General features: G+C 31.3%; 4 protein-coding genes across 11 annotated transcripts; 2 read left to right on the top strand and 2 right to left on the bottom strand.

The window, feature by feature from the left end:
- The first annotated feature begins 19,980 nt into the window (after positions 1 to 19,980).
- LOC119681754 (transmembrane GTPase Marf-like) lies at positions 19,981 to 24,273 on the top strand. Of its 3 annotated transcripts, none has more exons than XM_038095029.1 (11): positions 19,981 to 20,177; positions 20,771 to 21,169; positions 21,233 to 21,522; positions 21,624 to 21,962; positions 22,048 to 22,059; positions 22,153 to 22,269; positions 22,319 to 22,880; positions 22,938 to 23,179; positions 23,336 to 23,497; positions 23,557 to 23,753; positions 23,816 to 24,273. In XM_038095029.1, exons 2-11 carry the CDS (start codon positions 20,941 to 20,943, stop codon positions 24,015 to 24,017), a joined length of 2,352 nt encoding a protein of 783 aa, XP_037950957.1. In that variant the 5' UTR covers positions 19,981 to 20,177; positions 20,771 to 20,940; the 3' UTR covers positions 24,018 to 24,273. The 3 variants fall into 3 exon arrangements, with proteins under 3 accessions (XP_037950957.1, XP_037950974.1, XP_037950966.1); XM_038095038.1 differs by lacking the exon at positions 19,981 to 20,177 and adding an exon at positions 20,594 to 20,612; XM_038095046.1 differs by lacking the exon at positions 22,048 to 22,059 and having other exon boundaries at positions 19,983 to 20,177; positions 23,816 to 24,271.
- A 5,371-nt stretch (positions 24,274 to 29,644) lies between these two features.
- Positions 29,645 to 45,822, bottom strand: LOC119681738 (plexin domain-containing protein 2-like). Of its 2 annotated transcripts, XM_038095012.1 has the most exons (10): positions 45,602 to 45,822; positions 32,233 to 32,750; positions 32,038 to 32,160; positions 31,484 to 31,676; positions 31,213 to 31,422; positions 31,000 to 31,151; positions 30,867 to 30,939; positions 30,452 to 30,804; positions 30,346 to 30,363; positions 29,645 to 30,191 (listed from the first exon to the last, which is right to left on the bottom strand). In XM_038095012.1, the coding sequence occupies exons 1-10, from the start codon at positions 45,684 to 45,686 to the stop codon at positions 30,123 to 30,125; spliced, it is 1,794 nt and encodes a 597-aa protein (XP_037950940.1). In that variant the 5' UTR covers positions 45,687 to 45,822; the 3' UTR covers positions 29,645 to 30,122. The 2 variants fall into 2 exon arrangements, with proteins under 2 accessions (XP_037950940.1, XP_037950948.1); XM_038095020.1 differs by lacking the exon at positions 30,346 to 30,363 and having other exon boundaries at positions 29,742 to 30,191.
- Positions 45,823 to 47,738: 1,916 nt separating this feature from the next.
- Positions 47,739 to 61,335, top strand: LOC119681631 (serine/threonine-protein kinase Tao). Of its 5 annotated transcripts, none has more exons than XM_038094902.1 (13): positions 47,739 to 47,985; positions 48,973 to 49,265; positions 49,331 to 49,835; positions 49,909 to 50,268; positions 50,338 to 50,841; positions 58,837 to 59,373; positions 59,452 to 59,574; positions 59,836 to 59,952; positions 60,041 to 60,214; positions 60,279 to 60,500; positions 60,660 to 60,778; positions 60,839 to 60,971; positions 61,038 to 61,335. In XM_038094902.1, the coding sequence occupies exons 2-12, from the start codon at positions 49,036 to 49,038 to the stop codon at positions 60,960 to 60,962; spliced, it is 3,015 nt and encodes a 1,004-aa protein (XP_037950830.1). In that variant the 5' UTR covers positions 47,739 to 47,985; positions 48,973 to 49,035; the 3' UTR covers positions 60,963 to 60,971; positions 61,038 to 61,335. The 5 variants fall into 5 exon arrangements, with proteins under 5 accessions (XP_037950830.1, XP_037950813.1, XP_037950838.1 ...); XM_038094885.1 differs by having other exon boundaries at positions 47,739 to 47,992; XM_038094910.1 differs by having other exon boundaries at positions 47,739 to 48,034; positions 49,909 to 50,265.
- A 5,200-nt stretch (positions 61,336 to 66,535) lies between these two features.
- On the bottom strand, positions 66,536 to 69,316 carry LOC119681543 (vacuolar protein sorting-associated protein 33A). Its single transcript, XM_038094777.1, has 3 exons — positions 67,933 to 69,316; positions 67,743 to 67,874; positions 66,536 to 66,960 (listed from the first exon to the last, which is right to left on the bottom strand). Exons 1-3 carry the CDS (start codon positions 69,199 to 69,201, stop codon positions 66,556 to 66,558), a joined length of 1,806 nt encoding a protein of 601 aa, XP_037950705.1. The 5' UTR covers positions 69,202 to 69,316; the 3' UTR covers positions 66,536 to 66,555.
- Positions 69,317 to 72,089: the final 2,773 nt, after the last annotated feature.

The following is a 72,089-nucleotide window of genomic DNA, read 5'->3' as shown; positions in this document are numbered from 1 at the left end:
AGAGCAATCAGCATAATGGCTTCGTATACGCAAAAATAGATGGCATACATTTTTACAGCTGCTATGTTTCACCTAATGACACCATAGAGGACTTTAATACAATGCTTGATCACCTCGTAGAGAATGCAAAACAGAAAACACCATTAGTAACAGCAGGGACTTTAATGCATGGTCAACTTCCTGGGGCAGTAGATGTACAAACAGAAGAGGTTTTGCACTCCTGGAGGCTTTTGCTTCACTGGATATTTTTCTGCTTGATGATGGCATTAACCATACTTTTGATAATGGCCGTTTCATATTAACCATTGATCTTACATTTGTAAAAACAGTTTATGGAAAGTACACAGCTAGTGATCATAAATTGATTATATTCGAATTCACACAGCATCGTATAAGTGGAAAACATGAATCTACAAGAAAAGTACAAGCAATTAAATGGAATTCTAGTAAATTAGATAAAACAATGGTTGACTTTCTTGCTGATGAAATAACTCTAACTGATAGTTCCACGAATAGTAAGGCTACAAGCCTAATGCAATCACTTAAAAACATCTGTGATGCATCAATGCCTCGAAGAAATGAAAGACAGCATCATAGATCTGCACCTTGGTGGAATGAAGAAATTGGAAACCTGCGGAAAGAATGTCACAAATTACGCAGAGTTCAACAGCGTGCAAGAGGGCATAACAATTTTGAGCAACTTAACTGGAATTATAAGGAAAAGCGGAAAGAGCTCCGAAATTCTATTTTACGAAGCAAGAAGCTACTGTACAACACCTTGCTAGATGAACTGTCAACTAATCCCTGGAGAAAAGCATACCAAACTGTCAAAGTGATGATGAAGGGCACATCAGTAGGAGCTGGTCCTACTAATTTTCGGTTCTTATAAGAGATCGTACAGAATTTGTTTCCACAAGACTCCGGAATAACACACGTACTAACTGATGACGACATCCAAATTAATTTAATTACTCCAAGCGAAGTTCTTGAAGCTGCTAAAAGCATTAAGGACACGAAAGCACCTGGAGTTGATGGTATTCCAAATGGCGCGCTTAAACAAATCGTACACAGATGGCCAGAACTATTTGCGGAAGTGTTCTCATTGTGTTTAGTAGAAGGTGTGTTTCCAAAACTGTGGAAAGTACAACGATTAGTACTTATCCCTAAAAATGGGAAACACTTACACGAGCCGTCATCTTACCGACCGTTGTGCATGCTGGATACTACTGGGAAGCTATTTGAAAAACTTATTGCTGTCAGATTGGAACAGTACATAGAAGGACCAAATGGCCTGTCAATATGGCAACATGGTTTCAGGAAAGGCCAGAGTACAATAAATGCTATAGCAAAAGTGTATAATATAGCCCAAAATGCGCTGGATGGGAATATATGGAGAGGTGGCAGCAAAGAATACTGTGCTGTGATCATGCTGGACATCAAAAATGCTTTCAACTCAGCGGACTGGAACGCAACAATAGAAGCACTATCAAAACTGGAAATACCGGTATATCTACTTAGAATGATCATAAGCTACTTCAACGACCGTATTCTAATGTATGACACAAACGATAATGTGAAGACATATATAGTGACAGCAGGAGTTCCACAAGGCTCGGTTTTAGGCCCCATTCTCTGGAACGTAATGTATTTTTTTTTTTTATTATTTGAAACACAATATGTACAATAATATAAATACATGTTTCATTTGACTACGACTAGTTCATACAAAGAACTATCAAGCAGTTTTATTACATTTCAGAATACTTATAAGAATTGTGAAGTTGTCAAAGACTTAGTGTTAATAGTAGTAATCTAAATTATTATTAGACTACTAATTCGGGAGTAGATCTGAAGGCTTTGTTCGTTTAAATCTTCTCAGCAGGCTAGATGTATTAGACAGATGGTTGACTGTCTCGTTTGGATGCTATTGTAATCGTTTTTGGTGCTTTACCGCGAACTTCTGGATTACTACAGCCACAGATTCGATCTTCAAGTCCCGATGGAGGTCAGAATTCCTAATAAACCACGGAGCGTTGACTAAGTTTCTTAAGACTTTGTTTTGAAAGTTTTGAATGATTTGAATAGTGGATTTTGGGGCACATCCCCATAACTGGATTCCATACGTCCACACTGGAGCTAAGACTTGCTTGTATATCATTAATTTATTGTTTAGAGAGACGGGTGATTTTTTCCCAAGAAGCCAATATAAATTTTTGTATTTGGATTCTAGTTCAACTCGTTTTTTCTTTATATGTTGTTTCCATTTCAACTTAGCATCTAAGTTCATGTCAAGGTATTTAGCTGTGTTTGAGTATGGTATTCGAGCACTGCAAATAGTTATCGGCAAATAGTCAATTTTTTTGTTTGTGAAGTTTACATGGACGGATTTCGTTTGGTTGAGCTCAATTTTCCATTTTTTAGTCCAACTAATAATTTGATCAATGGAATGCTGCGTTGCTTCTGTTGATTCGTTTATTGTGTTTCCAGTGGTAAGGATCGCTGTATCACCTGCAAACGTGGCAATAACACTTTCAGGTGGGACTTGCAGGTCGGCTGTGTAAATTAGGTACAGAATTGGGCCAAGTATACTTCCCTGCGGTACTCCGGCTTCAATTCGTTCAAGTGTTGTGTACGCACCTTTATATTTCACTCTGAAGAATCGGCAAGATAAGTAGGACCACATAATTTCGGATATTTGTCTCAAAAACACCTGTTCAATCTTATGCACAAGTCCTTTGTGCCAAACTTTATCAAAGGCTTTCGATACGTCTAGGAAAACTGCATTGCAAATTTTTTGTTCTTCAAATGTTCTTTCGATTTTGTCGCATATTCTGTGTATTTGTCCTACAGTAGAATGCTTTTTTCGGAACCCAAACTGATGACTCGGAACTATTTGATTTTCTGTGAGAACAATCTGTATTCTATTAAGGAGAATTCGTTCAAAGATTTTTGATAAAACAGGTAATAAAGAAATTGGACGATACGACGAAACTTCATTAGCAGGTTTTCCTTGTTTGTGTACCATAAGTACTTCCGCCACTTTCCAATAAATTGGGAAGTGTCTTAAGCGCAGAGCTGCATTAATTATTTTGCATAGTGTGATTATTCCTTTATTAGGGAATTGGTTTAAGATCTCGGCGGTTATCTGATCCCAACCAGGAGCCTTTTTTAATTTCATATTTCTTATTTCATTTGTTATTTCTCTTAGCGAAGTTGGTTGTATTGCTTGGTTTAATGGATTTAAATTAGACGTAGGAAGATTATTTCCATCATCATTTAGTGTAAATGTTGCCTTAAGAAATTTTGCGAATAAATCTGCTTTTTCTTCGTCACTTTTGGCCCATGCTGTGCCATCTGCTTTAATAGGGGGATTATATTTTATAGGATGTTTTACTGCTTTCACGGCTTTCCACAGCGAGTAATCTGTGCGTTTCTCATAGGAGAGGCTTCTAAGATTCTGTTGTATCTTATCGTTTTTAACATTATTGATAAGTTTTCGTAGTTGTGCAGTTTTCCTATTTAATTCCGTTTTATCAGTTGGTGATCGTGTTTGTTGCCATTTTTTACGCAATTTCCTTTTTTCCCATATTAGTTCATTTATTTCTTTTGGAAGAGTTGGTCTAATATGGTGTTTAGAGAACTGAGAAGTACTCATCCATGCTGATTTTTGAATCTGCTGTGTAAATAGAAGAACTTCGTTATCCACTTCAGCCGCTGAGTTTAGATCAGAGTTAAGATTAAGAGTGTTTTCAAGGTGCAGCCTAAAGTAATCCCAGTCAGTAGATCTATTTATTAGGTAAGGCTTCGGTTCATTTATGACAACACTTTTATTAATAGAGAGGTGCACAGGTGAATGATCAGAAGAGAGATCGTATCCATTTTCTATTTGTAAGAGTTCTTTCGGTATTTTTTTAGTTATAAAAAAGTCAATCAGATCCGGTATTTTCGCTGGGTCAGTTGGCCAATATGTTGGACTTCCAGTTGATAAGACATCACATCCTGTGGCTTGTATGGCTTTTAATAGTTCTCGGCCCTTAGTTGTGGTTAATCGCGAACCCCAATGGACATGTTTAGCGTTGAAATCGCCGCCAATAATGAATTAATTTTTAAATTTAGAAAGGAAGTTTATATATTGATCTGTACTAATAGAATGTCTTGGAGGACTGTAGACCGAAATAATTGTTAATTTTTGATTTTGTACTTTTATTGTAACAGTTGTGGCTTGAAACTCGCTACAGCTGATATTTTCCTCTTTATAGTGACTGATGGTTTCCTTTATTATAGGAAAGGAAATTGTGGAACGTAATGTATGATGGCGTATTTAATGTAGAAAAAACAGCTGGAGTGCAGTTAGTTGGTTTTGCCGATGATATTGCAATTGTAGCGGTCGCAAAAACTATCAACGGGCTCGTAATGAAATGTGATGGCGCCATTTCAGTGGTTAAACTCTGGCTTGAGTCAATGGGCCTAGAATTATCAGAGCACAAAACCGAAGCAATTCTTCTAAGTAGTAGAAAAAGAGTAGAATCTTTTGACATACATGTTGGAGAGCTCTTTATCAAGTCAAGCTCGGTAATTAATTACCTGGGTGTCAAAATAGATCAAAGGTTTAACTTCAAGGAACATCTGAAGTCTGCCGGTGACAATGCAATCAGAATCGGTGCAGCAGTTGCAAGATTAATGTCAAACATTGGTGATCCAAGATGTGCAGGTTGAAGACTTTTGGCATCAGTGTCGACTTAGGTAATGATGTATGGCGCACCAATATGGGTATCCCGCAACTTGCCGTATATCATATACAAGATCTTTGGTGTCAGCTCATAGATTAGCGTCATTAAGGGTATGCTGCGCGTTTCGTGCAGTCTCCGAAGTAGCAATAAACGTAATTGCTGGACGAATACCTATAGACCTACAGGCTAAAGAGGCAGCAGCTTTGAGAGATCTCAAATCACAAGAGAGTTTTAGCCGAAACTACAAAGATGAGGTACGAAGTCAAATATATGCGCAGTGGCAACAACGGTGGATTACATCAACAAAAGGAAGATGGAGATACAATCTTATTCCATCAATTGCTGCCTGGACCTCAAGGAAATATGGTGAACCTAATTACTATGTTACACAGTTTCTCACAGGACATGGTTGCTTCCGAGAATATTTGTTCAAGTATAAACTTGCTGATGACCCCTTTTGTTTGCATTGTGATGATGTGGTAGAAAGCGTTGAGCACATACTGACAACTTGCATACATTTTACATGTACTAGAGAAGTATTAGAAAGATTAATGGGTAACCATATTACCTGTTATAGAGTCGTATAATACATGTTGTCCTCTAAAGATGCCTGAGAACAAGTTAATCATATAATTACAGCAATCATGCAACAACTGCGAAGAGACGAACAAGAACACCAAAGGAGAGTAAACGATAGTTGAGAAATAAAGCGTTAGTGCTCGTCCTGTTCTCGCGAAGTAATACCTAGTTGGCGGTCCCGCAGGACGTTTTCTAAAGGGCAGCGTTATTTATAGGGGTCAAGGTTTAGTCCGTAGGCGTACTGTGTTGCAAGTTTGGCGTATGCAAGAGCATCGTACCTGCATAAACCCTAGAAAGGGTGATAGCGAACAGTATGAATCGGGCATGCTTTACAACATCTTTAGAAAGTGGAATCTAAAAAAATGAAAATGGAAAAAATGGAAAAAAAACATAGGCTATAGTAAAGAGGTGGGAAGCATAAGGCGTAAAGGTTGGAGAAATGGATAAAAAGAGAAATGAAAGGAAAAATTAGATGACAGGTGTAATACAATAAAATGTAGTGCAAGAAGTATTTGGATTGAATATGACATATTTTGGTTATGACCACAGTCAAATAATATACAGATTGCGAATGTAGAACAAAAAAATGACTCCCTTTGATATCATTGTAGCCAGCTCGAGTAGCCAACTAAAAGCACAATGAGCTTTGGATTGTAGAACAATTAGGGCGTACAAAAGCCGAGTATAACACAATGATCTTAAGTGTTTGAAACATACAAAAGAGCTGCTGAATGTGCGTATGAGGAGTGTGTAATAAAGTATTGCTAATTTGGGAGCTTGTGTCATTTATATGGCGACGATTTTCTGTTTTGCGTTCTTATCAGTTAAGTGCAATTTTTTGTTTTTATCATCATTAGCGTTACAATTCGAGGTGAGCTTTAGCTGCATCAACCAGCTTCCTCCATTCTGCTTTGCATGTTATTTTAGACCTCCAATTGTGGATACTCGTTTTTCTGATGTCGTCGATTACGTTGTCGAGCCATCTAATTAGTGGTCTACCTCTGCTTCGACCGTTGTATGACGTGAAATGGAGTATTCGCTTTTGTAGTTTATCTGCCGACATTCTTATGGCGTGTCGAATCCATCTCAAGCGCTGCGACCTTTATAGAGTTGTAGTAGATCTGCGTTCGTAGTTTAGGCGGATGGGACCATAAATTCTTCTTAGCTCCTTTTCGAAAGGTCTGATTTGGGTTTCATCCGCTGTGGTTAAAGTCTAAGTTTCGGCTCCGTAACATAATATGTTACCATATGGACGATGATTACCTTGTAAGTGTGTAGTTTGGCGCTTCTGGTCACGATTTTAGATTTGAAAATTTTCGTGTGTTTTGTAATAACTTCTATTTGCTGCCACAATTTGGTCTTGGATACAAACACTGATGTCATTGTTGCTATTAATGATGACACCCAGGTAAGTAGCACTTTCAACAACTTCAAAAGTGAAATCACTGACATGAGTGGGCTCTAAAACTTTTTGTTTTTATATTTACAAAATTTTGTTTCTTTTTGGTTAAGAATGAATATAGAGAAAAGGGCGTTCGATGGTATATATATAATTTTGTTAGTTTGAAAAATGTGAATAGAATTCACTTTATAACACTGTTAATAATTTTAATTTAAGTAAATTTTATTATAATATATATTGAGGTTTATTATATACAATTAAATACAAATATATGCTTATTTTTAAATCCTTTGAAGGCATTCTCTACGTAGCGAGAATGTAAGGCTTTTAATTTTGTTAGTGACCACTTTAACCTGGTTTATTTATTTATTTATTTATTTATTATAATTAATTACAAAATATAAAATCTTACAACTAAGATCAGAAAAACGAGCGCTAGCTGCCAGGGCCTTCAGCTCGGATATTATAAATTAAATTTTAATTACTAGATTACAGGCTTTAATATATTTATACATCAAAAGTATATTTCTAAGATTAACTGTTTTTAAAACGCTAGTTGGTGAGATATTGGGAAAGATATTACTACGAATACAATTAAAAGAAGGACAATCGTTAAGTATATGATCTATGGATGGTGTGCTATTACAAAATGGACAGTTTGATGGCTGATCGCCACTCAAAAGATGTTCATGAAAAAGCTTTGAATGTCCCATACGCAATCGGATAAAAATCTTACATTGTTGACGAGTGTATGATTGTGGGTATATAGCTTTTAAACCACTGGTATTGATCGACTTGTAGCGATGGTTGTACACTGACCATTCCATAACCCATTCGTCTTCCATATGTTTGTTTATAAAATTTAAAACGTCTTTTCTTTCGGATGTCTGGAATAAGAATAAGGGAGAGCGAATGGCGGCAAAGGCAGCTTGATCTGCTAGTTCGTTTCCTTTAATTCCTGCGTGCCCAGGAACCCACATAATTTTAATTTTGTTTAAAAAACGTATGCAGTTGTTTCTGATAGCACAAATTAGGTCGGTGTTATTATTGATATTTTTTACAGCTTCAATTGTAGATTTGCTGTCGGTACATATCAGAAATTTGCCTTTGTTGCATGTTGCGTGGTCAGTAGCAAGTTTTATAGCCAGAGCCTCTGCAGTAAAGATGGAACAATGGGGTGCAACTAATCCAGTAGTGATTACGGAGCCATTTTGTTGTATTATAGCAAATGTGACATGATTTACAGTTTTTGAACCGTCTGTGTACAATAGAGTCCAATTGTTTTTTATATACGAATCAGAAAATTCTGCAAACAGTTGTCTATACATTTTGGTGGTTGTGTTACTTTTTCCATAGGTTTGCAGGTTTATAATTATCTTAGCCATGAGAAATTGAAAAAAAATTGCATTTTTCGAAAAATATTTAATTTTTCGTCAAACTTCACCACTAGTTTTGCTGTCGCCTGTTGATTTGAGTGCTTTATTGCTACTTGGCCATCACAACATATATTGGGTTCTGTTGTTTGAAAAACGTTTGTATTTCCCCGGTTCATATATATTGATCATGTTCCTTTTTAGTGAGGGGATTGTAGGTAAATCACGCTAACATGTTTTGGTTTATTTAACAGTTTTTCGATGTACAATCCAAATTTTTTTTTATTCTTGTGTTTAGTTTTGAATCGTTTTATGAAACTAAATTTTGAGCACTGGGTATGCAGTGGCATTGAAATTTCTGAAAGTTGCTTTGTACTAATATCAAATTTCTTGTTATCAAAATGAGCACCTCAATGGAAGCCACCGGACATGTTTGAATGGGTCTCGTATTAATTACACATCTTAGTCGTTGTATCTTATTAAGAGACTTGATCACTATTTGTTGCCCAGATTACTGCTCTATAAGAAATTATGGGTCTCACAGTTGCTGTATGAGTTTAATGCATCAGTTTTTCAGGAGCATGTTCCTCATCCATAAAGATAAAGTATTATGAGTTTCTCTTCTGATAAAAGTTTTATTTATTCGTTCATGCGAAGTCTTATTACTTCGTATGAAGACATGTGTATGAAGAAATAGAGTGACATTTTCATATTTATCCTTAGTGAATTTGCTATTATTATTTTTGAGATGTTCTTATCTCTAATCTCTTTCATGTATAGTATAATATGGTAGTGCTAATATAGTTGGATCAGTTGCGAATAATACTTCTCGCTTCAAAATGGTGTTGCAACTTTCATATCGGTTGCTAGTTGGTGTATCATACCGCATTATTTATTTAAACATAGGAATTATTAACACTGTGTTTAAGATTATAAATAATAAATAATTTAAGATAAACCACAATAATTGTCTCTAAATCTCATCTAAAAAATAAATTGCAACGACTCAAGACTAACCACTTAACATACAACATCAATTTGTATCATTACTCGTATAATATTTTTAGTTAAGATCGGGCAGATTCTTTGTTTATCATGTCAAATATCTACAATTTATTGAATTGTAGAAATAATATGATATGATTTTTTTTTTTAGCCTAGTTAAAGCCTAGTGTGGGGTAGAGATAAGCCCCCCAGCCATTATAGAGTAAAAGTGCGTAATAGCACTAACTCAAGAAGAAGAAGAATCAAGAAATAAAAATTTTTCAAATTTTTTACAAATTTTGTTGTTCAATCGAACATTTTTAGAGTAATCTGACATGTTTTTACTAAGAATTTTTTTCTAGAGTTTTCTTACCATACCATATATCTGCTACTAATGCGACCTACAAGGACTCCGAATTTGGAGCAAACCCAAACCTCCCTAATGGGACGTAACAATCGCAGACCTTCGCAAAATTTGTGAGAAATTCCTCTCCTGGACAACTGTACTTCTTTTCAAGTAACCAACACTCAAAAAAATGGGCCATATAAATCTTAAGAATGGTATGTTTTTCAATACTTAAATCAACATCATTCGATATACCTAGATGTCTACTAGCTTTTAAGACAGTATGCAATTCCTGGTAGCCCGTGGTCTATTCTGTTTAATCTAGTTGAAATCGTAAATTTCTAGATACGATAAACTACTATTGCAAATATATAAATGTAATGTAGCTGATGTAAATTGAGTCTATTCCTGTGTTTCTTAATGTAGTGGTTTAAATGAGGAGGATGTTATTTTATGTTGTGATTTCTTATGAAAACCGTAAAGCCAATATTGTTGTGATATTTGTGAAGAAGACCGGCTGCGCCAATTTATGTTATGGTTTAATTTAAGTAGGATGTTAATTTATGTTGTGGTTTTACTGATGACCGATAATGTTATAGGTTTTTGACCATAAATATAATTTACAATAAATCTTATTGTTCCACATATTTAAATTAAAACAACGTTTATTTTAGTTTAAATAATATAATTATTGTTTTTATTATCCTGGCAAACAGTTCTAGTTGCCACTCTATAACATTTCACAGTCAAATATTCCCAATTTAAAGTTATGTTATTATTTTTCCACTTTATATATTTCGTAATATATATTTTGATATTAAGTTTAGTGGCAATGCTTGATTAACTTAACAACTCTTATCTATTATACACCTTTTGATTTTTCTTAACAATTAAATGCTACTGAGCCACCAGCTCTACATAACCCAACGTCTCTACAGAGCAAAACTCACTCACAAAACACAACTGACCTCTAGACTACTGTTTACTGTCTTTTAAACAAAATGTCTAAAACTCTTACCAATACTGGATGGCGTAATTTCAAGGTACCCCAATTACCTCACTATAATTATTTAATAATTTTTGCGTAATTCGTCAACGTCAAAACGTCAATAACTTAAATTGCAACTTTTAATTATTTTGTTTTCCATGTCACTTTCAGCTTGCCACAGTCAACAGAAAACCGAAAATCAGCATTTCTAACCGTCAAGCTGACGAACTGACCTTGTGCGAGCTACAAACGGCGCTGCTTACTTTTAGGCATGCTTTATGTTAGAATAGAAACCCAGAACGTTCTTCATAGTCTGAGCCTTTCGACTCACAACATTAATAAAAAAAAAACAAGTTTAATTTATTTTATTTATTGCAGCTATGCTACTATTTTATTAAAGACAAGAATTAGAACTGATTATAATAATTTGGTAAAGTTGTACTGTAGCCAAATTTTAAAGGTGATCGCGTTGCACTGCTGCATAAATGTTGTATGTAAAATTTCCTCGCTTTAGTAGACGCATTGTCAACAAATTATAATTTGCGCGTGTTTGGCATTGTTGTTACTGCTGCGTTCATTTCGTTAACATGTACAAGCGCCATTGAGTCTAAGTTAACCACGGAAAACTAAAACTCTGTACTTCATCTTCATCAACTACTATGCATTATCTTTTTTTATTCATTCCTTCTTCTAGATCTGTTTTATTTTTTGATATAAGTATCTAGTTGTAAAAGTAAGTTTACTGATTAAAGTGCTGAACTAAGGTCGTGTGCGAGTTAGGCTAAGTTGCGTTCTAAATAAGGGAAAGTTGTGAATTCTAAGTTGTGTCGATAATCTAGTGATGTGTTGATACTTAGCATATTTTCAAGGTGGCTAAGTGGAGACTAAATCGCCAGGGCTGCCATTTTAGTATTTTCATAAGATAATATTTTCATACGTGAATTTAAATGAATATGAAATATGGAAAAGGGCAATAAAAAATAATTTTATTAAAAAATTTTGTTCATTTGTATTAAAAAAATTAATCACTGTTATTAGAAAACTTTTAACCGAAAAGTCATCACTTTTTGCAGATTTTTTCATTATTTAATAAGCATTTGCAATACATTTTGTAAATATTTGTATTTTCTAAAATTTTTATTACTTTTATTAAATATTATAAACATTTATTTGATAAAATATTATTGTAGTGGCTGTTTCTAAAAAACGAATTGAAATTCTTTTCATTGACTTGGCAATATTGTTTTGGTAATTTTTGACGTTTGCATAATTTTGTGAAAAATTTGTATACTGAAAAAGGTAAACCATTTGATCCATTTTGGCAGCCAAAGTTAAAAAGTGTACAGAAATTTAAACCTGCCTAAAGTTGGGTAGTTCATTTCACTGAGCTACCGCGAAATGATGTAGTACAAAAAGCTGGACATGAAAGAGGTGTTTTTGATTTTGTCAAAGAAGCCAATCTGATTTAGACGAAAATGGCATTTATTTAATCCACAGGGCAGCAGATCACAATGCACTGGAAATTTTATATTTTTTACTCAATTCGGATGCTAATGTAAATTTACGTGATGGTGCCGAACAGACTGCGTTACATTATGATGCTAGTGGTGGTCACGTTGATTGAGTACGTCCTTACTATCATTTAATGCAAATAGTAAACTTATTGATACAAATGATCAAACGTGTTGGGATGTTACTGAAAATAATGATATTCGTATGCTGTTGCCTTCATAACAAATACAATTTTTGACTTACCTTTTAATTCAGATCTTGTAATGATTGTCAATACGGTTTTAGTAATTCATTAATAAATAAAATAAAATTTGAATTTGAATTATTTCTTGAATTTTTTACTTTGTTTAAAAGTAAATTTAATTATACTTTGTGACAGTTAACTCTGAATGATGGTGGTCTAAATAACTTCAAAATAAGAGTATACCTTAAACCAGTGTTACTCATACACGATTACTCATACGCTGATACACGATTAAGACCGCTAGCCTATAAAATATTGAATTTTTGCCCTTAACGATATTATTTGTTTGGAAAATATTGGTACTTCTCTTTGCACCAGTTGCTTTTAATAATTTGTTTGTAAAATACATTGAATATTTTTTTGGTCTACAGCATGTCTTGAGTCGAGAATCACTGCCATAATTTATGCAATTTCTGCTAAAATTTTGTTGTTGAAGCCGAGATAAGTGCTTTGATATATTGAATCCTACTTGATCTCTTTTTCTTACGAACGGTGAAACTTTCTCTAAAGTTCTTAGTGGCAATAGTGGCAAAACATTTTTTATATAAACTAAAATCATTAACAACTGTGATAAAATACGCAGTAATAGGACCAACATATTAGAAACCAACAATGAATCTAATCCACAACTATGTTCCTACCCTTCTGCAGGTGTTGTAGTACCTGTTAGACCACCCTGCTTTCGGATTATAACATATTATATGAAAACTACAATGCAAATTCATTGTCAAAAATTATTCAATGCCAAAAACCGATTTCTTAAATTATTATGCTATGATGGGCAACATACTCGCTACTGCAGTCTATACATGGGACGTGAAGACTACAGTTTGATGTTCTTCTGAAGTCAGCTGTAAAGATATACAGCCTTTTGAAATCCGCTTTTATTGGCAAAAAAAATTAATTATGTGTTTCTTATAAAAAAAAAAGCAAATACAAAAAACGTCAATTTTCTTAGTTTTAAATTTTTAATTGTAAAGATCCAAAAAGATCAATTACAAGTCAATAATTATTTTATGATACCCGGTGTATAAATATATAAAAGTTTTAAAATTTAATTCCATAATTTTTTAATAGACATATTCTTGTCTGAATCCTTCTGCATAACTTTATCGACAGCCATTTCCAAATCTTCTCGAGTAACATGCGCACAACGCTCACGCAATGCGTACATACCAGCTTCCATACAAACGCCTTTAACTTCTGCACCAGAAGCTCCAGGTACAAGTTTAGCTATTTTACGCAAATTAATGGTGCGGGTCAAGTTAATTTTACGCGAATGAATTTTGAGAATATCTGAACGAGTTTCTTCATTGGGTGGGGGAAATTCAATTTTCTTTCATGATAGACTTATCCTTTTCCACAACAGCTTTAAATATTTCGGAGGAATATCCACTTTTGTATAAGAGCCCGCGCTAAATAGTTAAACTGATCATTTATGTTACTTACTGAAATTATTTTATAATTACCTTTGGATAATCTTCTAAGAATCTCTTTATCAGTATCTTATGACGATTATTTAATTCAATTAATTCGAGAAATTGTATAAATAAAAATGCTTCATCAGCTTGCACGTTCTCCGCTATTGCAAAATATGTGAACAAAGTACTGAAATCAAAATATATTCACAGCTGATATTAGCTGTCAAAATGCAACTCGCAGTGCAAAAAATCCCAAGGAAAGTCTCATTTGGTTTAGCATCAACTTAGCCTAACTCGCAGACGTCCTAAGTATTGAGTTTTTCAACTGATTTTGAATTGTTTGTACGAATCTTGATTTAACCTTAGTTACTTAAGGATCTTTTCGATATTCTTTGTCATTTTTTGTAGTGCTATAGTGCCACTTGCACCACAAACAAAACTGTTATTGAATGTATAGTTTTAATTACAAAATTAAATTTCACAAGTGCTCGCTTTCAAGATTAAAAATTAAAAAAAAAAAATTAAAAATTAAAAACAGAAGGAAGACATACGTATTTGACATGTGGAAATGACATAAGAAAAACTCAATGTACCTTGTTGCATCCCAATACTCCATTAACAATAGGCTTTTTCTTTTGTAGGCATATCACAAAGAACAACTGCTTATTTTAAAAATAACATATGAATAAACAACATAGTTGGCTTTTTTAGTCCAACCTTTTTGAAATTGCTTAACTAATAAACAGGTCAAATCACATGGTTGCCAACACTAAAAATTCGTCTATTGTGAATGATTTTTGGAAGTTCATACGAAGTTTCCTGTTAATTGTCAACAAATGATTTCTTAATTATTCGTATTTTGTGTTAGTTTTTCTATTTATTAATATACTGTTAAAACGCACGAAAACTTATATTTTATTTAGAATCATGTAATAAAAATAATCTCATCAATAATTGCAAAGAATTGTTATTCATTATTAAAATTTCAACATTAAATTTTATTACGTGTTTTGCATATATAAGCCGAACAAAATCTCTATTTTGTTCAGAATTGCCACCGAAAGTAGTGCTTATTTTATTTGTTCTTTTGCGACATGCTTACAAAAGAAAATCCTAAATCTGTTAAAAATTGAGTATGTCCGTCATCATATTGTTAGTGGACTTTTGTATACCTGTCTTACAGAATTATTTTCATAGAAATTGCAATATATATTTAGCGTAGCTGCTACTATAGATTGGTTTTCCAATTTCCAGTTAAAACCATATTCTGCTGCCGTGAAATATCTTGAGCGCGTCTACGAGCAATTGTACCGCAAACTCAGTCAGCACTAACATAACCCTCTATAGATATATTGCATTTACAAATTAACAGTCTTCTTTAAATATAGCAATATAAATTTCATCTCTTTATCCCATCATATCTTCGAAGTGCCGAATTTGATTCATCGGACCGTACATATCATTATGTATTAACTACATGTTCGGAACGAGAATTTTCCGCAACCGGAAAAGGCTTTACACAAGTTTTAAGTTTACTCTTAGCGCAAGTTGTAAACACAATGACAATCGGAATATTATTTGCGTTACATCCACCTTTTCCACCTTTAGCAATTGTGTTGTCTGCTAAAACGTTTCTTCAAACGACGAAAAAACGTTTCTGTCAGAACACAGACGTAAAGTAGCGACACTGTCAAGACACCAAATTTTCTTGCTCAATTTACCCTCCATACGATACTGCTACCTTCTCGTAAAATGCAGTCCCTTGTGCCCTATCTTTCTACTTAAGCTGTTTTCTCTACAATGTACAGTGGTGTGCACACGATGATTACGTTTAAAACCAATTATAATAATAATCTGTACGCGTCGCTTGCATTTACTGTTCTGTTCTGTATTCTTTCTTTTCTTTGTTTCAGAGTTCGCTGCTTGTCTTGAGCTTTTTCTATCAATTTTAAGTGTCTCGGCATTCCATGGCTACAATAATATGCCCAAAGGTGTTCGATCGACAGTTATTTCTTTAAGCAATTTTATTTATATATATTTCAATTTTTCGATAGTATCACAAAACGAATTTACATATTATTAAATGCTTCCGCTATTAATACTTTTTTTTTTAAGTAAGTACTTGACCAAAAAACTGACTGAAAAACATCTCAAAGCTTTTCCCATTCATCCCATTCATTGTGTACCTTCTTTACATGGCACCACTGCGTGCTTTGTTACAAAACTGCAAGCCGTATAATATCACTTTTCGCATATCGTCACAAATCTAAATGGTATTTATTTCAATAAATGACATTAATTAAAATGGAAATGGCAATCAAAGCTTGTTGTAGATTTAATTAGATTTCAATTAAATTTAATATGAATTATCCTCTGAGGCCCGATGTCACAGTCATGACTTAACATCATGGTAGACGGCTCCTGACAAATCTTCGTAATATACGGTTCTTACCAGAGTTCAACCATCTATTGCGTTAGACCGAAGGCTTCACTTGATATCATTAGTAAACAGTTGGTAACATCATATGCTAGTAGACTTAAAGCTATATCATAATGAAAGGCTAGTGACTAGTAGAGGGCTTTATTCTAAAACTTTACAGCCTCACTTCAAGCAACTACATTCCTTTTATTCTCAATTTAGAAAGAAAATTCAATGTCGAATTTTCATCTAGTGGTATATGGCTGTCAGGAGGTCCTTCATTAGGAGACGGTTTAACTATTTTAACTGACATATCAAAAATAAGTAGTGGTCTAGGTAGAGGAATAATCTCAGTTTTCTCATCACTGCAGTGTTAAAAAAATTTAATTCTCTCCATGAGATGCTCCGTAAAGATATCACTCTTGTGGCAGGTTTAATCAAACTCATTGTATATAAGGTAACCATGGTAGAAGATTGAATTTTTTCTTTAATTATACCTGCCGCAGTTTCGAAGAGGACGATGAAAGTACTTTCTACCTGCTTTATATATATATATATTGTGGGACATTGCGACAGCGCACCGTCGAACAAGTAGCCCCGCTGAAGTATACCATGAAACGACTTGGGTTCTTTTTCGTCCTTCGAATTCTCGGATGTCGTTATTGAGTTCAAGCTAAAGTGGCTTCCGTTCGCATGACTGCATTCCTTGTTAGTACAAGCAGCTCATTTAGCTTGAGGTTGGCTGCCAAGCCATCGTCAATCCAATGGTGTCCCAAGACAATCATCCTCCTGATTTTCAGTGCTGAACATTGGCACAATATATGCACCGTTGTCTCCTCTTCTACTAGATATAGTCTGCAAGTGTCTTTCTCAACAAGAGCTATATTTTTGAGGTTATATTTAATATTTCCATGTACAGTAATCAGTGAGGTCTGCCCACTTAGGGTGCTCCTCGGATAGCTAAACACTTTTATCGCTTCCCTGATCAACGCTATCGGCATCATGAGTTTATACTGTCTACAAGTGCTCATCTCTCTCCACCTGTTAAGATGAAGTGAAGTTATCCACTTATCGACATAGGCTGCAATCATTTTGTAGCTCAATAGTATTTTTGACTCTGGGTAGCAGAAATTCCGCATTTGTTTAGGTATTGTCCGGCACATGCGCGGGACCGTTTTACCACTTTAAGACCTTCCTTTTTGAGGTTCTTCGTCAACTCCACGACCTCCCCTAAAATAGCATTATACTTTTTACCAAAGGTTTAAGGTGGTTTTAAACTTATTGGATCCCTTGGATGGCCGGTACAACCTAACCTAACCTAAAATTATGCATAGAATAATAGCATGAAAAAAATTAATACTTTAATTCTAGTAAATTTTAAATATATATGTATGTAAAATAAGGTATTATAATTATATTATTTTATATATATTTTATATATACATTATATTGTTTATATTATTTAATAATATGGTGAGAAGTTTATTTAAATCAGAAATCATCAATTTTATGAAAACTGTATTTTAATTTGATTTCAATAAATTTATTTATTTACTTCGTCTATAATAGAATACGTAGAATACATACGTCTGTAAAGTGACAAACGCCTAACACTCGTTTTTGATTCCTTCTTGGTAAAATTGTTAAATTGAACTGCCGAAGCGCTGCCCACACCAACATATTTCTGTTGTTCTTACGCAGTTTAATGATTTAACAAAGAAAACTTGTTTGGAATAAAAATTGTTGAAATGAAAAACATTTATTTTTCATAAAACAAACAAACAACGCAGGGTTGTATGTGAAATTTGATTGTTTTCACAGTTTGATATTCACTGCATAAATTAATTTCGCACATCATGAGTACGACAATAAATAATCAACACTGGTTATCTAATTGCACTTGCGTCCCATGTAATATTTTCAACTTAAAAGTCCTTGGGGCCATGTTAGGGCCATGTTATGCAGAGTGTCTCGGGCACGGTTGCCACTTGAAAATTTTTTTCTGTACCAAAATTGGTTTAAAAAGGTACCATTTCTGTAAAAAAGGTCCAAAATTTTTTAGGACCTTTTTGTTTTCTCGTTCTGTGTTTTTCATAGTGTTATAAATGAACAAAATATAAAATAGTGCAAAGTTGCATTTATAAAAAAAATTAATTGGAAATATCCACAATAAAGTTGGATCGTCAAAAATGGACCATTTTTTGAAAGTGAGTACCAAACGAAAAAAAAAAAGAAAAAAGTACCAATTTTGGTACTAAAGTACCATAAGTGGCAACCGTGGTCTCGGGCACGGCATGAGTACAATTGTTGTTGTTTTCAATGCAAATTTAAAATTTAACAATAAGAGCAGAAACAAGATGGCCGTTTAAACTCCAGCATGAGAGCCGCCATATTTTTGTCCCGGCACTAAGACAAAACAGTGTTGTTTAGTAATAAATTTTAAAATTTGCACCTTTTAGGAGCAAATTACTACATTCTAATAAGTTTTAGAAGAAAAATGGCAGTAAGCAACACATCCTTTTTTCATAAATTGCTTGTAATTGTAAGGAAGAAAATATTCACATATTTCCAACATACATAGATGTTTATAAATCAACAACAACAACACTATACTATTAACTTCAAAAGACATTTTAGTTACACATCACAATACACTATATTTAACAAGCAACATATAATTTAATTTACCTCACTGTAAGAATTTTAATATAATCTAAAATAAAATAGATTATCTAATTTTATTTATCTGTATCTGCATCGGCAACACACGGAATACATCTGAAATTATTATTGCAATTAACAAAAAATAAAGAAATCAATTTAAATAAGGGAAGAATATACACACCTTATTTATGCACTACTTATATATTTATTTTATTTATTTTTTGTTTGTTTTATTAATTTTTTTTATTATTTATTAATAAATATATATAAATATTAAAACTACAAACACCGGCACTATATTAAAAAAACACGTTTGTAAACAAGAAAACACAAAGCACAGAAATTACACCCAGGCGAACAACAGCAACAAAAGACAACAAGTATTAAAAATACCAACGGCAAATGTACCGATGCACTACAGTAAAAGCTTCGATCGTTTAAGTATAAATAATCGCGCATTGTACAAGCAAGGGTACTTGTTGGAAAACTCGCAAAGATAGTAATACGTCTTTGTGCAGTAAGTCAGTAGTAATACGTCAAGGAAGATTTATACATCTTGACTAGTAGTTAGTAATACGTCAAGGTAGCTTTATACATCTTGACTAGTAGTTAGTAATACGTCAAGGTGGCTTTATACATCTTGACTTGTAGCTAGTAATACGTCAAGGTAGATTTATACATACATATTGACTAGTAGTTTAGTCATACGTCAAGGTAGTTAAATACATCTTGGCTAATAGGTTGATGTTCAAGAATCCAAAATAAATTTCTAACGAAAGAACATCATTTTTCGAGCAAATTCAGCACGGCAGCACTTCAGAGTTATACGAGTATGGCATTGACACTGGGGACATGACTCATTTCAAATCAGTCATTTGAAAGTGTTTATATTTCATTCATTTGTAATACGGCGTTACATTGTGAGATTAAAAGTAGATTAAAGCAACAATCAAGATTAAAGTACTAATCTCGTTGTTTAATCTCAGATTTCCCATATAAAAGATAATCTCCTTTTAGTCGAGATTAATTGTTTATCTCCCTAGAAATTTTGATTTTTTTTCTGTGCAACTCTAATCTTAGAAGACAGAACTCAACAAGAAAAACGTCAAAATTAATCTTCAATAATGTAAACGGTGGAGATTAAAAATGTAGATTAACTTAATCTCGTTCTATTAAATTCACAATGTAAACGTAGTATAAATGCCATATTAAGCTCGTTTAATTCATTTCCTTGAATAATAGTATTTCTACATTATTTTGATAAGTTTTATTGTAACAACCCTGTTCTTCACAGCGAATTTGCTGACTTATACCAGCCTGTCAGCTTAGATATGTGAGATAAGCTGTTACATCATTTGCAAACGCAGTATATTGTTTTAGAGATTTGAAGTTGTTCAGGATAAAGAAACAAAAACCAATAAAAATTCTGGATGTCTTCTTTAATATAAGTTAGCAACAACAACATCGCGAAGAGTTTACTGATTGCTTAAAATGTCTAATGTTGTGCACAATCAGGTTAGTTAAAATCTCGGGGAAAATTGTGTATGCTTTCGGTATTCGTCATCGGAGTGCTTGCTATATTGTTTTATTTGTTTAAAAAAAATACTAGAATCGAATTGCGCGAAACGCAATTTTAGTAAGGTACATTATGTTATATAAAAGTTTCACAATTTTGCTTTTGGCTTCAATATAAACGTCAGTAGTAAGTTTTTATGTCTTTCTGCGTTAACATTGCGAAGTTATAGAACTCTACACATTCACCGGTTTAATATTTCATTTGTTATTGGTAAATATCGGAGAACTACATGAAAAACCTGTCAAACGAAGAATATGTACCTCCTGTACATTTGTTTCTAAACACAATTTGAAAACAATAAACATATTTCGCCAATTATATATATTTTAAACTACAAGAAATGTAAAACTACAATTTTTGGATAAACTAAATTTGTAAATTACTTGTGTATATAAATTATTGCAGTTAATAATAATAAAACAATATCAAAAATAATGAAATTAGTCATTAGATAAGCAAAATGTTAAAACACGTTTATATTATTTCTAAAAGATTTTAGTTGTTTTTAATTTTTTCACATTTTTCTTTTCAGTTGTATAAATGCTTTTGACTTTATTTTATTTGATAACATTCACATAATATAAATTCTGTACAAACCATTTCTGTATTCTGAAATATTCTCCGCGTTTTTGCTGAGGCAATCGAGAGTTCCTTAGTGAAAATATTTTCATATTTAATTAAGTCAATTTTGTTTTCTTATCAATGGCGGCCTATTTGAATCGCACTATTTCAATGGTCACTGGAAACGGCGGAACCGCTGCTGCCACAACAAATTTCGACATGAATGCTTTGATGTCTGAAAATCGATCGATGCAAAACGCCAACCTCGAAAAATCCCCATTGCAGGTTTTTGTCAGAGCAAAAAAGAAAATTAATGATATATACGGAGAGATCGAGGAGTATGTAATCGAGACAACCCAATTTATTATTGGTAACATAAATTTAAACATTTTATTTCACCATTTTATGTTATTTTTTTGTAACTCTCATTCAGCTTTACATTCTGATGCTGAAATCGTGGATAAATCTGAGCGTGAACTTTTTGAAAGTTATGTAAATAAAGTGGCGGCTATTCGGGAGGTACTATCGCGAGATCACATGAAAGTAGCATTTTTTGGACGCACATCAAATGGGAAAAGTTCTGTTATAAATGCGATGCTACGAGAAAAAATTTTGCCAAGCGGTATAGGACACACCACAAATTGTTTCTGTCAGGTAGAAGGTTGCGATGGACAAGAAGCTTATTTAATTAAGGAAGGTTCGGATGAAAAGCTAAATGTTGTCGTAAGTTTTTTTTCATTTTAAACAATACTCTATTTTTATGACCTTATATTAAAATGCTGGCTTTAAATAAATAATCTTTAATATGCAATTTTAATTTAAAGAATATAAAACAACTTGCTAATGCCCTTTGTCAAGAAAAACTTAGTGAGAGTTCGCTGGTGCGAATATTTTGGCCACGAGAAAGGTGCAGTTTGCTGCGAGATGATGTTGTCTTCGTAGATTCACCTGGTGTAGACGTTTCAGCAAATCTAGATGATTGGATTGATAACCATTGTATTAACGCTGACGTATTTGTATTGGTGCTAAATGCTGAGTCGACAATGACTCGAGCAGAGAAACAGTTTTTTCATACTGTATCTCAAAAACTTTCTAAGCCTAATATTTTTATTTTAAATAATCGTTGGGATGCATCAGCCAACGAACCAGAATTTCAGGATTCGGTAAGGAAGAAAGTTTTTTTCTGCTAAATTTAAAAAAAATATTAATTTTTCGGTTTTGTTTGTATTAACTTGTTGCTAAAATCAGGAGCTTGAAAAGGTAAAATAACCTTTTGCTTGCTTTTTGTTTAATCGTAAATAATCGTATATTGTACAAGACACATTATTGGAGAAAGTATACATATAATTTTAGGTTAAGTCACAGCACACGGAACGTTGTATTGATTTTCTTACTAAAGAGCTTAAAGTTAGCAACGAAAAGGAAGCTGCAGAACGTGTGTTTTTTGTATCGGCTCGTGAAACATTACAGGTTTTTAGATTTGAATTACATTTTTAATACATAATTAATTTTTGAGTAGGCTAGAGTAGAGGAAGCGAAAGGAAACCCACCCCACCTTGGAGCAATAGCTGAAGGTTTTCAAATGCGCTACTTTGAATTTCAAGATTTTGAACGGAAATTTGAAGAATGTATCTCTCAAAGTGCTGTAAAAACAAAATTTGAACAACATAGTTCTCGGGGAAAAACAGTAGCTGGTGACATGCGATCTATGCTAGATAATATTTGTGAACGGACTGCAATATTTCGTAACTTGAAGTTGGACCAAAAAACCTTGCTTACTGACCGCATTCAAGGGACAGAAACAGAAATGATGCAAGTTACACGAGAAATGAAACTCAAAATTCATAATATGGTAGAGGAGGTAGAGCAAAAGGTGTCTAAGGCACTAAATGAAGAAATTTGGCGCTTAGGTGTTTTAATTGATGAATTCAATATGCCATTTCACACAGAACCGTTGGTGTTAAATATATATAAAAAGGAATTGAATTCGCACGTTGAATCTGGATTGGGCTCAAATTTACGAGCTAGATTATCAATGGCGTTAGCAATGAATGTCGAGTCAGCTCAACGTGATATGACTGGTAGATTAAAAATATAACATCATATATAATATATAAATGTGATTTAATTAATTATAGATCGGATGCATGCCCTAGTGCCCAATGAAAAGCTTGTTGTGCAAACAAAAGTTGCAGCCAGGTCACAACCATTCGAAATGTTGTATTCCTTGAATTGTCAAAATTTATGTGCAGATTTTCAAGAAGATCTGGAATTTAAATTTTCGTGGGGAATAACAGCGATGATTCAACGATTTACTGGAAAAGTAAAAGAACGAAATAAAAGAGTCCCAGCGGTGTTACATCGCCAGAATAGCATTGGAGTAAGTACAAATGATAAATATACTAATATCAATACTGCGTTTTTATTATAGTTATAAATTGAAGCTTATAAAAATGTGCATAACACTTTTTTATGGAATAATTAAAAATGCTACAGCGATATAAAAATCTTTATGAAATAAAATAATTTTCTTTAGAAAAGTATATCCTCTACAACGCCAGTCAATGAGACTCCTTTATGTTTAATGCCTACAGCAAGTAGTGGTATAACACAGGAGCAGTTGTCACTAATTTCACGTTTTGCAGTATCTTCAATTGGATCCCAGGGCACTGTAGGTGGCCTTATTGTAGCTGGAATAGTAAGTATTCATTAATTTTTTGTAAAAAATAAAAATTGTTCTTATAATTTTTTAACCAGATGTTAAAAACTATTGGCTGGCGTGTTCTTGTTGGTATTGGTGCTCTATATGGCTGTATATATTTTTACGAGCGACTTTCTTGGACAAATTCAGCAAAAGAACGTTCCTTCAAATCACAATATGTGCGTCACGCTACAAAGAAACTTAAAATGATTGTAGACTTGACTTCAGCGAACTGTAGCCATCAAGTGCAGCAGTATGTTCTTAAGTTATGTTATTGTGTTCACATGCAGTTATTCGTTTAAATATTTATTACAGAGAACTTTCAAGTACCTTTGCTCGCTTATGTCGAACTGTAGACTCCGCTACTACTGATATGAACGAGGAACTTAAAGCTATTGAAGCGCAATTAAATGTTCTAGAAGCCAATCAAAAGCAACTGAAACTACTACGCAACAAGGCAAATTACATACAAAATGAATTAGACATTTTCGAAAATAACTACATAAGAGCGAATTAGTATTAACTTATTTTGCAAGATAATATTTAAGTGCATGGAAACTTAGTCACTTGTATATTTATATAATATTATTTTTTTGGCATGCGAATCGTTACACAAGATTATGTTTGAAGATGAACGTTATACGCGGTAAATTTTTAGTTAATTATTTTTAATATAATAATTATTTTCTTAACTGGTAAAAAGTTTTACATAAACACTTCTTACGTGTTTATCACAAGCAAAAATGTATCTTTGTATAAATTTACCTTGTTTTTATTTAATATTATGTTTAGCAAAAGGTAGTTAATTTTAATAAAATGACATGAACCGATGTCAATTTTTAGTTTTGAAAATAAAATTTTTCTATTAATTTTTCTTATTCTTTATCACGGCTTGTTCTAAGATCTATATTGAATTTTACTCTGATATGATATTTTAGATATATTATATTTGGATTAATAATATTTCTCTTTAGTAGTGCTACACATACATTAAGTTACAGCTTGATCTGACAATCCTATCATTTTTCTTACCTGTACGTAAGTACGGTTTAGAACGAATTTCAATACACCTATCTACATTTTATCTGCTCTTAATAATTTGCATGTCCCTAAAGCGTATTAAAATACTGGTGCCATCATTGATTCCTTCATTCCTTTATCTTCGTCTAATAACTAGATTCATGTTGTCCACGTTGGCATTTATTTAACTGTTTGTGTGTGTAACGGATTTCGGCCAATAAACTTAATTGCTAATGAAGATAAAATTTTCTTAGGTCTTCATTCGATTGCTGCTTTAAAGACCTATTTTTTTGAAGACCTATCCTTTATCCAAATATAATATTGTAGCAAAGCTACAGAATGTTTATTAGTGAAGAATGTCAGTAATGTGATAAAATGTTGCTAATCCATGTCATTTGTCATTTGTTCTCAATTATTCTCGCGATTAACACGTATTGTTTTACATTTAAAAGATGGCAGTGGAATTAAGAAGCAATAATAAATGTGTTTTCTTAGTTGGTGACGTAAATTATTCAATAACAGGCGCAAAGTTACCGTCTAATCGTCAAGTTCTTGCAGTACTTTTTTTTAACATTCGCGAGGTGAAATTGACTGTTAGTGAAAGCGCTAATCTTGTCATTCGGGAGTGTATTATATTTTGGGAAAAAGCTAGAATCCCTACCAGAGCTATACCTAACTGTGTAAAAAAACTAGTAGATCTTCAAGGAATTAAAACTAAATGAAGAGAAAAAAGATGTGAGCAAATCTGAACATAATGTGTTATAACTTCGTTATTCTTCAACCGATTTAGTTGAAATTTGAAATATAAATAAATTAAATATTTATAAAATTATAAATGTCTTTTTGTTATTACTCATTGAATTTGTTGTTGAAATAAATGGGGTTTATTGAAGGTAATATTTTTCGTAATTTTTCGCTGGATTCTGAGGCCTGAAATAGGTGTAAAACATAGAGTGCGCAGGCCAATTTTTGTTTTATTGTAAAGTGTAACTATTTGGCTATTAATAGGAAAAATTTCATGAAAAAACTCGGATACATTTTTTGGGTATCGCCGATAGAAGTGAAAATGGCCATGAAAAAAATGCTGACTTTTTGTGCAATTTCGCTAATAAAATTTTATTGATAATTAAAATTGAAATTTTTTTTACACATAATGAATAACAATATCGTAAGCTTTAAAAAAAAATTAAAAATGATCATTTTTGAATAAATAGTAAAAAAGCTATAAGGGTTTAAAGTTGGTTAAATTTTTACGAAATCATAATTTCGCTAAAGTTGTATAAACTGCAAATAACTTAGGAACTAATGAGCGGATCACGCCCATTTTTTGCATAGAGTTGTGTTGCTATGTAAGTCACGTATATATGTAGTCCAATAAGTGCAAAAAGTATTTTTAACGATAATAAATGATTGAATATGAAAATTTTGTATGGGGGGTGGGTGTGGCAGTGGGCGGAAAACCTTAAAAAAATGTTGAAATCTAGATAATAACGTAAGTTTTCCGGACACCAAAATTCAGCTTTCTACCTATCATAGTTTTGAAGTAATCTTGGGACCACGGTAAAATCCCCATGTTTGGGCAAAAATTTTATTTTGAATTATTTAAACGATGTGCGGTAAATTTACAACGTTTTAGAATCAACGCAAGGTGCCAATTACTGTAAATTTATCGCACATCGTTTAAATAATTCAAAATAATGGAAAAATACAAGTTGTGTAAACAATTACTTGACAGTCAAAAAATGATGTAGTATTTGTTTTTGTCATATTTTGTATTCTTTCAATAAATTTGTAATATTTTTTTTATAATATAGTAATTAACATATATATACTTGACAAATAATAGAAAATTAATATTATAATAGAAAATTTTTATTTTATTTATTTATTTTATTCTTTAAATATGTATATAATTTATTCTTTTCTTATATACAATAAAACAAAGTTTTAATAAAATTTTTAACTAAAATTTGAGTTCCTCTCCAAAATTCGTATTTATTTTTATAATTAAGATAGAAATGCCCTTAAATTAATAAACTGTAATAATAGTTTATGATTGTGTATATGTCACAATAAAAAAGAAGCAATGTTTATATTTTAATCTTATTCTAGGAATCCCATTCATTTCAGAATTTGGATTTCTTTCATTATTTATTGTTTTAAATAACAATAGTTAATGCTTTAATTTGTGGAAAAAAACACTAGTGGATAAAATAAATAAATAAAAATTTAAATATATTAAATTCATTATAATAATTTTATTAAAATAATAATTTTAAGAAAATATATTAAATAAAAATTTAGTTATATTAAATTTATTCTAATAATTTTATAAAAATATATTCGAAAAACTTATCAACCCGTGTGGATAAAATAAACAAATAAAAATTTAAAAATATTACATTTATTATAATAATTTTATTAAAATATATTCAAAAATTTCATCATTATAAGTTATTTACATATTAAATTAAACTCTTTTTAATACTTTTTTAACTTGTCTTCCAAACAATTTGCTTGGAAAAGATTTTGTGCAAAATTGGGAAAAAAATCCCATTCCTATATGATTCAGAATATCAAAATTGGGAATAGGGAACAAAATTATCATTCCCATATAATTCAGAATAGCAAAATGGGGAAAAGGGAGAAACTCCCTGTCCCATGCGATTCAGAGTAGGTACAAATAATAATAAAAACTTCCATTTCCATATGATTCAGAATAAGGATTTTGGGAATAGGGAGCAAAACTCCCATTCCCATATGAATAAGAATAGCATTATTGGAAAAAGGGAAAAAACTCTCATTCCCATGTGATTCAAAATAACTATGATTATGTCAAATTGCAAAAACCATAACATGAATCCAAAGGTCTGGAGGGCAACTAATAAAATCAGTTTACTAGCGTTTACAGATTTCAGTCAATTTGAATCAAAGATTGTATCTGTTTAATAACCACGGTAGGATAAGAAGCCGTCTCTGTTAAATGTCAACAGAAATCATACCGTCTAAACTTGGAGATGTCTATAGTTCAAATGTATGAATCGCACACTTGAGTGGTCTCAACGAATATCACTATGTTGCTATAGAGCTGCTTCCAAGATGACCTGTTTTCCCACCTGATGGCATATTTTAACACTTTTTGTTTCCATTTATACGAACACCCATCACTTGAAGTTATCACCCTGTTATACAATTTCCTGAAAGTTTAAACAATAACTCCAATTGCTGGGTTTCACAATAAACGTTTGAGTTTTACCGAAGCTTGGAGACCTTTCGGGCCGCGTACGCAGAAAACGTAAGAACTGCGATTAATAAATTAGTCATATCATCGATATCGGAACAGCTACGAATGGCAAGAGAAATTAGTTGTAAGCTGATGTTTAAAGTGGTCCAGTTAGTCCATATTTTCTTAATTGGCTTAGGTGATCTAATAACATTCGAGTACATCATCAATAGGTCAATAGTGAATGTTAAGTTCCTGTCGTCTTATGAAACAGACCAGTTGGTTAACATATGTGAGAAGTTTTCACAAATCAAGGTGAGATCAAAAACATTCGTTCTGCTGAAGGCCAAGAAGGTTTAATCATTATCTCTATTAGCTATTATTAAATGACCTGCAAGAATGAAATCAAAAAGATTCACCGCAGTTGCCTTACTCAATTAATCAAATACTTCATCAATTTTATTAGTTAAATTGAGAATTGATTTTTTACTGCTACATACAATTAACCGTCAAATGTATTTAGCATTAAAACCACCGGCAACTAGTACTTTAAAACCAAGATTATTAAAAAGTACTGACTGTAAATCAAGGCGGAAAGTTGATTGCTGAAAATACGATCTTGGGTGGTCAAGAAATAATAGAATAAAAGTAGATTATAAATATATTTAACAGTGTTTTTGGAATCCGTAATGTTCTATTATGTTTTTAGGAAGAACCCTAGTGCTGTTACACGTTTTACGGTAGGTTTGTTTAGTATTGTAAAATTTGTATCCATTAATTCGAAAACAGTTTTAAGAAGACAAATTGGTTTCAGATATATGCAAGGTACCAATTCCGTTTTGATCTTATTAAGTCAGCAATTAAATATTGAATCAGGCTTGAAGTCCACAAAATTACGTTGTTTTTACGGATTATTTACGTTAATTGTTTGAGCATTGCTTCAAAGGCTGAACCGGAGAGTAATAAATTGCATTTGTGGTGCCGGCGGTTCAAATTCATAATCTTAATTTTTTGATAACACATCAGTCAATAATACGGGTGACCAACTAAGAAAAACAAATTTTTTCTGCCAAAAATCGATTTACTCATCAATATAATCTCCTTGAAGAACAATACAATCATTACAACGCTTCTCTAAGTTCTCGATGCCATGCTTGTAGAAGGATTTGTCTTTTACCTCAAAATAGGCTTTAGTTGCAGCAATTACTTCTTCATTTGAGATGAATTTCTCATCGGCGAGCATTTTTTTGAGATCAGCGAATAGCCAGTAGGCGCTGGGGGTCAGATCTGGACTATACGGTGGATGAGGGAGCAATTCGAAGTGTAATTCGTGCAATTTTGCCATCGTTTTTATTAATTTGTGACACGGTGCATTGCCTTGATGAAACAAAATTTTTTTCTTCGCCATATGCGGTCGTTTTTTCACAATTTCTGCCTTTAAACGATCCAGTAATGCCGAGTAGTACTTACTATTGATGGTTTTTCCCTTTTCGAGATAGTTAATGATAATGAAGATTATACCATGTGCATCCAAAAATACTGAAGCCTTAACCTTCCCAGCTGACTGTTGTGCCTTCGGACACTTCGGACGTGGTTCAGCGGTTGCAGTCCACTCAGATGATGATCGTTTTGATTCCGGAGTGAAGTGATGGATCCATTGTCACATATCGACGCAAAAAATCTGATTTATTACGTGTAAACATGGCCAAACATCTTTACACTTATAATTCTTATACTCACTTTGCTTGTTGTTAAAACCAGATTCAAACTTGAATAGTTTTATAGTGTATCTTATCTTTCCCAATTAGAGCTATCAGTTTAAAATCATTTTCATTAAGTTGTTTAACAATACTTATTCTTTTAGTAATAAATATTAATTTTCAAAATATTTTTTTATTTGTATTGAGTAAAATTACAGTAAAGAAATTTATTTAAAAATTCAGCAAAAATAATAACAATCACAAAAGTTAGACGTAAAATAATCAATAATTTAATTAGGAAAGGTATAGGCTGAAACATATTTAATATACAATTAATCTGGTGTGTGGATAGAAATTTAAAATATAAAATTACCAGAAACCGTAATGGGAATCATATCCTCCATTTTAATATTAGAGTAGGGCGCGTAAACCACTACTCTGTAGACTCGTTACAATAACTCAAAATATAATTCTATTAATATAAATTCATTAATACAAAAATTTAAAAAATATTAAATATCATAAACTATGATATTTATCGCTTCCTTGTTTAATTAGGATACTGAGATAATTACAATAAAATTTATGCACTTGCTATCAATTAAACAATATAAAACAAAGAAAACATAAAAACATTTATAAGTCGGGGCATCTTTTCCACAGTGTAAAAATAGGTTATTCACATATGTATTGTAGCAGCTGTATATCGAGCTTCCCCGCGTCGCCAAGACCATTGACTTGGTCGGTACTGTATTCAATAAAAACCAAATGAAAAAAAAGTTTAATTGTATATATGGTAAAAGAATATAAGTATCATTTTTCTCTAATTTTTCTCTAATTGCAATTAAAATAACTCAAGTGGTATGAAATAAAAAATTATTTTTATTTATCGCAGTACAAACCTGATGCAAATTCTTGGACTGCATAAAAGTTAAATGAAATTTTTTTTGTATTAAAAAAATATAAACACGAAAATGTGCAGTACATACATAATTCTAAAAAACGTACCTGTATTAACAATTGACCGCTTTTAGTATGAGGGTTTCTATAAGCATATAACACCCATAACGCTATCACCAATATTAAACAAACTGGTGTTAAAAATCCTAAAACCACTCCTGCACTTTTTTGCTTCTCTGGAGTGTGCTCTAGTGCTGCTTTGTTGAGTGTCCCCGTGTTGGTCGGCGTTGTTGTTGTATTACCAGACTCATAGGGATACAATGGATGTAAGGAATCTGTTTGATTACTATTACTATTTGTATTTGAGTCTGTGGAATTGTTATTGCTATTGTTGGCATTGTTTCCCTTTTGGCCTAATGCTGGACATAAAGAAGTGTCTGATATTTGTGTGCGTTCACAATCTAACCAGAAATAAATAAACAACTTTGTTATGTAAAACTGTGCAGTAATCTTTTTATCATACTTTTTTGTAGCCAATCCTGTTTCTTTCTTTCGGTTCCAGTGGAACACCTATTCAACGCTGGGCACCAAGAACACTTTAGAATGTATAATATATTTATTTATGAGTTTAGATCTAAGCCAATTTTATTACTTACATCAAATTGAGTCTTATGATTAATACAAGAAATGCAATCAGTGTAATCGAGGCAGGTTGGTAAAGCTGTTAGGTGTATAATTGTCGAATTTGTAATATCTTCATGAGCAAAATTTACTCGGTGATATTCGTAAATCGTTTTTCGACGAGTGACTATATAATCAAATTATTGATAATAGAAATCAAATTCAAAATATTACACATATGGACTTACAGTAAATAACTTTATCGATAATATACGCATCGGACAAACCTACTTTCACGGGATGCTTATCGTCTTGTATTGATTCTATTAGAATCGGCACATTGAAATAAGCAAACACTATATCACCATTTTTATGAAGCGTTGCGCTAAATGTGAAATTACCAACTTCTTGTTTGTCTTGTAGAGTAACGTTCTCCCAAACAACTGTGAATGCAGTTCCTATTATAAGTCGAAATTTATGAGTATAAAAAGGAAAATTATATTTTTTTTAATGTTTTACCATTATCGTCGAAGCGCACAAAAGATGAATTTGAAAGGCTGGTGTCAAAATTGGCCATTAGAGGTGCTATATATTGAGTTGCCGCTAACCAAGCATGGACGTAGTCGCCAGTGTAGAGAAATCCTCCTGTGGCGACAGTTACATTTCTAATCGGGTGTCCATAGAATGGAAAATCAAAACTTAACTCAATGGTCTGCAAAAACAGCAGTAAAGAAATAAATAAATTAAAATGTAACTTTAAAAATTTTCTTTCAAATATTGAATGCGGAAACAAATTTAAAATGCATTGAAATAATTCTTTTATAGTAATTTGAATAATTATTTGTTAAACTTATCAGGGATTACACATATTCAATATTCACAATAATTTCGTCATCAAATGGTTTTGTTTTGTAATTTATATATGAAATATATTTTTTTTTACGCATTCATATTTACTATTATTATATTATAACGTACAACTTTTAAATCTTTGATTTACAGATCTACAATATTATCTAATATAATAAAGTGAAATTTCTAAAAATAAACCTTTAAAAGAAAACTTTTTGTACCATTGCTCTTCGATGTGACTGTGAAAGCATAGAGTTATGTTTGATATTTTGAAAATTCGTCCATAATCGATCTGCTTCTGCTTTATTTACGAAGATTGTGCTGTTGTAGTAATTATGATGATCCTGCAAATAAAATAATTGCTTTTTATTAAGAATATGATCACTAAAAATATTTCCATCGTGTAAATAACTAACCGTTTTACTGCTAACTGTGAAATTTTGATTTGTAATTTCGGTGAGCGTGTCATTTTCCGCCACATCAACTTTATTTACCCACTTATCGTCCACAGTTTCAGTGCTGCCGGATTGTACTCCAGATATTGCACCAAGTACTTTCTTTGGAAATTGATTTTGTTTTTTGGCAGTTTCTTCGTTAGTATTTTGATTTGTGTGCAGTTCAGGATCGGATATAATTGTTTGTTTCGTTTGTTTATCTACTACATCCTTGCGTTGTCCCGTACCATTTACACCTAGCATTGGCCGAGTACTAGAGTTGTAAGGCACTACAATTGATGTTTCTGTTACTGATATGTTTGTTTGTCCTGCTTGCAACGTTTTCGGTGGTAAAATTTGCTTTGCATCTGTCGCATTTTGCGGAAGACTTTCATATTGATTTTTTAAGTCTGTCGGTGATTGCCGCTTTTGTCTTAATTTAATTATATTTGGAAGGGTGTCTGTATTCGTTAAACCTAAAACCAAATCATATCGTTCTCCTGCAAATAGAATCGAATTAAATGATTTTTAAATTTTTAAATTTTTAAATTTTTAAAATGAATACTTATAAATATTCAATATACATAAATTATTTTGACTGGCTTGGGTAAACAAAATTTTAAAAATAATGCCAAAAAAAATATAAAACTTAAATGATGTTAATATTTATTTAGAATAATAAATAGACAATGTCGCTAACATCTTGAGTTTACTAAGATAAACATTTAAATATAGTAAATATAGTAAATCAAAAAGTCATTTAACAAAAATTGTTTTATTTTTATAGACTTTTGTCCCAAGCAAGAGTTTCAAAGTAAAATCGTGCTATCAGCATATTGGGAATTGATGTTTCAATGACATTTTCATGTTGAAAAAAAAAATATATAAAATTTGTTTAACTAAATGAGTTTTTTTCTGCTGGACCATCGTCATGTATTGAGTTTTCTTTAACCCCGTATAATTACAAATATTTTGAGGTAATTCCGTTAAAAGTGTTGAGATAGGTAGCAATCAAAGTTATATAGAAATTACAAATGATCAGATGGCTTTTTACTGTAGCTACCTACCTCAGTACACCCTAATAATCTTCTATCTTCTAAATGAGGTTTCATCTTAAGTGTTGGGTGATTTGAATAGTCATAATGCTTTGTGGTTTCTAAACCTATAATCGGGCGAAAGCTGGTACTATTGACTACCTAAATCTATGATTTTTCATTAAACTACTTATAGTACTTAATACAGATCACAATTCCATCTATCAAGGCCTATATTGAAACTGACATGAAAACCAACAAAAGTTCAAAAAATCCTCTTAGCAAACTATATGATATTTATTTTGCTTTTGATCAGAGACCAAAAATAACAGTTATTTCAATAATTTTTAAGAGAAAAAGCAGCAACTAAAAGTTGCTTAAATTTATATTTAAGTATATAGTTACCAATTTAACAAGTTTTATCCTTAATATTATGGATGTTTTACATGCATATATAAGCGTTTTAAATTAAAACTCAAAGAATAATTATTAAATTTGCTTTATATTATATTTTTCAGAAATAATGTTATCATGTGGCATTTATTTTTCCGCGCTAAAATAATTCTTACACTCTGCTTTTTATTTTAAAACAAATATATTTTATTTTTATAAATATACTTAAAAAAATTTAGGTATCCTTCAAAACATATTTCTTTGAAAAATTTTTTTTGGTTAACTGGTGATGTTGGGCGCGAATTTATGTTTCGACGAACCGAGTGTCACCGTTTAAGGTGGATATCTGCAGCCTAGCCTTCGATTGGAAATCCGTAGTTTATCTTAGCGGATATCAAAGATTTTATGATGTTTATTAGCTTATTAATAAGAATAGAAGAGTATTCAGTTCAAATAATGCTTCGTTATGTCATGAGCTAATTATGTTCTTCATATGCAGAACAGATAGACTCCTAAAAGGACTGCAGTTTGATTTAAGTGAAAGTGAAACAACCTGAGACGTCTATAAAGTTGTCACCTTGTGTTAAAAAGAAATGTTTGAAATGTGTTTCAGTAAAATCGAAACATCAACTCTTTTTTGAGGAAAGAAGTTTGTAAACTCAATTTTGTGTCGGCTTAAGTCCTTTGCATTCATGTGCAAATTTTTAAAGTATTCATTTATTACTCAAAAACATTTGCATTATTTGGATGTACAATTTTAATTATCTCATCAAGAGTGTGCCCGAATTTCGACGAAAAGTTGTATTGGATACAACAGATTAAGACAAAGTAGGCAAAAAAAAATAAACTGGAAAAATAGAATGCATACATTACCAAGTCATCACCATACGACTTTGCTGTGTGGTTTCCGTAGCTTTTAGTAAAATCCATTAGTTAATCAGATAAATCAACCCTTGAGGAACTCCAAAAATGATGCGTACTAAATCGCATCTGTACTCCACATGACATCGTCTACTAATTTAAGCAGTTTTGATGTACCGACACAATAAGGTAACAAGATTCCTTCACATAGTCCTTAATTATAATCAATATTCGTATATATTTCCTTATCGTTAAATATGTATTGTCATTGTTATTTAAAAATTATACACCGCGCACTAAGCGTCTCGATCCATTCGTCAAAAGGTGTATACTTATAAATTTAAAGCTTAACACTGTAGTTTCCTACTAATCTGGGAGGTATAATGATGATGGCTCAAATTTATGATTTGAAAAGCAGTTCAGCAGACTTTTGCTAAATGGCTTTACTTTTCATTAAACTTGTACTGTTGAGCTTACACATAATGTTCGGCATTAATGAGGCTTGTAAAAATATTCCGCTGTTAAAGTAAGTAATGTCGGCGACGAAAGCTGGATTTAAAGACCTGTTTCACCAGCATGGTTTTAGATAACAATTAAAGTGTCCCCACGATGCTCAAGAATTGTGCATTGATTGTATGTTTAAAAAATATTTTTCATTGTACATCTTCCAAATTTAGTAAGAACTACTATTATTTTTGTAAATAGATATAAATAGTTTCAATATTTTAAACTAAAATTTATAACATCACTAGAATGTCAGCATTCCAATTGATCTCCGTGTTAATTGCCTTTTATTTCTATTAACGCAAGTTCAATAGATTTTTAGTAGGTCCCAAGACAATATAAGGTAATTCGAACCAAATTATACAATTTCGTGTTTATTACTCACTTCAATTGCAAATTGACCTAAATATTCAAATTTGCTTTCATTTGCTTTTCTTTGCTTTGACGAAGTTTACTAACAAATAGTATGGTCTGGTTTTGACTTCACAGTGATTTACTGCCAATGCCTATTCCACTACATATTTTATGACAATACAAATAAAATGCATTTGATTTTACAAGGAAGAAAATTTACTTATGTTGAGTGATATAAAAAAGTATCCACGATTTTTGTTAGATTTTTGAATGAAAATTTCCACCACTTTTTACACACTTTTGAATACAAATTTCCTATATTGAAAATCAATATTTTTAATCAATTATATATTGGATATTATCATTTATGATCTTTTATGTTGGTCTTGTAATTTACAGCGGCTCTGCGATACGTATCGCAACTTTTTGCGTATTCTGCACTTTTTAAATGATTTCAAGCTATTATGTGGTTGATGTTTAGTAGTTTCGTTCTTTGCTGACAACTTGCGTGTCGGTCCTGCCCCACCAGATGTAAAATTTCATCGGATTTATTAGTGACAGTTTCACCTTTTTATAGTAATAAGCCATCACATAGCATATTTCTTCATATACTGCACTAATTTTGAAATCAATCTAACTTTTTTGTCTTCATAAACAAATGAAGCCTGAAATGTTATCATTTAAAACGTGTATTCGTTTAACACAATCGTATTAGTGTGGGCAGATATATGGGTATTAACACCATCTAGTGACAGAAAAATGCGGATACTTACCAATATCACCCAATATTTATTAAAAAGCTAACGCATCAAGCCACATTGTTTATTTTTACAAACGTATTACGCGTTTTTCAATATATTTCTTTAATCCCGTTCTAATTGCATTGTTTCAAGATCTCCAAAACATTCCCTTTATATTATTATGTCGAAGCTGTTTTGAGCCAGTGCACTTAAGCACTTTTACTCTTTCTTAACTCTAGGTATTTTTAAAACCTCTCTTTACATCTTGACTAAATTATTGTTTATCACTGCATCAGACTAAGCAATAATTGACCTCAGATCTGCATACCTCCCCGAGGAGCCTGTAACCATTTTGAGATTTGATAACGCGGTGTTGGTAAGTCTGTCAGTTTTCTCAAATAATTTCAGGGACCTATGCTTTATGTATTTTTTGATGGGATTAATCTTGATGTCCCTGAGGATGTCATTCGTCCTAATGTACCATGGAACTTTGAAGTCTTCTCAGAGCCTGGCTTTGTGCAATTTCTTGCTGGCGAATAGTAGTGTTTAAAACTTTGCTAAACGCTACACAACTATATAGAAGTGTCGGACGAATTATTTGGTTATATATCAGTTTCCTGTTCTTAGCATTGAGATTTTCATTTCTGAATAACTATTGGAGGTGATGAAGAATTTTGGCTAATTCTTTTCAGTTTAACATGTTTAAGCCATGCGAATCGTTTGTCCAACGTGATGCCGAGATATTTAACGGTATCGTCCCAGTTTATCACCATATCACCCACTCTCACTCTTGACGGATTTCTGTTCCACTACGCTTATAACAGAGCATCGCTTTTTCATATTTATTTCTATTTTCATTCTGGAATACTCCAGGATTGAGTTTTATATGTTTTTGAAGTGTGTTTATTAGAGCACATTTATTTGTGCATGGCATACACGTATCGTCAGCATATAACCCAGATTGGGGACCTAACACTGGAATATCAGCTTATAAATGTTGTAGAGAGGGGGAAAGTGACATCCGAGATCCCGCGTCTATAGATCGGACTAACGAAGCCGCTGTTGATTTTCGTGCGAAGACCTTCGAGGAAGCTGCGATTTTATTAATCTGCCTGGTATTTTTTAGATGAGAATATTACTATCAGACCATCATGCAGACCTTGTCAAAGCTTTGCATTAACGAACGAAAAAGCACGACATGCACGAGGTTTATATGTTCTTGAAGTGTGTTAGTTATATTGAGAGCACATTTATTTGAGCATAGCATACACGTATCGTCAGCATATAACGCCAGAGTTGGGGGACCTAACACTGGAATATCAGATGTATAAATGTTGTAGAGAGGGGGGGAAAGTGGACATCCCGGAGGAATCCCCGCGTCTATAGATCGGACTAACGAGAGAGCGCTGTTGATTTTCGTGCGAAAGGACCTTCCGTAGGAAGCTGCCGATGGTCTTAGTTAATCTGCCTGGAATATCTAGATGAGACATTATTACTATCAGACCATCATGCCAGACCTTGTCAAAAGCTTTAGAAATATCAAAAATGATCATTCCAGTTGACTCTCTTCTAATAAGGGCTGTTTGGATCATTTGGGTCATTCTAGCCAGTTGAAGCTCCGTGGACAGGTCATTCCTAAAGCCAAATTGTTCGTAAGAGAGTATATTGCGTGAAGCCACTTAATCTAATGGGTGGTATTAATGATTTACGTTTCAGCTTGAAGTGCTTATTCATGGCCCAGAAAGTTTTATCCCCTGTTTCAAAACCTATCAAAAATTCACCCTATTTCACATTTTTAAAAGCACAGATCCATTTCCTGATTTCATTTGAAAGACGATTGGCCTCTCTTCTGCTCTTCGGGTCACCCGTTATATGAGCAAATTTCCGGACTCTATTTCGATTTCTAATCATGTTTTTAATATGCTGCGGAAAGTTAAAATAACGGCATGGTTTTCTATCTTTGAGGGTGGAGCAGCTATCCAAAACCTGTTTTAATAGATGAGTCAGGTTCTGTATACAGTTATCCAATTCTTCTGAGGTTTCTGAATGGTTATTGATGCAGCTAGTGTCTATCAAGTTCTTAAACGCATTCCAGTCGGTGGTAGAAAACGTAAGGGTCATAATATTTATGGGGCAGTTTTCAAGAATGAATACAATCGGTTTATGATCGGAGTCCAGCTCATCCAAAACTTCCATAAGCACGGTATAATCTAGGATGGACAAGTTCTATTATATGGCCTGCTCCGCTGCGGTAATGAGGTGGCTCTTTAAGCGTATGGAGTTGGAGCATATAGTCATTAACAAACTGGACAATTTCCCTTCCGGCCCTATTCGTACTTCTATCACCCCAGTTTCTGTGATAATCATTCAAATCTCCAGCAAGGAATGTGGGTAAGTTGTTACTGATCAGTGTTGCTAGGTCCCCCTAGCAGCTGAGGTAAAAATGATATTACCCGTTGGGCATTCTACTTCCACTGAAATAGCTTCGAGTGTTTGCAGATTATTAATTCTAAGATGGTGTTTGATGTTTCTCCTTATAAGGATATCAGTGCCCCCTCCTCTTCTTGAGACCCTGTCTGATCTGTGAATGATGTAGTTAAAGATTTTATGCTGCATTGAGGGTTTAAGGAAAGTCTCTTGCAGGCCTATAATGTCTATTTCGAAATCATGAAGAAATTGTGTAACCTCGTGTTTCTTGTTTGTCACAACTTTCCAAGTCACAATTTTCAAGCGATATGATGGAGTGTTCATTGTGAAGCTAAAGTTGGCAGTAGGCTTTGTAGCATGCCCTGCATCATATTCTTCATAATCGTGTTCAGCTGTGCCTGGAAGTTTTCCATTAACTTTTCTAATTGGGCAGCCGGTGGATGTAGTATGGTGGGGAGTTGTTGAGAGGAGCTTCTTGATTCTGCAACTCCGCATACGTCATTGATGACTTTATTGAGGGGTTAAGTGATATCACAGTGTTATCTTTCCTTTTTGGAATGTTTTTCGGAGCACACCGGCTTCTTCTATAATATCCTTTTATAGCGAATATTTCTTTTATTTGACAAAAATTTTTACTCTTACAGATGAACTATAAACTTTGGATACAAAAAATAGAAACTAAAATCCAAGTATGGATTTTTAAAAAAATCAGAAACCCAATTCATGAATTCTAGTCGCGACGACTGTCAGAATTGGAGATGATTTATTTTGTGGCAAACGAATACAAAAAATTGGTTTTCGGTTAGGTGTACTAGTTTATTTTTTAAACAGTTAAACAAAAAACAAGATACACGATTTTAAATGTTAAATGTTTATCAAATAGACTAGTCGAAAACGAGATTTTTTCAGACGTATAAGAATCAGGAAATTTAAGTTCAACAAATTTTTTGTAGGTTTACAAACATGAAATTGTTTATTTTATTAACCAGAAGGGTATGTAACTGGCGAAAATTAGAACTAAGGCAATGGAAAAGAAACAGAGATAGCAAAACTTAATGGGCAATACCCCTATCTAAGAGGCAGTTAAGCAAAAACTGATGTACACATAATACAGTTGAAATATTGATAGAGACAGCAGAACACATTATTGGTACAAATTGCAATTATAACTTTTTCCTTTATATTATTATTATTAAATCAATATCCACAAGAAAATAGTATGATGTGAATTCCAACGAAAATATATGATTTCTAAATTAGTAGAAAGATTACACATAAAGGAAAAGACAACATTACAAGAAACAAAATGTTTTATATCATCATTGTACTGCTTATATAGATGACAGAATTTTTCTTAAATATCAATAAGCAATGTGTCGAATTAATCTTAAACTAAGAAGAAGAATAAGGATTCTTTGTGTTCATATCTTTATGTTTATAAAAATTCTTATTTGGTTTATTTTTGTTTTAATTTTTGAATCGTTACTTCGAAATTGTTTAAATGCGCTTATTTTTGCTTTTTAAAATATACTAACTTTTATTTCGAAAGTTTTTTTTTGTGTATCTCTACACGTGTTTCGGAGAATTCCTAATATTTGGTTCCCAATGACACCCTTAACTGCTGCAAAAATCAGCTTACAAGATATATTACTCATAAAAAAAGTATTGAATAAAATATTTTAAGAAGTGTAAGACTATAATATATAACAAGTTAAAATTTGTGTCAAAAGCCAATTTCAATAAACATTGAGTTGAGCTGTTCAAATTATCTGATCAATCTGAAAATTGACTGTTTTGTTAATAACACTAATTTTTATTATAGTAATTAATACTGGGCATTTACCATAGGTGCAGTAAGATAATTTATTACGATTTTGCCTTAAGAAATTTGCGTTTTTACTTTTTGTATAAGATAACCCAAATTAAGAAATTCGAAAAATAGTTTAATGAGGTCCCTTCTGAAGGTCTCATATATGTCAAATGCGACATATGCAATTTATTCCACAGACTGAAAATAGGAGCTCTATATAATATCGTATCAGGTCATTTGGATATCGAAATTGGCATAGACGAATATCTCCTTGTAAGCATTATTTATAGAAGCTACAATATTCATAAATCTTTAGCAAGGTTTTCTATTCAACTAAGATAACTAATTTGCTAACTCTGCTAACAGCTACCATTTTTGAGGCCACAAAACAATTAAAACTATACTTATTTATGAAACATTTTTCTTATATACTACGAAAAATTCGAAAACAAAGTATATTGTTGGAAGATTTTCTCGAGGTTTCCTAATAAAAAAATCTGAGCAGGTTTTTGACTATTAAAATTTTTTTTTGGTGGTTACTGAATTTATTTGACTGATCACTTCTTTTAAGTAAAATTAAGAGCCCAAATGAACCAAAAGCTCAAAACCTACAAAACATTATACATATTCATAGGGGTATAGCTTTACCAGCAACAATAATACATACTTTTCCTAATCGCGAAAGCGAGTCTGTAGAGTAACATAGCGTAGCTTCTTTGTAATAAGCACCAGAATGGCCGCTTTACATATAGTAAGTAGACAATATGCATAACAGATGTCTCTACAAAAAGTATAGCATTGAAAATAAAAATATAGGCGAACTTAAAAAATTAACTTTCAATTCGTTGAACTTGTGTTTCCAAATAAAGCTGTAGTTTATAATCTCGTTCTGATTTAAAGCACGGCAAGTGCTTTGGTTGGTGTCACTAATTAAAATAAAAAAAAAATAAGTGACAACAAAACCTGGAACTTGAGCATAGAAAGTTTGTACAGCCTTGGCTACTTGTGGATAAACACGATTAGTCATCGCTTCTAATTTGACAGGCACGAGTTCGAAGCCTGTCACTTGCAGTCCAAACAAATTATTTACTATAAACTAATTAAAAAGAAATTCGAATATTTTCTAAGACCACTGATGATGAGTACTTGGCAATACTCGAAACAGCGTTGTGTGGTCAGCCAAATTTCAATAAAATTTTTGTGTTTGTCCTTTCTTTCTTTCTTTGCTACTCGAAAATTCTCTAAAAAATTTAAATATCGCTTCTTTGTCACTATAAAGAAAGCGTAGCTTTACCAGCATCAATAATACATACTTTATTCACAGTGATACTATTTACAACAGGAGAATACTTTTTATTCTGACTGCAGTAAGGACCATAGTTTTTATTTTTATACTTAATATTAGAAGATACAATTTTTTTAAACACCCAATCTTCCTAACACTTACTATTCTTGTTCTGATACCACACAATATCGTTTAGAGTATTACGTACGTTAATATACGAGCTGATTCATATATCTCTTAATCCTCATTTTGAGGTCTAATCTGTCTATTAGCATCTTAAATTTGAAGAAACAGACTATTAATATGTATTATACATAGAAAAAAAATTACATCACATTTGTTTTGAAATTCACTTATATTAATACTACGTTATGGTTAAATAATGGTTTTGTATGTTAAACGGCGTTTAAAAAAATTTGACAAGCCCGAATTGTTAAAATTCTAATTCATTTTTATACTACAAGAAATTGCAATCAAATGTATAAGCATAAATCAATATATCTGCGCAAAATTATTTGTTGTAGATAAGATAAAATTTTTAAAAATTCATGATTGTTTTTAAAGCAACGCAATTGTTTGCTTATATTTTATCTCAAATTTATCAAAACTGAACAGGTATTTAAAGTGAACTTGTACTGCTGGAAGTCACAGAAAAACAATTAAATAAAAACAAGATACACGTCCGTACACATTTGCAATACCATTATCATCTCACAACCCTATACATGGGCAATAAGTGTATCATCAAAGTATATCATCAAATTGAGGTATTGAGGTGTAATTGCTAATATCAAATTTATTTATAACTGATTTCTGCTTTAAGTTCAGATGTCAAGGGAGTTCATATTGTATTTGCAGTAGTCAAAGTACTAGCTTCTGTCAGTTTAACAGCACTGATTAGACTTATAGATTCTGTCTTGTAAACATAAAAATTTATATAGCTTTATCTATTTCTCATAACATTCTTGTTTACTTATCATCATTCCATATGAATTTTTTCTGAGTGTTTATACGAAAAGTTTTGTTTTCCCCCTGATCGATAATTCATCGTATTACATGTAAACAAAAAGGAGTTTAATGATTTGAGAAAAATGGCGCGATACATGCTACGAATATTCATCTGGCTAAACAAAAGTAAGTTAGTATAGTATAACATTCAAAATTTCTACAATTTAGATCCTCAATAAGAGTTTCAATATAACAAAATATAATAAAGTGCCATTTTAATTATTAGTACATAACGACAGCGTATTAATAATATCAATAATCGTTATTATTTGCTGAATTTGAAATTAATAATAAAGTCTATTACCTAAAACAGGATTATCCATTGTATGGTTCGTAAATGTAACAAACTTAGGATTGAGATTTGAATCAAATTTCTATTTCAATATATTGTTTAAATCATGCTATAAGGTGTGAAATATAACATTACAATATCATATGTTATCGCACTGAAAAAAATTGCGATGGCTTTTTAACATCCTAAATAGCAATAACTCAAGACTTGAGTGATTTGCGATTGCAAACATAAATACAATTCTTTGTATAAGGCTATAAAAAAGTTCAATGGTGACGAAACGCATGATGTTGGTGCCCAATTCACATCACCAAAACGTTAGCTTTCGCAAGTCACACACACATTCGGGAAATTTTTCGTATAACAAAGCCCAAACGAACTGTGACACTTATAGCATCATCTCGTTTAAACCACATATGGTTCATATTCACATCTATAGTTTTTTCATTGAGCTGTAAGAATAAGAATTAACTATTTGACTTACATCGTCGCTATTGTTACAAAAAATACGATCCCCAAACGTGTGAAATTTCACTGTCCCAGATGTGATAATTTCCTTCGTTGTTATATTCAAAGGCGCAAACTGAGCCTAAATAAACAAATTTTTATTCGAAATATCATCACAATTCTTATAGTAAATTAATTGTTAAACAATACTAGGCGTTTTCGGTAGTTCGCATGTATAGCAAAAAATGTGTGCTAGCCTATATTCGCTAAGCGAGACACTGGCATCACTGTTGCAATCTGTCAAATGTATATGTCATATTATGATTGCAGTAACGCCACGCTGTAATTGCTGCGTTCAATGCAAAATGAAGTTAGCTGTCAATGCCAAATTTTATTTTGCGTTGAAAATAACAAATGCCTGACGTGACTGCAATCATAACATGTCCCTAAGACTTACATTAAACAAAGGATATTCTGAGTGAGTTTTTTTTGACATATGTCACTGAAACAGTGCTGTCAAATCAAAATCAACATATGTATAACCTGTAGTTTAATACCTTCTTTTACATTAAAATGAAATATAAGCGCACTATATTTAGATATAATTTCAGTATTTTCCTGAAAAATTTGTTATACACTAAATATCGGAAAATTATACACAAAAACTGAATTATTCTATTAAAAAATTACACTTATGATAAAGGAAAACAATTTAGATGAAAATATTACGGAATAGGTCCAGATTTATAAATTGTAATTTGATAATGGCTTGCTAAAAATACCTGAGCATATGTTGTATCTAATGTTTTAGATGGACGCCTTTTTACAAAAATTGAAGTAACTGTTTGCAATGCTTTGAATATATGACATCGTCAATGCTTACATCACGAACAAGCATGGAGAAAATATGGAAGTGATGTTAATAAACCATTTTTATAAATATATTGTTTCTACGTTAGCTTTACAGTTAAAAGTTGAACTACTCTTGTATAATACTAATGGCGTTTTCCATTGGTAAATCTGGATTCAACCAAGATTTACTCTTGATCTGCCAAATTTTGTTGTCCAATCGAATATTTTTAAAGAAATTTTACCTTTTTTTAGCCGTATTAGCATACATTTACGTATAAATCCATATATCGAATCAATTCACACTTTACTTGGCAAGTCACATAAAACAGCTGTTAATTTCAGGATAATCTTGTTACTCTGGTAAAATAACTAGATTTACCAATGAAAAATGAAAATTGCACTTAAGGGGCATTTCGATTGAAAAACCTACCTCAGATTTACCAATGCAAAACAGCATAACATTTAGAGAGTTAATGCAGATAAATAAGTGGATATTTTTTTTATATGTTGTTCATTTATTTATGCTCGGTAATGACAATATATAGTGAGAAATATGAATTGTAATATGAATAAAACAAAACCGCATTCGCCATAGAAAAAATGAAAATAATTAAATATAAAACTGATAACAAAAGCAATGCAAATGGCATCATCAGAATTATGAGAATTAGAGAGGAAAAATGCCCTGATGCTTGTGAATTTATGTAGAAAACCTTTGCATTTCCAATTTTAAAAACAAATTTATTGGGAATTTGGAACTTAAGCGACAGTTTATTCTACTATGCTCTTGGCGTTTTAATAAATTACTTCAATAAAATTAAATATTTAATGAGAACTCTATTTAAAAAACAAACGTGACCATAGAAATGGGTATCTTTAATTTATTTATTGTCGTCAGGTAATTCCAAGTAACCTTAATGACAATTAAAATTGAATATATAATTTCATTAATTTTTTAGATAATTTTATTTAGACTTATGTCCTTGCATATGTTGAACCGTACTGAATTCATGTTATATTTTTTAATTTATTATATCTAAATACACTTTGTCAGTTTCAATATATGACCCGAAAGGTAATTTATCCACTACGTATTTAAACCATTTTTATTTACAAATTTCTTGCAAAAAAACATCTATAAATATACGATGACCATAAATATTCCATTTAGGGTTTGCTAGCGTTAATAATTTTCATCTACGTCGTTTTTTATGTCTTCTTATGGTGGTATTTAAACTTTTCTAGATTTTCGATTGTGTGCACAATAGCATTTTTAAGTTTTCACTTACGAAATTTAGTATTATTATAAACTTAATTAGAACAAATTATTTGTTTCACACTTACTTTCAAAATATTCTTTTTCCGCACAAAAAACAAATGTTAAAAGTATTAAAAATATAGAGAATATAGCACCCCCTCTCGACGTCATTTTACTTAAACTAAAAAATGCTTTGATTCTCTATGTCACGATCTTTTATTTAATTAAGTCATTAATTATTTTATGCTTTACAAAAATATTCTAATGGACACGAATAGATGACAACTGTTCAACTGCAAAGTGAAAAACAAAATGAATAATTAAAGAAGTAACCGAGAAAAAGTGTTAACCTCATTCTTAAACAGAGTTGCTACTTGCTAACCATATACGCTCTGATATTACATTAACAAACTTAAGTTGTTATATAATTATGTATATATTTATATATACATAATATTTATGTGTCAATTAATTAATTATAATTTAAGTTTCAAATTAAAATATAAATATATATCATTTATATAATACAACATAAATTTAGTATCATATTAATTTGAAACTCATACTATAGTTTATTAATTGAAACATAAATTATCAATAAAAAATGTTTCATTATAAATTATACACTCAATTAATAACTTTAATAGATTTTCAATATTCCTGACAATTTATTTTATAAGTGTCACATAAATTCACGAATTGCATTTGATTAATGTGTACTTTTACATAAATTTAAACACAATATAAAATGCTCACCAATAATTTTTTTGTGTCAATTATTTTACATACTTTTATATATACTTTTTTATAAAATTATTTGCAGATATCTTATTTTTGCGAATTTTGTTTTTGCTATCCATGTTAATTTTTAAGCGACACGCATTCTATTTGAATATTCATGTCAAAAGAATACATATTAAGTCATAAGATATGAAAACACTTAATGTAAAAATTTTAAAAAGTTAAGTCCATATATCTAATAATATATTAGATAATAAAAATACAAATTAAATAACATAACAAAAATATCTATTTATATAGATTTTTATAAAATTCTAAAATAAATTACTTCTACTATAAATACTATAACTATTAAGGCCGCGTGCGAATATGAGTAAATTGAGGTAAAGTAAAATGAAATTTCCTAGTGATTTTTTGCAATATTTTTTAAATATTTTTTTATTTATTTATTGCACTTATTTATTATTTTTGGTTAAAAGTGTTCAAATTTATTTATTTATTTTTTAAACATCTTATAAAATTTTTTACAATTTACAAAATTTTTTAATACCTTACTATTTATCTAATTTACTCTACTTGAAGTTCTGATAAATACCAATATTTGCTGCCATACCGATATAATTTACTATTCTCAATTTGCCATTAATTTACTCGAACTCGCACACGGCCTAATACGGCATTTACACTGGCCGAAAATGGTTCATTTTGGTTAAAAATCAATAAAGAGAAGCTAATAACTCATTCTTGCATATTAAATTTCAAGCGCGAATGCGATCCATTTCAGCACACTTTGTGTGAATGCGTCCCAACGACGTTCGAATGCGTTCCAAATATGTTCCAAATGCAAAGGAATACATTGAACATACCCTAAATAAAAGCTCTTCATGGCATTTTGATAGTTTGAGAAAGCTATTTTTGACATATTAAAAATAAAATTATAAGTAGTTGATTATAGTAAATATTTAACGAATTTGAAATAAAAGATTTCTTTTTATATATAAAATGGAAAATATTCAACTCTTGTGTTAGCTTAATTTCATCTTATGGTTTCATTATAAATATTTTCAGTTGAGACAAGTTTTTGATAAACGTTCACAACAGAGCCGTTGACTGGGCAGCATTTTATTTTTTTGTTTATTTTTAATTATGTTAACAAATAATTTTGATTTATGTTTCAAGCTATTAGGAATAACAACCAAATCGCTGTTTTTCCTCGTTCTATATTGCATGAGAGTACGTGCAAACGAGTATATACAGCTGAAATAATTTGCGTTAGACTGAAATCAAAAAGACGAAAAATCAAACTATATGTTTATAATAAATAATCAGTTTGAATATTTATTTTAAAAAAATTTCTACATATAAATAAAATTATTTAAAATAAATTAATACGAGTTTAAACATGCTGTTATAAATATTAAAGAATAAAATACTTATTGACTTGGCAGTGCCATTTTCGCTCAGTAGCCATTTTGTTTTATATTTTTCACCATATGGGTGCATAGAAGATTTTAGAGAATACAAAAAAACGATTTTGTGGATATTTTGCAAGCCAGTTGGACATTTATAATTAAATGGATGATAATAAGTGACAAATGTTTAAAAGAGGAAACAGGACACTATATTTGAAATAATTATTTTGTGAAGTGTAAAGAAAGAAATATGAAAATTGTTCATGTACGCTGAGACGTCAATATAACTCGCGAAAAATGACTTCGTTTTTGGTGTGGTGAGATGTAAATTAAAGAACTTTTTGAGTGCTTATTAAAAAAATTAAAGTTAGTTATTATTGTTATTGTTGAAATACTATATTGTGCTCAAGTTAAATTGGATAATATTTATAAGACAATTGATGTATAAATTATTATAATTATACATGTATATACATATCTATATATAAGGGCTTTAAGATAAGACTCCCGAATTATGACGGTTTAAGAACTAGAGAGGAGAGTTAAGAAAACTTAAGGTGTAGCATTTCTGTTAAAGGTTCGGAGCACATTTATCAAACTCCAAAAGCTAACTGTGTTGTAAATAATTTATTTAATATAATTATAAATGTAATGTTATAAATAAATGTTAACAAATTTTTTAAATATATGTAACTGCCTATGTAAAAAAAAACAAAGAGCAAAGCTCATCACTAATAGTGCAATATATATATTCAAATCAATGATTGTAAATTATAAAGAAAATTGCTTTTTAAACCAATTTATTATTATTTGAATTTATTATTTGCTAAACAACGGAGTAGTTTTGTCATTGAAAATGTAGAAAATAAAGTAGACAGGCGTGTTCATATGTAATCGTTCAAATATGTTCTCTCATTTCGAATTTCAAAACCTTTCTCTGCTTAATTTAGAAATGAACAGCTAACATAACAGAAAACATACTTATATATTTTTATTTAAAAACAATTTAAATGCTAAATCGATTTTAACCAAATTTTATAATTATTCTAACAAATGATGGTATTGATTCAAATGCAGCATTATTCGCTCTTCGAAATAAGCGTACTAATATTTCGTTTGTGTACATAACATTAGGTTACATTATTATAAAGCATAGTTTAATATACTGAATATTAGTAATTTAGTTATATCTTAACATAAAATATGGCAAATAATTAAATAAATGTTTATTTTTATTTAATTATTGATTGATAAGTACTACTATTCAGAATTTTTGTATTTAAAAAAAATTTTGTTCATTTAAGGAATGTGAATGTATAATTTGCAAATAAAGTAATTGCAACAATTTATTAATATTAACATGAGCAATGCCTTCGGCAAGGCCAGGCAGTCTTAAAGATCCAGAAATAGCCGATCTATTTAACAAACATGACCCAGAAAAAATATTTGAAGATTTGCGCGAAATTGGTCATGGATCATTCGGCGCAGTCTATTATGCACGATGCAATCTCACTAAAGAAATTGTGGCCATTAAGAAGATGTCTTATACGGGTAAACAAAGTCTAGAAAAATGGCAGGATATTTTGAAAGAAATAAGGTTAGGTTGTATTTAATTATATACTTTATAATATATATTTTATTTAAAACTATATGTTAAATTAGATTTCTACGTCAATTAAATCATCCAAATACAATAGAGTATAAAGGATGTTACCTACGAGAATCTACAGCGTGGCTTGTGATGGAATATTGCGTTGGTTCGGCTTCAGACATTATCGAGGTGCATAAAAAACCGTTACATGAAGATGAAATATCGGCAATATGTGACGGTGTACTTAGTGGTCTTAGCTATCTACATAGTCTTGGACGAATTCATCGGGACATAAAGGCAGGAAATATACTTCTCACTGATAATGGAATTGTAAAGTTAGCTGATTTTGGGAGCGCAGCAATTAAGTGTCCAGCGAATAGTTTTGTTGGCACACCATATTGGATGGCACCAGAAGTTATTCTAGCCATGGATGAAGGACAATATGATGGAAAGGTGGACGTTTGGTCATTGGGTATAACATGCATTGAACTAGCTGAAAGGAAACCTCCATACTTCAATATGAATGCAATGTCTGCTCTATATCATATTGCGCAAAATGAATCACCAACATTGCCGGTATTATTAGTCTTATCTTAATAATTAGTTTAAATTCTGTCATAGCATTTATAAAAAATAATTTGTTTTTCAGAAAAATGACTGGTCGGATACATTTTGTAACTTTGTTGATTTGTGTCTTAAAAAAATGCCCGCAGAAAGACCATCTTCTACTAAGCTTTTGACACATGCTTATGTTACAAGGACACGATCAGAAACAGTACTTTTAGAGTTAATTGCGCGTACCAAATCTGCTGTTCGTGAGTTAGATAATTTGAATTATCGAAAAATGAAAAAAATTCTTATGGTTGATACATGTGAGACTGAAAGTGCCATTGGCGATACAGACGACACACAAGATGAACACGCCGGCGGTGATAGCAGTAAAAGTAATAGTATTACTTCAGAACACTCCATACCATCTATGGGCATATCAGCGGCCAGTAGTCAAGTAGTATAACTAACTCAATATAATATAATTTATAAAATCACTTAACCTAAATTATGGTGTTTTATTTATTAGAGCTCCTCATCAAATTCAATTCCGGCTGCCCAAAATCATGTGATTGCTGCTGCCCAACAACAACATCAGCTTGCTGCAAATTATCATCATCAGGCGGCACAAGTGTCAGTTGCTGTTGCAAGTGGTGCCGTTTCCCGTAATCCCTCTCGTCATCGTAACTTACCGCCTTTACCTAGCATTATGCACAGCATGAATAATAACGTTACGCCTACAAATTCCACGTCTGTTGTGCCAGCACCACCAGTTCCTGTAATGTCGATGCCAACAATGACACATGTTCAAAGCAGCAGTGGATCCCCTGCAACTAGTTGCAACGTTGGAGGAACCAGTGAACGTCTACCTATACAGCGATATTTGTCGTCACCTGCTGCATCTACAGCTGCTTATTCTGCATCACCTTCACAACAAGCAATTTCCAATGTAGTCAACGAACATGGACCAAACAATTTTGCAACCATACGCACGACAAGTATTGTTACTAAACAACAAAAGGAACATATGCAGGTAAACGTTTTTCCAATAAAACATATAGTGCTTCTAACATATAGTTTTACGCTCTATTCCGTCAACTATGTTAATTAATTAATTATTTAATTAATTCACTTAATTAGTTAAGTTAATTATTTAATTTCTGATTTACAACAACAACCAATCCATCATGCTTTTGAAATAAGATAGCGTTGCCAAGTTTTCTTGTATATCTTTTTATTTTTTTGATGAAAAGTTTGCCGAACACAATTTTAATTTCAAAAGAAATTTTATATCAAGCAGTTGCTACATGTGGGGGCATAAACGCTACTTAATTTAAAAGCTAATATGATATTTTATTCGCAAGCCTTTGTATGTAATATTTCATATCTTTAAGAAGCAAAAATAATCACTTGTATTCTGTTACAAGTTTTCTGTACTTTATAAAATACTTGCAGTATACTATATCGGATTTCAACATTTTAAAAAGCAGAATTTGTATTTTTTAAAAAATTGTTTTTTATTATTTTTCAAATTAAAATTGAAATTCGAACACTTATATAGTAAAGAATAATACATACTGCGCAAAACAAGAAGGCTTAAATTTGATGTCATGTTGGTAATAGTTTATTTAAAAGTCTCTCGGCATCTTGTAGCTTCAATTAATTTGTTTATTATCCTTAATTCATTCCAGTTTTTTATACTTTTTAGTCAAAGCATTTGTTTTCTGCTGACACCTTTGCGGTCTTTGATTTCATCTTGCCAAATTAGTTGCAGCATTTCACATTTTTCACCTCTTGAGATGCGTCCAAAGAAGCACTTTTTCATCGTTTTATATCATTTAGGGTGTGTGCGAGTTGTTCTAATTTCATGCTAAACTAAATGGGATTTTCCTTGAAATTTTTTGTATTGCACACATTTAGCAACAAAGTTCAAAAAGCAGGCGAGTTGCATTTTGGCAGCTAATATCTATGTATTTCAATGTATTTTCAAAATTATGCAAACGTCAAGAATTGACAAAACAATATTGTCAAGTCAATGAAAAGAAATCCACTTAGTTTTTTGAAAACAATCGCTATAATTAAATTTTATCAAATAAATGTTTATAATATTAAATAAAAGTAGTTAAAATTTTAGAAAATACAAGTATTTACAAAATGTGTTGCAAATGTTCATTAAATAATGAAAAATACATGGAAAAAGTGATCATTTTTCGGTTAAAAGTTTTCTAATAACTAAAATCATTTTCTATTGTCATTTTATTGTTTGATTCACTTTGGCAATACTCGGCTGTATACTTTTGGCTGTATAGTCAGCCAAAAATTCAATTAATTTAATTAATATAAAAATGAATTTTTGTTGTTGTAGTTCACTACACTTTATTAAAGATCTTATGAAAATATTAAAGTAGCAATTCTGGCCATTTTTCTATTTAGTCTTCATTTAGTCACGTTGAAAATATTCTAAATACCAACATTTCACTAAATTATTGGCACAATTTAGAATTTCCCTCGATTAGAACGCAAATTAGATCAACTCGTACACGGCTTTGATTGAAATGAACTAGTTGAATTAATATTACGTGTAATCGTCTAAATCTGATTAAATTCAAATTACCTGTTAGTTAGCTAATAGTTGCTTTATTTATGGTTTTATTCCATATAAATAATACTATTTAAAAAAAAATTTAATAGTTGTCTGTTGGTTTTTTCTAAGCATGTTTCAAATGTTATCAGTCGGTTTATGATAGGCATTTTCAGTGTCACGAGCACCGTCGTTGTAGAGCATAAAATTGTACAACTTCTGCAATAACTTTGAAAGGAACACACGACATGTTACCAATAAACCTATTTTAGTGACTTTTGAACTCAAAAATATTGATTGGGGTACACAATATCCTTTCACACTTTCTATACTACATATAAAATGCCCAAACAAAATTTATATCAGTTTCCAGTTTTATTTTATTTCGTGATTTGCCAATTTTATCATCTAATTTGATTACAGTATCAACAAAACATTGCTTCCCTGGTACCCATTTCTTGTTAAAAATCGAATTGTATTGTTTACGTCAGATTTGCGCATTTGTTCTTTATTCTGTTATGCAATACTTTAACAAATACCTTTAATGTGTCATTCATTAAACTACCGAATCTGTACTGTTTATGATATTGCGTTAGTCTTTTTGGGGATCGTCATCAATGATGATTTAAACCACGCAAAAGACTGTGTTATATATATCTATGTATAGGTTAATATCTTTCGTACGATGTTGAATCTGGGGTTTAAGTATTTTAGATGCGATTTCATTTTAAATGTGAGTTGTTTTATTTTTTGATTTTTCAAATACATTTTTGAAATATATATTAAAATTCTCTGAACCCTTTTCAAATCCTCAATTTCTTTCTCTTTGTTTTTTTATTATGTATGCCTTTTTTATTATGTATTTTAAGTAAGCCTTTTATTAAATTGAATTGATATCTCGATGTTGTCTTCATTTTTTTTTTCTAGTTCTAATATTTTATTGTTTATACATTTATCTCTTACCGTTTGAGTAATAGTAACTAGTTAGTTAGATAAGTTCGCTTATAGTTTTAGTTACTTTGTCCCAAGCATCAATAGAATTTTCGTTATATATTTTTTCTTGTTATTGATATTTTTTAATTGATTGAGATTTATGCTTTTATCCGGTTTAAAATATTATTAGATTATCTGATATTAAGTGTAATTCAATTAATTTATAACAAACCTTCTGTACAAAATTGCTTATTTACCTTTTTCCATTCTACATCATTTAAACCATTTAATACGTTTGTCAATTTAGACTCATACAACATGGCTTTTTGAAACTATCTGAATATTTTTGACAAGGATTAGCATTATTTATAAGAATGAAATCGATTTGATATCTGAAATATCCGTATTTCGTGATTTTTAGATGTTTTAGCATATATCCGATACAATTACGCCTACTTATTTTCTACGTCTTTTTATGTCATTTTTGAATAGTTGAATCATGCACCATCCTGCTGATCTTGTCCTTATGTTGGTCATATTTCATGGCCTTATTTCGCTTATGCTCAAAATATCAATTTATTATTTCAAATAAGTTTCGTACTTTTTATATTATGATTTTTATGCTACATTTTGTTCCCCTCAATTTTTTCATTCTGCAATTTCCGAGGGAGTTGATTTCTTAAAATTGCATACTTGTTATCAAAAGTTTTGGCATATACTTCCCTCGTAGTTTGATATCGTTGACATCATTTATTTTGATTCTATTGACCTTTTAACTTTTTCTGTACTGTTTTGAATCTTACTGGCCATTGTTCCGTTTTATTATCAGTATTTAAGGATCGTTCTTATATAGTTGAGTTTATTGAATATAAACAATGTTTATTAAACTTTGGTATTGAAATGCGGTTATTTTTGTTTTTTTTAGAATATATTAACTTTTATTTCGAAAGTTTTATGTTGTGTATCTCTACACGTGTTTCGGCAAATTCGGTTTTGCCTTCATCAGGAGAATTCCTAATATTAAAAACATCTAGCAATCTTACAAATTACCAGGTGTACCGGTAAGAAATGAGCGTTTTTTGGTGAAAATAAAACACTAATTATTAATAGGAAAGTATATAACATTTTATTCAAAGTATTGGCCATTGCTTTCTACACATTTTGACCACCTTTCTGGCAATTTGTGGATACCACGCCAAAAAAATTGTTCGTCTTTTAAAGCAAACCAACCAGACACCCAATTTTCGACCTCCTCGTAGGAATCAAAGTGCTGCTCAGCCAATGCGTGTCCCATCGATAAAAACAAATGGTAGTCGGAAGGAGCCAAGTCTGGTGAATACAGCGGGTGGGGTACCAGCTCCCAGCCAAGTGTTTTCATTGCATCCTGAACCCGTTTTGCTTTGTGTGCAGGTGCATCGTCATGGAGCAAAATTACCTTGCCGTGTCTTCTGGCCCATTCTGGTCGTTTCTCGATCAATGCATGGTTCAAATTTATCATTTGTTGTTCATAGCGACCAGCATTGATGGTTTCACCAGGTTTTAGGAGCTCGTGGTAAACCACACAGCATTGTCTTCTTGCCGAATCGATCTGGTTTTGCAGTCGATGTTGATGGTTGTCCCGGATTAACCCATGATTTTTTCCGTTTAGGATTCTTAAAATAAATACATTTTTCATCGCCAGTAACAATCCGATGCAAAACAGATTTTCTTTCGTGTCTTTGAAGCAAAATTTCACAAGTGTTTTTTCGGTTTTCCATCTGTCTTTCATTCAATTCATGTGGCACCCATTTTCCACACTTTTGGATCTTTCCATAGCTTTTAAACGGTCAGAAATTGTTTGTTGTGCAACATTTAACATTTCTGCCATTTGCTTTTGACCCAAAGTGTCATCTCCATCCAATATCGTTTGCAATTCGGCGTCTTCAAACTTTTTTGGCGGTCTTCCACGTTCTTTATTTCTCACATCAAAATCATTATTTCTGAACCGTCGAAACCATCTTTTGCATGTTGCTTCTGATAGAGCATGATCACCATATGCCTCGACAAGCATTCGATGCGACTCTGCACCACTTTTCTTCAAATGAAAACAAAAAATTAATGCTTTCCGCAAATCATCACTTTCTGGTACAAAATTCGACATTTTTAACACGATGAAAAAATATGATGTTGTCTGTTCAATGACTTGATGCATACTAAATATTATTCACACATGTCATAGCAAACAAACAAAAAAAAATGGCTCGTTCACAACAAATGTTCCCTGTCGGAACATTTGTATCTTTACGGTACACCTAATATTTACACTATTTACTTGTTATTTCTTAATACTAATTTTGGTAGGGTTATTGTCCTTGGGGGTGACAGGTAAAAAATGGTGGCGGGGTTGGTCTGGTTTTGTTTTATTGTTACATACAGGTAGTTAGGTCGACTGGTTGTTGGTTTTTTGGGATGTATCTAATAAGCCATATTTCGATGCTCTCTGCCGTTTCTAATTTCCAGCTATCCCTTACATTTTTGATTATTTGGGCGTTATTCCTGTTGTTGTGGTGATTTTCCTTTACTATATGTCTGGCGACATTTGATTTTATGTGGGGGTTTATTTTCTTCGGTGCTTCTCTTGCTTCCTTTAGGTGTTCTTCAAGCCTTACTGATAAGGGTCTGTTTGTCCAATGTATATATTGTTACAGGAGCCACATTTTATTTTGTATACTCCTCATTTTTCGAATGGTAATAGGCTTTCGAGTTGGTGTGGCCTACTAGAGTGAACTAAGTCGATATTGAACTTTTCTGACTTGGATTTTAGACCTTTGGAGACGGTGTTGTTATATAGTACGGCGACTCTTCTTTGTTTTGGTTTTTCTGCTGTCAATGTTGTCATGTTCCTGGAATGTAGCTGCCTTCGTATCTTTTTTATGATTCTATCGATGGTGTTCTAAGGGTATCCGTTGATGTCCGCTATTTCCTTAATGTATGTGCTTTCTTCATTGATGGCTGTTTGTGTTAGGGGTAATGTGAGCATTCTATGTATCATGTGGTATTGAAATTTTTTCATTTTTGAAATGAAAAAAAAACATCAATTTATAATATATGTATATGTAGGTAATTTTTTATAGCTGTGGTTTATGCGTTACTTCTAAAAATAGTGCGGCAAATGTTATTCTTGTTTGCGAATAAATAAAGAAAATAAAAAACTCGAATTTTGAATAACGGAAATTAAATGTACGTTGGACTTGAGTGCATTTAACTCCACGGTTCAAAATTGGCAGCGTTCAATTCCTGACGTTTGTAGTCCAAAAATTATATAAGTCCAATAAAATTAATAGATGTTTCCAAAAAGTATAATGGATATTTGAGACTATTCGAAACAGCTGTATGGTTAGCTTGACAAATAATTGTTTTGATTAAAAAATAAAAGGTTCGTATTTTTTATTATAAGTAGATTAAATGTGTACACCTATATACAGTGGCTCATAGCTTATTTCGTGCAAGCAATATTTTTGTAGACTTATGGTAGTCGTGAGATTCAAAAATTTTGTTCAAAACAAAAAATTTTAAGTATGCAACTTTGAAGAAGATTTAGTTTTTATTTTGAATCAAAGTAAAAATTTAACTAAAAGATCAATATTCAAGAAGTTGTGAGAACAAAAACCTATTTAGTGTGATACATTTTTATTTTGAAAATTAATCATTTTTAAAATAAAAAATTAAATTTTAATACTTAGTAGGATTGCCCTTTTTTTTAATTTCTTGAATTGCCAACCATGAATGCATCGAAGTAACTAATTTTTGGATATATTTCACTCATATTTTTTTCCAAAAATATGAGTGAAATCTTTCATGCTTTCCTTGCTAGAAATGTTATATTTTTTATGTTAATTTCTAGAATATATTAAGATACAATTCTTTATTCATTGTTAATTCTATAAATTGTAGATTACCAACCCCTATCGCTGACATACACTTACATACCATCACAAGTCCGCCGCTGTGTTTAACTGTGCTACGTAAATTTTCTTTTGGGAGCTCAGCATTTGGCTTACGCCACATATATGATTTACCATCTGAAACATAAGAATTAAATTTATTCTCATCCGCAAAAAATACTGAGTTCCAGAAAGTACTCTCCTTGCACAAGTTGTGTTTGGCAAACTGCAATCGAATTTTACGATTTTTGTCATTTATGAATGGCTTGTTTCGGACAGTTCGTTCGTTATAATTAGCATTTCTTAAAACTCTTAAAACAGTTTCTATATAACATTTCTTTCCAATAAACATTTCAACAATATTGGCAATAGACGGTGCACTTAATGTAGGATTTTTAAATTTTTCTTATTATCCATTTTTCATCACGTTTACTCGGAATTTTATTTAGGGCTTCTCTGCTTTTGTTTTCCTATGGATTTTCGTAAACATAACGTTAAATTATGTATTGGATTGTATATGAACTCAAATCTACAACGTCAGCAATTTTTCTTTGTGTTTCCTCAGTCTAATAATGTTTAATAACTAATTGACGCTTTTCATTTTTTACATTTGTCCCGTTAGCCCCGTTATTCGCACGATTTTGAGAAGCAGAAATATAGACGTAATAAGCTATAAGGTCAGAATTTTATGTATATTTGCTTTTGTTCAGTTAACTTCTTGAATACTGATATTTTTTTTAACATTTTTATTGTTGTATAATAAAAACTAAACATTCTTTAAAGTTCCATATTTAGAATTTTTGTTTTGAATAAAATTTTGGAATTTCACGACTAATATGGCGTTAACACTGGGCTTAAATGACTGATTTTGGTCAAAAATTGCAAACAAATATCAAATGACTGATTTCTGCATACAAAATCTCATATACGCAAATGACTTCCATTTACTGATTTTGTGCAAATGAGTTCCAAATGCAAAATGAATACATTGAGCATATCGTAAATAAAAACTTTTTATGGCACTTTGACAGTTTGAGAAAGCTGTTTTTGACATATTTACAAAAAAAGGTAAACAAATGTTTGGTGGTTGCATTTCCTTCAAAACGATGCACCTCTTTTTGGAATTTCTACTTCCCAAAAAGTTCTTAATCGAAGCTGAAAATAAGATTTCAGTTTATATTGTATGGTTTGAAGGTATATTTTACCTTTATCCAACATTTTTTTACCACAGGTTAAAAATCAAATTAACAGGCGCATTGACAAATCAGCTGTTTGAAATAAGAACAAATGAAGGATGAAAACACTTTCAAATGACATTTGAAATGAGGCCAGTGTAAACGCCATATAAGGATACTAAAATATTGCTTGCACGGAATAAACTGTGCGCCACTGTTTGAATTCATAATAAATGAATAAAAATGTTGGCTTTTAGAAACTACACACGAACAAAAAATATTAAGAAACTAAGGATTTTCTAACTTTAGGAAGGAAATTTTTAAGCGTTTGCTCGTTTTGTGTGTTATTTGTATATTAAAAACATATTGATAATTTTTTGTTGTTATCAAAAATATTGTTTAATTATTAATTCAAGGAGGAGATGCATGAGCAAATGTCTGGATACAAACGAATGCGTCGTGAACACCAAAGTGCTTTGTTGAAGCTTGAAGAGAAATGTAAAGTTGAAATGGAAACGCATAAAACCGCATTGGATAAAGAATATGACTATTTGTTGCATAATTTTACTAGAGAACTTGAAAGACTTGAGACGAAGCATCAACAAGATTTGGAACGTCGAATGAAACAAACTACTGCTGCAGAAAAAAAACTACACAAAGAAATTTCCCTTAAGCAAGAGAACGATCGCAAAGCTTTTGATCTTAATCGAAAGAAAGAATACAAAGCAAATAAAGAGCGATGGAAACGTGAATTATCAATGGATGAATCGACACCTAAGCGACAACGAGATTTGACTTTGCAATCCCAAAAAGATAACCTGAAACAAGCTGAAGCACAGGAAGAGCAGCGTTTGCTTAAACTACAAAAACAGCATATCGATGTTGAAATGCGTAAATTCAAAAGAAGACGCATGATCTTATTACACGAACTGGAAGATCAGTTATTACGAGATGTAAGAAACAATTACACAAAATAGTTGTTTAATATTTTGAATATCTTTCATACATAATTTTGGTCTGTTTTCTTTTAGGAGTTAAGTAAGAAACAACAACAACTAGAACAGGCACATGCAATGTTACTAAAACATCATGAAAAAACACAAGAACTAGAATATCGTCAACAAAAAAGTGTTCATCAGTTACGAGAAGAACAAGTAAATTTGTTATATATATATAATTTATTTTCTTGTTAAATGATAACAAATTCATTATTAATTTTCGAATTAAATCTTTCACACCTTGCATTTTAGTGTGTATTAAAAATGGAATATTTAATTTTTTTTGGGTTAAGGAATTACTTTCTGAATTTGTGTTATTTTGAAAGAAAACACTATATATATATATATATATATACAAATGTGTTTATATGTATGTATATGTTTATGTTTATATGTTTAATATAATATTTTTTCTAGATAAATAAACAACACGATACAGAATTACAAAACCAAAAAGATTATATGGAACGCGTAAAGAAAGAACTGCTTCGAAAGCATGCGCTAGAGATAAGGCAGCATCCAAAAAGCCTTAAGGTAATTCCTAATTTAAATTTATGTAAAGTTAAAAAATATAAAAACAATCTCATTCCTATACGCTTTTATTACTGTTTATTTTTTTTAGCAAAAAGAACTGCAAATTCGGAAGCAGTTTCGGGAAACGTGTAAAACACAAACAAAGCAATATAAACGGTATAAAGCACAAATACTGCAGACAACACCAAAAGAACAACAGAAGGAAGTTATTAAGCAACTAAAAGAAGAAAAGCATCGTAAACTGACATTGCTCGGAGAACAGGTGAAAGAAGTTTTTAAAATAATTTTCAAATTATGATTTTAATGATTAATTAAATATTGTAAAGTATGAACAAAGTATAGCTGATATGTTCCAAAGTCAGAGTTATAAACTGGATGAAAGTCAAGTAATTGAGTGCCAACGTACTAACGAATTATTAGAATATGAATTAGAAGTGCTCACTGCCTATCAAAATAAAAACAAAAAACAAGCTCAAGAGCAGCGGGATCGTGAACGACGAGAACTAGAAAACCGGGTTAGCGTGAGAAGGGGTTTATTGGAAAGTAAGGTGAGAATGACAGTTTAAATACATCATTATATATAAAGTTATTTACATCACTCTGTTCTATTCTTACTTATTTAGAAACGTTATCTTTAATATTAAAATCATAAGACATATTTGATTTTGGTTTTGTTTTTGATGTATTTTTTGTTATTTATATATTAGATGGAGGCTGAGCTGCAGCAGTTCAATCAAGAGCGAGCAGAACGTTTACGAATGAAGCATGAAAAGCATGCTAAAGAACTAGAAGCATTCGATGAAGAATCAGCTGCGTTAGGTTTCAGGTACAAAAAACTATTGTTCATAATTTCTAGTAACAAAAAATAAAAATATATAATATTTAGCGAATTGTCTCTTAACGAAGTTTCACGCGAGACATACCCTGACGAAGAGGGTAGCCTGTCTGGATCAATGATAAGTTTAGCACATAGTAATAGTTCTACTAGTTTTCCGGCTGGTTCCCTATAGCATATAAAAGTAAATACCTTAAACAAATCTTTAAGAAAGATCATTATATCACAAAATTTTTTCATGTTTTTTTAGTGATGATGAAAAAAGCCAATTAAAAGAAAACACGACATTAAGGCAAGTCGAAAACATTGAGTGTTAGTTTCTTCAATGTGAAAATAAAGTTTATATTAAATAATATATGAGTAACAAATTAATTATAAATCGAAAATTATTATACATATGATTTTAGACAAATTAAAATTTAATTATCGGTAAAGCGAGAACTAATATACAAAGTTTTTTTAAAAGAAAGAATACTTACATCCGTACGTATAATTTGGACTGTGTTGTAACAACTCTGCGACAGATTTACGAACAATAATTCGAAAAATGTGCAATAGACGCACATTTTCGTACATTTTACATTCATAATTATACAAAGTCGTATATTCAAATCAACCAAAAGATGTTTCAATTATTTATCATTAATATAACATTGAAAATATGCAATATACAATATGTAATACAATAACTTGAAAAAAATAATTAAAAGCAGAATACATTATATAGCATAAGAAAGTCCTAGCCCCTCTTATAGCTTAGTTCCCAGTAGATTTTTATTAAGGATAACAGCAAACAATGTTTTAATATTTCATTTGTTAATTATAACCTGAGCAGCAATCATGTTTTTTTGTGGCAATTATTGGAAATAATATTATCCAGCAAATATTTGTTATAAACAAGAGAAAATAAATCGAATTTACGCCCAATGATGTCACGATCGATATCGATATCGAAATCGATATTATTTTTAACGGCGAACGACCAACTACCGACATATTAAGTGTATCATTTGCGATGTTTGCTTCTATAAAATACTTTGCATATAAAAATATTGCGTTTTTAAAAACTCTTTAATATTTGCATTAAATATTGATGCATTATGATTTGCATTATTTATTTCAGGTATTTGTTTTTTGAAAATATTTGTGCGACATTTAAGCACTACTCTCTCTCTCTCTCTCTCTCTGTCTTTCTCTGAATTTGGATCTAATTTTTGCTTCCTTTTTGTAGTATATTTTCGTGATTGAAACATTTTTAGCATATAAGCTACGTACGTAAATAACTCTGCTGTTTGTAAATTATATATATACATTTTACTGATATTTTATAAATAAAATAAAATTGACTAAAAGTTAGATAATTCGTTTAATATATTTTAAGGACTGTTTTTGGTTTTTACATTAGCCTTTTTAATTGTATTATTAAATTAAATTTTGTGAACATAATAAGAAAATATAAAGTTAAACAAATTATTTCTATAAATGAAAATAATTTTTTACATATGCGAAAACGTAAACTTTTATTAGAAAGTTTAGAATTAATTACATGAAATTTTATTTATTTGTTTTACAATTTTTAGTATAAGTAATAATTTGTGCATAGTATTTTATTTTAAATAATATATATATATATATATATATATATATATATATATCATGTAACATGTATGATATATTTATTATTGATATTATCATAATAAATCAGTTAAAATATAACGGGGTAATATTAACAAATCATACAATAACAAAGTAAATAACATGTTTAAATAAAAAATGAACGATATATAAGTATTACAATACTACTACACTAACATGTAGCAGGCACATTTGCAAGATACCATTAGAATAAACAAATAAAAATGTGTATTAACAATATTATTTAAACCGATTTTATTTATTTCCGAATGTGAGTAATGTGAGTAAAGGGTTTACTAGGTTCAAACCCTGATCAGTAATACAAGACGCCACGAGTTACCATTGTTCGTCTGTTTAGATTAATGGTTCTCAATCTTTTTTGACCAAGGACCACTATGATATTTTTGTTTTTAGTAGGGGCCACAAAGTTTAAGAATAATAAACTGTACGATTATTTTAATGTGCTTTATGCATCTCTGGTATAATGTATAATGAATTGTATAAGTGCATAGATACATTATATAGGCTATCAAATGGGTATATTATTGCTTGGAACTTTTTGGTGCTTATTTTCTAATAAGTGAGATCTCAGTGGACAAACTAAGCTATGTATCCATATTTGTTAAATTTGATTCGCGAACCATTTTGTTATTCATTTCGCGGACCATCTGCGGTTCAAAAACCATTGGTTTAAATATTGGTATTTTATTCTCTGGGTTTATGATATAATTCAACGATACTTCGTGCAAAGAATCTTTGTGAATCTATATAGATTAAGTCGTCAAGATGAAATTGTATTAACATAGAGTTGCAACACATTAATGAAACACATTACTGAAATTAAAAATATTTTACGTGGCTTTGTAAAAAATATGTACATATATTACGTAATTTGAACAGTTATTTTAAGTTTGAAACGTAAGATAGGTGGCGTTCGTAAAGTGGCTGAAAGTTAATTTTATGTTTAACATGTATGGAATGGGTCATTTTTCGCTTGGGCTCAAATGGAAAATATAGAAAACACACTTCCCATGTAAGTTTTCTAGCCAAATTCTAATAAATTGACGTAAAATATTTGAAAAAAAACGCAGACAATTGCCAACAATTTAAGATTTTTCACACTTCTTTAAGGAGAGTTTTGCATAAAGACGTCGGTATGGACCGAAGTCGTATACTTTCCAAGGTTATGTCAATAAGCATAATTTCCACATTGGGAGTCAGAAAAATTACTCTTCGTTATGAGGAAATCAAAGGTGCATAATTGTCTGTTTTTCTTCGGAAATGGGCAAGGAGATGCCGTTACCATTAGTGGTGAACGTTACGTACCGTGTTGAATGCATTTTTGTTTTCGATAGTTAAAGAGGGTAACGTTGGGTGTGCAACTTGCCACATAGCTAATGTAACAATAGATACCATGCGTACTGGTTTCGAAAGTCGCATAATAGACGAAATGCTTATGCTAATTGGCCGCTTCACAGCTGCGATTTAATTCCGTTGACCTATTTTTATGTGGGGAGCCGTTAAGGATTACATTTTCGCTAACCATTTATATTATATAAGATGCAACCATTAAAACATGGACTAGTAGCTTCCATTGATAGAAGCCTAATCAATCAAAAATATACTGAAAAATTGGATTCATAGAATGGAGTACTGTAAAGTAGCAATGGGGATCATTTAAAAAAAGTTGTTTTCCATGTTTAAGTGCAAGGTGTATTCTTTTAAATGAATTTAATAAATAACTTGGTTTATGCAACTTTTCAATACTCTCAATTACATTACTGCGAAAAACCGTATTCAGTTTTTCACCAGTTTCACAAGAATTGGATCTGTCTATTAAATTCATAAAGTCAAAAAGTCCGTTGGTGTCTGCAAATAAAGTCGATGTAATGAACACATCGGGATTACAGTACGTTAAGTTGCTTGTATTTGGCAAAGTACACAATCCAAGATGTTTAAAGGATTTTAAACATAAACCTGTTGTGTTTAGCAAATTCATTTTTGAAAATTGGTAAAAAGTAAACATCGAATATCAGTTAAATTGCATATGTTTGTGTTGTTAAAAGTACGCGGGATCCTGGGAAAAACAACTTTCAAAATAATCCTCTCTTGGATAACGCGCAATTCCACCCAGAAATCAACCAATTTCAAAGTGATGATAACATGATCATTGTAATGTGTTTTCTATCAAACTGTGGCAGTGCAGTTTCACTTCGAATGGATCAGAATGGTATCAATTAAACAAAACATTTTAACGTACATTTAAGTACAGAAAAATCATCTGATCTTGCACAAAAATTTTATTTTGAAAGATGTGATTTGTCTTCTAGCTAATATTAATTGTTATCATTCATAAGTGCTGGAATGTATTTATAACACCAAAATCTGAATGGAGTGAGGATGAACATGATGTTATGTACTCAAAGAAAATATAAACGATGAATTTACATTCATTGTATCAATCGTTCATTAGTTTGTGGCAAACGTTCTATTAATAATTAAATAAGCCATTGCTTGGGTGAACGAAAGCTTTTTTGATAATCAGGCCTATTCTGAATACTTCCATGGAACAAAACTCCCTATTCCCACGCTGTTCCCAAACACACAACTCCCTTATTCTGAATTGCTTGGGAGACAGCAGTTTTGGGAACAACAACAGTTTCAAATTTGTTTTGTTAAATTTTGGCAACAATGGCACTTTTTAATGACGAAAAGTGTGAAAATGAACAAAACAAAGAAAAGAATTGCGTATTATATGTTGATTTAAATGTAAAAATCGCATTATTTGTTTGCTGCACAAATTATCGGAAATTTAATGAGTAAAATAAATATATAAAAAGAATTGTGCATGAGCAAAATAAACAAGAATTGTGCAATTGTTAATGTTTATTTAAATAAAAAATTTTAAAAAAGTTTTCAAAAATGCATTCAATTGCATTTCGAGTTTAAGCGGAGGATTTGGCTCAAGAACAGGAGCACGAAATTTTGCAACAGAGGATCAATCGCAGAAACTTGCGAGACGCTGCAAATCCACTTGAGCTGAGTCACTTACATGTTAAATTTAACTCTTTTCTAAATTTTTAACTCTTTTTTAACTATTTAAAAAACAACCTTACTTTATGATATCAATTCTTCAATGTCTTTATTTTCAAACATTCACTGCTTTTATATAAAATTTGCGTAAATTATAATTTAATTCTTTTATATAATTAGGATAGAAATGTCCTTCATGCTTCAATTAATGACTTAATAATAGTTTATGATTGTGCAGATGTTACAATAAAAAAGAAGCAATGTTTTACCTGCACATAATTGCAAAAGTTTATTTTAATTTATTCTAGGAATCCCATTCATTTCAGAATTTGGTTTCCTTTCATTTTTCTATTGTTTTAAAAACAATAGTTAACACTTTAATTAGTGGAAAAAACCCGTGTGAATAAAATAAATAAACAAAAATTTAAATATTTCAAATTTGTTATACTTTTATTAAAATAATAATTTTAATGAAAATTTAGTTATATTAAATTTATTAAAATAATTTTATTAAAATATATTCGGAAAACTAATCAACTCCTGTGGATAAAATAAAAAAATAAAACTTTGAAAATTTAATATTTTATTTATTGTAATAATTTTATTATAATACTAATTTTATTAAAATATATTCAAAAATCTGATCATTTTCAGTTAGTTTTATATTAAATTAAACCATTTTTAATACTTTTTTAACTTGTCTCCCCAACAATTTGCTTGGGAAAGAATTTGTGCAAAATTGGGAAAAAAAACTCCCATTCCCATGCGATTCAGAATAGCAAAATTGGGAACAGGGAACAAAACTCCCATTCCCAAATTATTCAGAATAGCAAACTTGGGAACAGAGAACAAACTCCTATTCCCATGCGATTCAGAATAGGCCTGATAGCCGGAAATTTAACATAAATTTCTGTGGGTACAGCACATTGTTTCAAAATGTTCATTTTCATATACGTCAATTATTAATAAACAATTAATTATTAATTAATATTATTGATAAAATAAAATCATATTTATTTTCATTATTGTATTTAACATAATTTATAATTTAAATAAAAAATAATTTAAAGCTTTAAGCAATTAAGGGTTAACAAGAATTTTTATTGTATAATGTTTGCAATAAAATTTGTTTTGTTTATAATTTTTGTCGTTGCGATAACAAACTCTACGTTATTGTCTTCCTGTTGTGATAGAAAGCGCAAAGCAGCTATTTCAGCAAATGTACAACCACCAATAAAGAATACTAAAATGACGCGAGGAATGTTGAGTAAGGACCCTTCACCAGATGTCGAAGATTGTCGTCCGCCGATACCAATTAATTGCGCTTGAAAATCTTCAAATGTATTGCCAGGCAAATTGAGAATTTGACTCTTTAATGACTGCCAACCTAATGGTTTAAGTGTCTGTTCGACAATACGTGCAGTCAACGGAGCATAAAAACTATGTACATAACTAATATCCTTTGGATCCACTTCGATGGCTTCATCTACCGTAAGATTTAAGGACTAAATATTTATAAAAAAAAATTAATTCAAGCGTTTAATGTTTATCTAATTAATTTATTATAAATGTACGTGTTATGTGGAATGCCTATGGGAGACGAAATATTTAAAAATATCAAAATGATATATAATCAAGGCAAGCGAACCGCATATCGGTAATAAAAACAAAGATAAAATTTTTACAGAACTGATGCTACACCACTTAATAAGTCATTAATTTCAATCATATTTTAATAACGGATTGTTTGTAACACATGCAAACAATATAGCTGATAAATAGAAATAGAAGGGACGACAATGTGCTACTACTTGTTGTGGGTGGCGCGTAGTCGTCGCAGTTGGCAGTGGTCCCAAGACGAATACCCGGCTGTTCTTTTTGCCTTAATTTTCTATGCACAATCAAACTGTGGAAAAGAAAAGTATTATTCATTTTCTCCGTACAGGCCCTACTCTTTGGAGTGAAAGATCACCTGCTTTAGGAGAGCACCTCTATTAAAGAGTTTTAGGTAGCTAGTGGATGTCAATGAATCTAAATGTTAACGGAAATTAAGTAGAGTAATTAACTCACATATATAACGTTTAAACGCTTTTCAAAATTGTTTCAATAAAACTCTGAGATTATTTCGAAATTCAACCATGAATCTAGATTTGTTTTAGCGATGAATAAATTGTTTATGATTTTCTAAAGCTCATTATGAAGATTGACCATATAAAATGTTATTAGGTACCTTATCGTAATATTTCCATAAACACACATTATGGATGACATTCAATAAAAAACTTACTTTACGTAGGACGGCATACGCTCTCGACTCCGATTGTGTATGTAACAGGTGCGCCTTTTCTAATTTACTAATGACTAACAAAGTTTCAATTCCATAGACATGAACAATTTCCCGTTTATAATAATTCAGAACCTAAAATAATAATTAAGTAAACGTTAAGAAGGGCAATATTGTGTAAGGGTTTACCTACTTTCTCTCTAAATCCGGATGCGGCAGCACATTGTATACATATTAGACGCAGGACTTCATTCAAATCATATTTTCTTCCTATAAGATCTTCAATATAACTACTAGGTTTATCTATGTCTTCACAAATCATGAATTCTTGTTCAGCAGTCAAATCATCGGAAAAATCGAAAGTATCTAAGTAATTGCGAACCAATTCAGCAATATTTGTATGAACTGCTATCGATTGCTTTTGTTCAAGTAGAGCTGGTAGTTTATCAACAAATCGCTTCATGTCTTTAACAGATTTTTCCTGTGAGCTAGCATTCATTTGAGCGCTTATTTCTCTAGCATTGCGGGATAATATCCTTCCAACTTCATTAAAATTTTTATTTCGTAACTCGGCATAAAGTTTTTCATTCGAGTTCATATAAAATGTTTTCTTCTCTGCAACAAGATGAGATTGCGCAATAGACGCAGTTTCATCAGAACGTGGATTTAATACATCTGTTGGTAGAGTAAGTTGATTTTGATGTATGCCATATATTTCGTCAATAAGGCCTTCATAAGTTAACTGAGTAGCTAACGCACTTAATAAATCTATCGAACGATCTAAAAGTATAAGTTGATCTATAGCACCCTTGTCTCCGTTAGTTAGTAAATGCTTTTCCTCTGCACCCAATTGTTTAGTATGTTCCCAAACTCTTTGTGCGCAGTTTCCTTTACCATATATTTTTGGTATTCGCCCATATAAACGTTGAACTTGAACTAGACCCACCGCAGCTTGATACAGTGAAGTTGGATCACCATCAATAATAACATCACGGAACGCATTTGGTAACTCCATGGAGAGGACATCAGAATCGAGTGGGAAAAAATTCCAATTGAGTTCTTCTATTTGAAAAGAGGTACTAAAGGCTTTATCCTCAATATGTTTAATACACAAGTAAGATCGTCTTGGCACAAAAAATATATGATGTAAACGACCTTTGTCAGGATTTTGTTGTACACATGTTGTAATTAAGTCCATTAAAATAACTTTGGGTCTAACAATATAAATAATATTTGTCACCCGGCGCGGAAGACGTGTATCATTTTTTAATTTTAAAAGCGTTACACTTCGATCACTAAAAACGCTTGGCGAAGTAATTAATCCAATGGGTCCAACTAATTCTTCGTCTAGTATTATTGTCTTGGATCCATCAATTTTTTCCAATAGGTAAATCAGTTCACGACAAGCATCTTCTTGTAGTTGCTGTAAATTAACTAGCTGACTTTGTAAATACGGAAACATATTTATTTAAATAAACTTTAATTAATAATTGTTAAAAAATCCAAAGTACGCCCAATGCAGAAACATTGCACTTGAAACAGCTGTTGTAACTATTCCAGTAGTGTTGTAAATCGTCTGACAACAAGTGGTAAATTTGAATTATGCATTTGATATGATTTTGAATTAGCGTTCAAATTTTACCTTAAATTAAATAAAATGTACGATATGAGCCACTCTTATACCAGGTTCGCATTATCTCATTTAGGCACTTGCTCATTTATATTAATGAGGAAGCGTTCATATAATAATGAGCTCATTTATACAGCTTTTAGAACTTTTATATGTCAAAAAAGCTATAAAAGAACTTTCTTTTGTTTACAAATTAAACACAAAGAAAATTTTCGGTACTGTGTAAGATAATAAAATGGAAAACGCGAAAAATTTTAAAAATATGATATAAAGTGTGTGAAATTATTAATAATAGAAAGAAAGTAATTTTTGAATATCGTAAATGTCGTGCAATGCACCGAAAAAATATGTTAATCTATGCTATATTCATGCGTTGCGTTCAATGATTTAAAACGATGTGGTCATTAATTAAGTTTTCACAAATATAATATTATATACATATACATTTGTGAATTAATTTATCTGTTTATCAATTTCAGCGAAACTTATGAAAATTTGTCTACATTTTGAACTATTGAATGAAGTGTTTGGACGCATGTCTAATTTTCAGCCGCTTGTGATATGTACGGACATTGCCACAGCCACTAGCTAGTTCTGCGCTAGGCGACGAAGTTTATTTTATTGAATCGTCTGCAGACAACACATCATCCAGCTTTGCACCGAAAGTCGTGCGTTCTGCTGTGCAAAGCCCCACTACCCCCCTCGATAAAAAATATAACAAATAACAATAATAAATTAAGAATTAGTTATATTTTTATTATACTGGTTATTTTTATATTATATTATTATTACATATATTAATATATAAATACGTTTTTATACATTATTCTTGTCTTGAAATAAACCTACTGGAAAAAAGTAATGTCGCAATTGACTTCTTAATTATATATTAAATAATATACATATATGTATGTTTTATATATTTGTATTCGTAAGTTATTAATTGCCAACCATTAAATTATACAAAAATTTGCGCTTCGAAGCTCCTTCATTGGTTTTCTGACTAGCTTCATTCTGCATAATCTCATCAGATTCTTCGTCGTTGTCATGTACGTAATCCACGTGTTCCGTATCATCACATGAAGGTCGCAAAATGTTATGCAATATGGAAAAAACAAGGAACCAATTTGAACAAAAATTATGACTCGTATCATTCTGAATACGGATTCTTAACTCCTTAAGACTACCGAAGCGTTCCTTCAGAAGTCCAAAACAATGTTCAATCCTTACATGAAATCTGCTATGGCGTAAGTTTGACCGAAACGGAGTTATAAGAGTTTTAAGTAATGGATAAGCAGAATCGCCTGCTAACCATTGTTCTGAAGAAAATAAAGAATTTTCTTGGATGCAGAGAGCGCTTCTACGAAACATGCGAGTATCGTGTGAACTTCCAAAGTGACCAACTGCGACATGTCGAATCTTCAGCTGATAGTCAAATACGACTTGTGCTTTTATTGAATACACTCTATTTTTTTGAAAAATAGGATGTATGGTTAACCACTGGTGCTTCGGCAAGTTTCATGTCAGTACTGTCAATATCCAATGCAATGTGGAAGCTCATGATAACTTTTCTCCACTTTATCTTGTCGTTCAGCTACATCTGGCCACGTTATAAATTCGGTTTGCAGTTCCAATATGGAGCGAAAGACTCTTCGGGTTATCTTATAAATTGTTTCCCCATCTCCAACACCAAATAATGTAGCGACTTTACATCGAGAGGGAATTGCTGAATTGAATGTGAATTAGTAAACTCCGCGCTAGTGTTTATTAGTGAGAGTATTAAGGAAAATTCGTTCCAAATTATCAAATGCTTACAATTTGACGAAAACGTCATCAAATTTTAGAAGAATGGTAGATCTCCATTGAATAGATTTTGGTACGGGTTGGTGATTTCCGTGATGGTTTACTAAAGTAAACAAAAGGTCTTCATTTAATTGCTCCATCACTTCCCAGTAATTTGCATCATCTAACAAATAGAAACTATACAGTAGTGAAAACTACATTAACAACATGTTAATACCTTCAATCAGAATATTAAAACCACTATTTTCAATAAAAAAATCTATACATTTTTCTATTTCACTTGTTCGCGGCATTGTTATAATTTTATTTTTCTTTGCTCAATGTGATACGGCTCCAAAAACAGCTGATTCATTTTGATGATGCAATTCTGCAACAGAGGTGTTCTCGCAGTCTTGCAGTTTTTGTATAGCATTCTTGCATTTCGTGCTCCTTGCAATGAGTTTACAAGAGAGAGTAAATACCTCTATTAATTGTAAACAACATTTAAAATGACAGTCACATTGAAATAAAACCAAAAGCTCAGAATGCTGTTGACTGCTATAACTTAAAAGGGTGGTACTCGATTGTTTTGTTTGCCCTCGTAGATTATAGGTAAGTAATTTATAAGTAAATAAACAACGAAATTCCAATAAACATGCAAATATATTTTACTACTTATTTTCAGATACCGTTTTCTTCATATAAATTGTTGAATATCCTGGAAGAGTCAATGACTAATTCATTTTTGAAAATTCATCACTTAATAGGCAGTTAGAAAATTGTATTGCTCTAGAAGACAAAAGTAGGGTGAATAGTGATGTCAAAATACCCGTCTTGATCCTCGATGATTCTGCATTTCGATTTTCCACCAAAGTTATGAACCCATACCCTTATGATGAAAATTGGTCAAAAAACTTTAAACTACCAATTATCTAAAA

The sequence above is a fragment of the Teleopsis dalmanni genome, chromosome 1 (genome assembly GCF_002237135.1).
Source record: "Teleopsis dalmanni isolate 2A chromosome 1, ASM223713v2, whole genome shotgun sequence".
Classification (NCBI taxonomy): domain Eukaryota; kingdom Metazoa; phylum Arthropoda; class Insecta; order Diptera; family Diopsidae; genus Teleopsis; species Teleopsis dalmanni.
The sequence above is the reverse complement of the archived record's forward strand: the minus strand, read 5'-3'. Positions and strand labels throughout refer to the sequence as shown.

What these genes read in the sequence shown, in the direction of transcription:
- LOC119681754 (XM_038095029.1), top strand. Translation starts at nt 20,941, where the DNA reads ATGGCGGCCTATTTGAATCGCACTATTTCAATGGTCACTGGAAACGGC. An exon ending in GACAACCCAATTTATTATTG is followed by an intron (nt 21,170 to 21,232) that starts GTAACATAAATT and finishes ACTCTCATTCAG; the next exon opens with CTTTACATTCTGATGCTGAA. An exon ending in TGTAGCCATCAAGTGCAGCA is followed by an intron (nt 23,754 to 23,815) that starts GTATGTTCTTAA and finishes TATTTATTACAG; the next exon opens with AGAACTTTCAAGTACCTTTG.
- LOC119681631 (XM_038094902.1), top strand. Translation starts at nt 49,036, where the DNA reads ATGCCTTCGGCAAGGCCAGGCAGTCTTAAAGATCCAGAAATAGCCGAT. An exon ending in AACAAAAGGAACATATGCAG is followed by an intron (nt 50,842 to 58,836) that starts GTAAACGTTTTT and finishes TATTAATTCAAG; the next exon opens with GAGGAGATGCATGAGCAAAT. An exon ending in ATCAGTTACGAGAAGAACAA is followed by an intron (nt 59,575 to 59,835) that starts GTAAATTTGTTA and finishes TATTTTTTCTAG; the next exon opens with ATAAATAAACAACACGATAC.
- LOC119681543 (XM_038094777.1), bottom strand. Translation starts at nt 69,201, where the DNA reads ATGTTTCCGTATTTACAAAGTCAGCTAGTTAATTTACAGCAACTACAA. An exon ending in CATCCGGATTTAGAGAGAAA is followed by an intron (nt 67,875 to 67,932) that starts GTAGGTAAACCC and finishes TTATTATTTTAG; the next exon opens with GTTCTGAATTATTATAAACG. An exon ending in CGTATGCCGTCCTACGTAAA is followed by an intron (nt 66,961 to 67,742) that starts GTAAGTTTTTTA and finishes ATAAATATTTAG; the next exon opens with TCCTTAAATCTTACGGTAGA.
- LOC119681738 (XM_038095012.1), bottom strand. Translation starts at nt 45,686, where the DNA reads ATGACGTCGAGAGGGGGTGCTATATTCTCTATATTTTTAATACTTTTA. An exon ending in TCACAGTTAGCAGTAAAACG is followed by an intron (nt 32,161 to 32,232) that starts GTTAGTTATTTA and finishes TTTTATTTGCAG; the next exon opens with GATCATCATAATTACTACAA. An exon ending in ACAGGATTGGCTACAAAAAA is followed by an intron (nt 30,805 to 30,866) that starts GTATGATAAAAA and finishes ATTTCTGGTTAG; the next exon opens with ATTGTGAACGCACACAAATA.